Genomic DNA, 72,089 nt, shown 5'->3' with positions numbered 1-72,089 from the left:
CTTGGCAAGCCATGCTGTGGCAGGCGTCCCACATATAAAGTAGGGGAAGATGGGCACGGATGTTAGCTCAGGGCCAGCCTTCCTCAGCAAAAAGAGGAGGATTGGCAGCAGTTAGCTCAGGGCTGATCTTCCTCCAAAAGAAAATAAATAAATAAAAATAAAAATAAATAAATAAAGATAGAACTTCCTTTCTAGCATTGCTCATAGCTACTCTTTTAAACTTCCTTTTTCCACTAGAAGCCATTGCAATATTTTCTGTGTGAATATCTATCTTAAATATAGTTTTATTGATAAATAAATTAGGTAAATGAATGTTCTATGACATTAGTACATAATTTCTGAAGTCTAATCTATTAGACATTGGTCTGTGATGCTACTCAATGAAGATTATATGGTTAAATAAATTTGTACACTTTTGGGTTAAGGAAAGTTAAACAGGATTTTGTTCTTGTTTTTAAGTAACCAGACTACTCAGAGCCTTTAACGTGCTACAATGCATTGTTCATCTCATAAAGCAGACTATAATTTTCAGTGTTTCCAAAATTTATTTAATTGCCAAACACTTTGGGCAAGGCTATCTATATATATATTTTAAAGATTGGCACCTGAGCTAACAACTGTTGCCTATCTTCTTTTTTCTTTTTTTTCTGCTTTTTCTCCCCAAATCCGTCCAGTACATAATTGTATGTTTTAGTTGTGGGTCCTTCTAGTTGTGGCATGTGGGACACCGCCTCAGTGTGGCCTGACGTGCGGTGCCATGTCCGCATGGCTGTATATTTTTAAATGGAAAAAAAATTAATGGTATCCACCATGGGCCAGGCTGTGTTAGATTGTGGAGACTTTTGTGAACAAAATAGGCGTGGTTCTTGCCCTGATGGAACAGACAGACATCCTAAAATGGAGTCTATTTCTTAAAAGAAAGCTGGAGAATCATTATTTAAAAGATTGCTAGATTCATTGCCATAGAAATGAAAAGAAATCATTTTAAGATATGTATAAATTATAATAAAACTGAATAGGAAAACAGATTGTATAAAATATGAGTACCAATAAGTTAATATTATAATATGTAAATAATTAACATGCATTTACAAGACAAACATAAAGCCCTAGTGGTAAATGAACAAAGGCTATAAACAGATAAACCACAATATTGTTAAAAAATCTATGGGGCTGGCCCGGTGGCCAAGTGGTTAAGTTCACGCGCTCTGCTGCAGGCGGCCCAGTGTTTCGTTGGTTCGAATCCTGGGTGCGGACATGGCACTACTCATCAAACCACGCTGAGGCAGTGTCCCACATACCACAACTAGAAGGATCCACAAAGAAGAATATACAACTATGTACCGGGGGGCTTTGAGGAGAAAAAGGAAAAAAAAAATCTTTAAAAAAAAAAAAAACAATCTATTGTCCCTAGTAAGCAAAGTGACATTTTAGTACCATTTAATGTCTATGAATTTGTAGACGTTAAAGAACACCCACACAGAACCAATAAGTACAATACTGACACGGTCGTAATCAAACAAACTTAATACCTGTCAATGTCCAAAACTAAGGCCATATGAGCACCGAGTAATATTACTATTGGGAATTTTTTCTGAGGAAATAATTCAACAGAACAATAAAACTATGTTCATGATCAAATACATGTTCTCTGTGATTTTATTTATAATATTAAAAATTAGAAACCTCAATTATCATAATAGGCAATGGTAAATTAAATATTGTTATGTTAATTTAGTGGATGATTATAATTTCTGTTATGCATCCAACTTAGACAGCTTGGACCTTCTGACTACAGTGATAAAAATGAGGTTAATTACATGTGCTGCAGGGGCCTTACAAAATCCTACATTTATTGTGAGTAACACTTTAGAGTCCTGTAGAAAAGATTGTTATTGGATGCTTAATTTGGGTGGGCTATAGCTGGCGTTAGGGGTTGGTGGCCAGATGAACTAGCTGCCCCAACAGTGACCTAAATATAATTTTGATATATTAACAAAGATATGGCAACGTTTTACTGTGCTGGAGTACAGATCTAAAGCAATTTATAAACATTGTGCAAATATCTACCAATCTGTAAGTAACCTGTTATATGGTTAATAGAATGCCTATCAAATAGTGCTCAAGGAGATAGATAATGAGTAACACAAAAAGGATGCTATACACGAAAGGGGGACAAAATTCCATTAACTCTAATTGAAGGCAATTAGCTGGATTCTATGTGGGTGGTGCAGCATTCCGTCTATCTAAATCAGTCAATAAAAAGTTGAAAAAAATTTGCATAAAGGTGAAATTTGAAATATATCCAGGGAATATGTTTTGGGGCTGTAAAACTGCATAGCCGCTAAAAGCATGCTTTTGGGTTCCCTCGTCGATGTGACAAGCAGCACTGGCTTGGAAAAAGAAGCACGGATCTGATGCCGTATTCTAGTCTCCAAATTCAGACCAGTTACAGAGATCCGTAGCTGTGTCTTAGTTTTGAATCTTTACCCAAGGAAACTGGCACTGCTGAAGATAGTAATTTTCACTCTCTAGTTGGATAAATGAATTTGCAAACCCAGAAAGTTGCAGAAATAAGTATAGAGATCATGCAATACATCTATAGAAAGTATTAATACCGCAATAATCAGTTTATGTGGAATATATTTTAAGTCACAATGATAATTTGCTTTTTATATGCGGTTTTGAAATGTCAGAGATGCCGTATAGAGAATGTCTGAAATGGTGGAGGATCTAATTATTTGCCTTATTCTTTTAATTAGAAATGCCTGATTGATTCTTGTGACTTAAGCTTGACATGCATTAGAGAATCTAATTAATTAAGCTTACAAACAGTGTTTGAGTGCTCACTAAAGTTTTAAATTCAGTTTGTTATATTTTTAAAAGCTGATTAAGAACTTACAAAGATTGCATTCGTTTGTAAGCTGGCCTTGTTGAAAATGTAATGTTGCATTCGAGAAAAACAACATTAAATTTGCATATGTAAGTTGAAATTTTTAAGGGAATTTAGTGACATAAGTTTTCTGAATTGGTTTTTATAAAGATATAATTAATATATTAAAATTATTTGTTAAAAATTAATCAAAGAATAACTAAAAGTGATTGCGCTTATCTTTGATTAAAATCGTTTAATTCATAAATCATCTAGCAAGAATGATAAGTTGAATTTAGAGGTTTAAGAAAAATTTAATTTTTAATTAACTGCAGTTACAAATTGCATATTTGGACAGCTCTAAGTGGTTCATTTTGCATATAAAAGCCCTCCCTTGGACATTAAATTGTTCACTGACATGCTAAGCCCAATGATAATTGTCCACTGAACACGACAACATGACAAATGTATAAGTCACTCTAGAAAACCCATTCCATTATACCATTTGCATTTAAATAGTGACATTTCTTGCATTTTAAATAAATATTAAATTGAAAAGTATCACATTTATTATAGAAAATGTATAAGCTCAAGAGAAGTATAAGAAACAAACATTACCAGTATCTGCCAGAAGATAACCACTGCTAACATTTTGGTTTATTAACTTTCACTCTTTTTACATATTTTAAGCATGAATTAAACTAGCAAACTACCGTGCACGTTGTACGTGTGGTTTTTTAATATGTTGCCTTTAAAATTTTACTTTTTTTTTTTTGAGGAAGATTAGCCCTGAGCTAACTGCTGCCAACCCTCCTCTTTTCGCTGAGGAAGACTGGCCCTGAGCTAACATCCGTGCCCATCTTCCTCTACTTTATACGTGGGACACCTACCACAGCATGGCTTGCCAAGCTGTGCCTTGCCTGCACCCGGTATCCGAACCGGCGAACCCCAGGCCACGAGAAGCGGAACGTGTGCACTTAACCACAGTGCCACTGGTCTGGCCCCTAAAATTTTACTTTTTTGCCATGACAACATTTGCAGAGTTTATACATCAAGAAGAGAGAACCAGGAGGCTTGGTGACATTTGATGCTGTGTGATGGAGGGAGCATGGGGTTGGGTGTTAGAAAGGAGGTTAAGTCCTAATTTCAATGTGTACTAGCCAGGACGACCTTAGGCAAGTTTTTAAACCTCCCCTAACCTCAGTTTCCCCACCTGTCAAGTGGAGATGATAAGAGCTATTTAATTTGCTTGTAGGGGAAATAAAGAATCTACATCTAAGTACATAGGTCAGCATCTGACACTCAAAGTGATAGTTATTTTTATGCTTAGAACCCATTTCAACAGTCATCTTTGGCTAAATCTGTGATCTGAGGTGCTTTGAGGCTAACAAATGTCACAGACATGGAAGGATTCTTTGTTCTCTCAGTCCCACACATCACTAGTTAGAGCTGTTCAGTGTGATCCCCGGCAGAGTGGGGAGTGTGCTGGAACAGCTCCTCAAGGCTAGTACAGACTAACTCATGCTAAGAAATTCAAAATCTAGAAACAGACCAAAGAAAAAAAGCTTAGGAAGGGTAAGAACACCTGGATTTATATAAAAGTATTTCTTCTAACTGTTTTTACGGATAGTCAGAAACAATTTAAAAGGACAAAAATAGATACTTAGGAAAGCTCAGCAAGCGTTTAGGGCCCTGGATGGTAACAGTTGTGAAGGGGAAACACTAACAGGGTGGCCCCCAGTTTTCAATAGGAAAATTCGAGGCTGCATTTTTTTTTTCTGCTTTTTTCCCCCAAATCCCCCAAGTACATAGTTGTATACTTTTAGTTGTGGGTCCTTCTAGTTGTGGCATATGGGACGCCGCCTCAATGTGGTCTGATGAGCAGTGCCATGTCCGTGCCCAGGATCCAAACCAGTGAAACCCTGGGCCGCTGAAATGGAGTGTGGGAACTTAACCACTTGGCCACGGGGCCTGCCCCAGCTGCATTTAGTTTATAATTTATAATCTATAATTAGTGCAGTTAGTCAAATGTTGTCAAATTGCAGAAGTATAAGTCAGTTTTTACAAACAAATTGTTTGTGTAATCCTAACAATTGTCCATGTCCTGTTGTGGTTGGGAGCAACACTTTCCAAGAATGTTTCTTCTTAGAAGAGAAGCATTTCACTTTATGTGTGGAATATTCTGTCTTTTTAAAAGAAAAATGAGCCTTATGAAAAGACCTCTTAGAAACGACCAGGAGATCCAACTAATTCTCCACACACATCTTCTGATTTCTAAGTGTTCACAGCCACCTCCTTTGCTTAGAAACTCTCCTGCGTTCTCCCTGAGGCTGCTCTCATTGCCAAACTTCTCTGACAAGCTTATTGCTCTTACTTATCATTGTACTGATATCCAGTGTCAGAACATTGTAGATTGTGCTGAAAACACTATGTAATTACATGGGCTTTCTGTGCTCAAAGTTACCTCAGCTATTTCATCACTATACTTTTCTAACGGGGAAAAAGAAACCCAAGATATAAGACGTCAGTGGGAAATTGGCACCATGGATATTGGAGAACCAATGGCACTATATTAAACTTCAAAATGAAAGAAGGATACTGATGGCAAAATTCACTTGCTTCCACTTTCAAAGGTCAACAGTTAACATCCTGGAAAGTAGAGTGATTTTTCAAGTGATCTGTAAATACTTCATGTGCTTAGAAATGAGTGTTGTAACCTAATCATTTTGGTGACTATAAATTTTCAGACATCATTGCTCTCTGTCTTCCCTCTTATATCTGAGAATCTGTGCAATGTGTAGACTACTATAGGTTTATAGCTAAAGTAGACTATCAAGGTGACACTTCTGCATTTTTACCTTATTAAATATTTTAATACAATTTTTAATATATGCAGATTAACAGTCAAGAAAACAGAGTTTTGAATACAAATATATTCCTCTTTTTAATTTGAAAACAATATTTATTCTTACAATGTCCAATAAGTTATTTTCAATCAGTTAGTGTTTTATCGGTAGCCGGGCTAAGTATTAAAAGAAAAGAAAGTGAGAATGGCACTAAAAATTTAAAAAAGTCTTTTTTGGTATCAAACGACTGTTGAGGTTATCTGATGTCTGCACTTTGAAACTTCTAAAATCAATGTCTTTTCCACATTGACATACAAAATTCTTTATCGAAATTAGGGAGAAACAAAAACACTAAGAATCATTGAGGTATGCAAGTCATACAATTTTAGTCTTTCAAGCAGGTCATAAGGGTACTTTAAAAATTTTGCATAAATCTGAACCTTCACCCAACCTCTCTAGCTGTTTTATCCATTTTGATGATCAATAAAGATTGTGCATATAAATCCATGATGCATCTGTCAACTTTGATGAACATGGATAAAATTTTTGGATTCCCTTCTTCATGGATGTGAACATTTTGAAGGTCAGATAATCATATATGGATGAATGATCATCATCAATGACACTCCTTTTGCTAACCTAAATCAATATTGTGCTCTCTATGGGGCCGGCCTGGTGGCACAGCGGTTAAGTGTGCACGTACCGCTTCAACAGCCTCCGGTTCACAGGTTTGGATCCTGGGTGAGGACATGGCACGGCTTGGCCAGCCATGCTGTGATAGGCATCCCACATACAAAGTAGAGAAAGATGGGCATGGATGTTAGCTCAGGGCCAGTCTTCCTCAGCAAAAAGAGGAGGATTGGCAGCACATGTTAGCTCAGGGCTAATCTTCCTCAAAAAAAAAAGAAAAAAAAATAGCACTCTCAAAATGTGGTGTATATTTACAATGGAATATTATTTAGCCCTAAAAAAGAAGGACATCCTACCCTTTGCAGAAACATGGATGAACCTGCAGGACGCTATGCTAAGTGAAACAGTTACAGAAACAGAAAGATAAATACTGCATGACCTCACTTATATGTGGAATCTAAAATAGTCAGACTCACAGAAGCAGAGAGTAGAATGGTGTTGCCAGGGGCTGAGGGCTGGATGAAATGGAGAGGTATTTGTCAGAGAGCATAAAGTTTCATTTATGCAAGAATAAGTTCTGGAGATCTAACGTACAACATGGTGACTATAGTTAACAACCCTGTATTATATACTTGAAATTTGCTAAAAGGGTAGATATTAAGTGTTCTCACCACAAAAAACAAAAATGAGAAGGAAAGAAAATGGTAACTATGTGAGATGACGGATATTTTAATTAGTTTGAATGTGTTGATCATTCCACAATGTATATGGATATCAAACATAGGTTACACATCTTAAATATATACAATTTCCACTTGTCAATTATGTCTCAAATCTGAAAAAAAAAGTTGCATGGTTAGTAATATCATAAAAGTAATAGGTAAAAATCCTTTTGAGATCAAGAGCTTTGTCTTCTCTCAGATCAGCAAAAATAATTTTCACTTCATTAGTTAAAGACAGAGAATTTATTATTCTTACTATTGTGGCTCTGTCACAGGTAACTTACCCTGGTCAACTCCTGGGTCATCAATTTTGGTGACTAGACTCTGAAGTAAATTAGGGATTCTAATCTTTATGAGGTCTCAATAGCCTGGGCCAGTCCATTTAAAGGTATCTTCCAATAAGAATATGTATGTTTTCAAATATTCATTTTTAAATAGGTTGCCTTTTAAGATCTGAACAGTTCCATTTGCCTGGGTTTTGATTTTGAGGAATCGGGTTTGTCCTCAGAGGTCAAGCACTCATCTCTTTGTTTTCTGAAGATGATCGACTCAAGATCAATTGGCCTAACTGGTTAGAGCAGAGTAATGAGTCAAGGCTGAGGGCCCAGCCTGTGCAAGAGCCAGTAACCTTCATGAAGAGTCAAGCTCTCCTGACAGCCAGAGCCCGTGTACCTTAACACTAGAACCCTCATCCACACTCTTGACCACCGAGAAACTAGGCAAACGAAAGCGAAGGCTTTGTAGATCCCACCAGAAAAAGCAGAAACCAGCCCAAGTCTATCCCCAAACGTTTTTGGGGCACTATGGTCATTTTTGCGTGCACAGAACAGCACACTCATATTTAACAGTTCTAGGTCTGCATCTGCTAAAGCTGTGGGCTTCAGGATGGACTATCTCTCGAAGGAACTGTAGCCCTCAATGAATGCAAATAGTTTTCTTTTCCTTTTCACACAAGGCAATGTTTTGGCTGCACAGCTTAACCAAGGAGTGAAACAAAGAACAGTGGCAGCAGCTGCAGCAACAACAGCAGAGATACATGAGGCGAAGAAAGAAGCATAGTCTGCGCGCTGAAGGATAGTTTAGAACGGGGGTCTACAAACTATGGCCTGAGGGCCTGTTTTTGTAAATAAAGTTTAAAAAAAAATTGTGGTAAAATCTACATAGCATAAAATTTACGATTTTAGCCATTTTTAAGTGTACAATTCAGTGGCATTAAATACATTCACAATGTTGTACAACCATCACCACTAATCGTTTCCAGAACTTTTTCATCATCCCAAACAGAAACTCTGTACCCATGAAACATTAACTCTGCTTTCCTCCCTCCCTGGAGCCCCTGGGAACCACTTTTCTGCTTAACCACAATACCTATTCTAGATAGCACATATGAGTGGAATCATACAATATTTGTCCTTTTGTGTCTGGCTTATTTGACTTAGCATGATGTCTTCAAGTTCCATCCATGCAGAAGCATGTATAAATAAAGTTTTACTGGAACCCAATCAGACCCATTCATTTACATACTGTCTATGGCTACTTCCATGTTACACAGCAGAGTTGAGTAGTTGTGACAGACTTTATGGCCTGCAAGGCCTAAGATATTTACTATCTGACCCTTTATGGAAAAAGTCTAGACCTCTGGTTTAAATCGAAGAACCATAAACACCTCCTTGTTGTTTAAAAGCCCTTTTATGTTGTTTCTTGCCTATGGCAATTTTGCGTATTTCATAGTCTGATAAGTAAGATTAATGACACTGTTGTCATTAATAAACATCCCCAAGAGTCAAGATTTAAAATTCTTCTTTCCTCAGCCTGGTTCAGCAAAGAGGGCTCATTTTCACATTTTACTGATACCCATTTTATATAATGAGGACATGTGACAAGAGAACTGATTAGAGAATCTTGGTGCAGAAAGTTTTAAAGCATGATGGACAGTTGCAGAATCTAGAATGTTTAATGTTTTCCTGACTTTGTCCTCTTTAATTGTCAATTTGTATAAAAGATCACAATGTTTATGCAACATGTAGTGATAAAAAGTGTATGTTTTTGCTTCAAAGTCTGAAAAATCATCTTCTACCTGAATTACTTGGTATAGTTCATTATTTTATTAAAAAATTTTAGGACTCTCCTAATTAGTGCAGTAAATTCATATGTTGACAAGTACAGACTAATCCGACAAGAACATTTTTTTCTGTCATCAAAGCAACCAGGAAGGAAATTTATATTGCGGTTGTAAAATGCAGATGAAATGATAGATAACGTTATTTCCCATGAGGTCAGGTTTCAAGGATCAGTCCCAGATTAGCAAAATGTAGTGTGGGCAAACACTGCAGATGAGACAGAGCCCAGTTCTATCATTTATGGTAAAAATGAAAAGATCTGAGGGATACTTTATGCAAATCATCAAGGTAATAATAACAAAACAATACAGTCACACATTGTTTAATAATGAGGATACGTTGTGAGAAATGTGTCATTAGGCAATTTCATCATTGTGTGAACATCCTAGAGTGCACTTACACAAACCTAGATGGAACAGCCTACTACACACCTAGGCTATATGGTATCGCCTGTTGCTCCTAGGCCAGAAACCTTTACAGCATGTTACTGTACTGAATACTGTAGGCAATTGCAAGACAATGGTAAGTATTCGTGTATCTAATCATATCTAAACATAGAAAAGCTACAGTAAAAATATGGTTTAAAGGTAAAAGATGGTATACCTGTACAGGGCTCTTACAAGGTAATTAAGCGTCCTACATATGAATGGAGCCGGCAGGACTAGCAGTCGCTCTGGGTGAGTCAGTGGGTGAGTGGTGAGTGAATGTGAAGGCCTAGGACGTTACTGGACACTACCGTAAACTTTATAAACACCATACATTTAGGCTACACTAAATTTATAAAAAAATATTTTTCTTTCTTCAATAGTAAATTAATCTTAGCTTACTGTAACTTTTTTACCTTATAAACTTTTTTAATTTTTTAAAACTTTTGTAATAACATTTAGCTTAAAACACAAACACATTGTACAGCTGTACAAAAACATTTTCTTTGTTTATATCTTTATTCTATATGTTTTTTCCTATTTAAAAATTTTTTATTTTTTGCTTTTTAAACATTTTTGTTGAAAACTAAGACACAAACACACAGCCTAGGCCTACACAGGGTCAGGCTCATCAATATTACTGTCTTCCACCTCTGCATCTTGTCCCACTGGAAGATCTTCAGGGCAATAACATGCGTGGAGCTGTCATCTCCTGTGACACCAATGCCTTCTTCCGGAACACCTCCTGAAGGACCTGATTGAGGCTCTTCTCAAGGAGGTGAGACTCTTTTCAGAAATATGTCCATGGTGGTTTACTTGATTTCCTTTTTCATCATAGATTGGCTTGTAAGCAGATAATGCACCATGAACATTTCTCTCTATTAATAAAAATATTTCAATGTTGGGTTACATGTTTTCAAACTTTGTAAGGAGCTTGTCGAGGTGTGTGAAGTCTTCTGCTAAACCCTTCAATGTGAATTTTCTTGGGTGTTTTTCTTCTTTTTCCTTTCCTGCAGTTTCCTTTTCTCTTGCCTCTTCTTCAGCCACGCTTTTCTATTCCAGTTCCAACAACTCCCCATTAGTCGGTTCTTCAGGAACCACCTCTAGGAGTTCCTCAATGTCATCCTCATCCACACCTAGGTTAAAGCTGTTTGCCATCTTAAACACAGCCTTGTGGATTTTTGCAACCTCGTCATCCTTGGCAAATCCTTTGAAGTCATGGACGAACCTCTTGAGTGTCTTCTTCCAGGTGCCATTTATACGCTCTTTGGTGGCATCATCCCAAGCCCATAGGGTCTTGATGCAGCCATAGATCCTGTAATCCTTCCAGAGTTGCATCAGCATCTTCTCAATTGCAGCAATAGCCTGGGCAAAGGTCCTCCTCAAGTAGTAGGCCCTAAAAACTGCTAGAACCCAACTGACGGATCAAAGAGGTAGTATTTGGAGGGAGAAACACCGCTTTGATATTGGGATGGCGATCAGCAATAAAGTAAGGCTGTCTAGGAGCATTATCAACAATAAGCAAAATCTTGAAATGTATTTTATTCTCCAAACAGTACTTCTCCATTTCGCTGGCATAGCAACTCAGGAGGGCATCTCAGAAGAGGAGCTGGGTCATCCATGACTTCTTATTGCTCATGTAGAATACTGGAATTGTGTGCTTATTGATATGCTTGAAGGCCCTGGGGTTCTCACTGTGTCAGATCACAAAGGGTTTCAATATGTAGCTTGCAACATTACCCCCAAGCAAGATTGTTAAGCCTTGAAACCTGGCATTGACTTGGCCTCCCTATGGATTAACATCCTTTCAGGCATCCATTTCCAGAATAGGGAGCTTTCACCCATATTGAATATTTGTTCTGGCAAGTAATTTTCCTCCACAGTCAGCTTATCTAGAGTTTCCAAAAATTCTTCATTGCCTTCACATCAGCACTTGCAGATTCACCACTCCTTTCACAGTGTGTAATAAATAATCATTCCTGAATTGTTTAAACCGCCCAGAGCTAGCAGTAAATTCAACATTGTAATTGGATCCAGTCTTTTCTTTCAATATCACAAGTAAACTTTTTGCTTTGGCTGTGATTGTCATGGTGCTGAGAGGGATATGCTCCTGTGTCTGGTCTTCAGTCCAGGTCATTAGAAGTTTCTCCATTTCTGATATAGGCCCTTCTCAAATTTTTGTTAGTCTTGTTGCCTTCAATAAAGCAGATCCTTTAATAGCTTCTATCACTTTATTCTTGTTCTTTAAGATTGTAGCTATGGTGGAATGGCATATGCCTGATTGGCAAGCTATAACCATCACTGATTTTCCACCTTCGTAGCCGTTAATCACTTTTAATTTCATTTCCAGGTCAATCACTTGACGCTGCCTCTTACTGCCAACATTAGTGAATTTTGTATGCTTAGGGGGCCATGATGAACAAAACAACATGAGACTAACTCAAGAACAAGAGAAAATGATGCAATCAAGAGACACAGTAAACACGAGCTGTATGAGGCTGCTGCTGGTGTAACATGGCATACTGTTTTATAGTAAACTTTTTATTTATGAGTAGGGAGAGAACACTCTAAAATAATGATAAAAAGTATATTAAATACATAAGCCAGTAACATAGTCATTTATTATCATTATCAAGTATTATGTATTGTGCATAATTGTATGTGCTATACTTTTATACGACCCGAAATGCAGTAGGTTTGTTTACACCAGTATCACCACAGACACATGAATAATGTATTTTGCTGTGACATTATGATGGCTATGACATCACGCAGTGACAGGAATTTTTCAGCTCCATTATAATCTTATGGGATCAACATCGATAGGCGGTCCATCACTGACCAAAACATTGTTGTGCATTGTATGACTGTAATAGCCAACATTTATCCGGCATTGACAGTGCCAGGCACTATTCCAAGGACTTTGTATATATTAACTCATTTTATCCTTTGGCAAACCTATGAAATAGAAACTATTATTATTATCCTCATTTTACAGATGAGGTATTTGAGCTTTGAAATAAATTATTTCTATTTTCACTGTTCAGTTGGAGATGGAGGATGGCTATTGACTAACCGCTAGGTTTATTCTGTTTCACTGGTCACTTTCTCTATCAGGAAACCTAGAGGACACAGTTCATATAGGGAGGAGTATGTAATGGGGAAAGACCTTACTAAAATGACAGGTCGGTGACACTTATCTCTTCCCTCAGGGCTCCCATTCCTGTGTCTGTACTTCTAGGGTTATTTACATCACCTTGCAAGGTGTCTTCATGATGGAGACTCTGATTCATCCTCCTGCCTCAACTTTTGCCCTTCCCCTGCGCCCCCCCCCACCCACATACACCTCACTGAAGTCACAACTTGGAGTTCCTGACATGTCTTTCCTACATGATTTCAAAAACACCATTTCTTTGATGTGCTGTCCAGTCCTGAGCAAGTTACTCAATTTTTTTCTTTCTTACCATATCTTTTTCCCTTTTAAAATATTTTGGTAAAATCCACATAACATAAAACTTACCATTAGCAACATTTAGTACATTCATAATGCTGTACAGCCATCACCACTATCTAGTTCCAGACATTTTCAACACCACAAAAAGGAAACTCCATACCCATTAAGCAATCATTTTTCATTCTCCCTCCCTGCAGCCCCTGGCAGCCACTAATCTGCTTTCTGTCTCTATGGATTGGCCAACTCCGAATATTCCATATAAATGGAATCATACAATATGTCACCTTTTGCATCTGGCTTTTTTACTTAGCATAGAGTTTTCAAGGCTCATCCGTGTTTTAGCATGTATCAGCACTTCATTCCTTTTTATGGTCAAATAATGTTCAACTGTATGGATATGCCACATTTTGCTTATCCATTTATCAGTTGATTAGACTTTTGGGTTCTTTCTACCTTTCAGCTGTTGTGAATAGTGCTGCTATTAATATTTGTGTGCAGGGCTGGCCCAGTGGTGTAGTGGTTAAGTTCATGCACTCTGCTTCAGTAGCCTGGGGTTTGCAAGTTGGGATACCAGGCACAGACCTACACACTGCTCATCAAGCCATGCTGTGGTGGCATCCCACATACAAAATAGAGGAAGATTGGCACAGGTGTTAGCTAAGAGCCAATCTTCCAACCCAAAAAATAAAAAAATGAAAAAATAAACTGACAGAGGCCGTCCCGGTGGTGCAGCGGTTAAATTCACACATTCCACTGCGGTGGCCCACAGTTCACTGATGCAGATCCTGGGTGCGGACTTACACACTGCTTGAGAAATCATGCTGTGGCAGGTGTCCCACATCTGAAGTACAGGAAGACGGACATGGATGTTAGCTCAGGACAGGTCTTCCTCAGCAAAAAGAGGAGGATTGGCAGCAAATGTTAGTTCAGGGCTAATCTTCCTCAAAAAATAAAATAAAATAAAATAAAAAGTTAAAAATAAAAAAAATTTGTGTGCAAGTTTTTTTTTGAACACTTGTTTTCAGTTCTTTTGGGTATACACCCAAGGGTGGAACTGCTGGGTCCTATGGTAGTTCTATGTTTAACTTATTGAGGAACAATGAAACTGTTTTCCACAGTGGCAGCAGCATTTTACATGCCTATCAACAGCGGACGAGGGTTCCAATTTCTTCACATCCTCACCATCGCTTGTAATGTTCCGTGTTTTTTTGTGTGTGCCATTTTAGTGCGTGTGAAGTAGTATCTCACTGCGTTTACTCAATCTTTTTAAGCCTTTGAAGCTACATTTGTAATGATGAGGCAAATAACAGCACTTAATTCATAGGATAATACAAAGGATAAATGAAGTCATGCATGCCAGGAACTTGACAAAGTGCTCAGCAAAGGTAAGGTCTATTTTTCTTACTGTTGCCCCTGGGGCTGTGTTGTCTCTGCTGGAAAAGACAGTACAAGCAGGGCTCAGATGCTTGGACGTGATGTCTGACTGTGTTTACCAGCTGTGTGACCTCAAGCAAGTTATCTGACCTTGATGTGCCACAGTTTCTTCATCTGTATATTCTAGTAGTACCTGCATTGTCTGGTTGTTTTGAAGATTCTACGAGTTACTGTAAGCAAAGAACAGTAAGTGGCCCAGAGGAGGCTCTGTGAGTGTTAACTTCATTACCTCCTCCCTCCACTTCCCGGGATAATTCCTGCTCAACTTCCAGATTTCAGCTTTGGTCTTTTTCCTCTGGGAATGTTCTCTTAATCAGCACACTACTCCCTCCTCCCCCCGCCCCTGCTCCCCCTCCCCGCAAGGTTAAGTTAGATGCCCCTCCTATTTACTTCCAGAGTTTATTGCTTTTGTGGCACTTAACAGATTTCTGCCTTCCCTTTGTCTTTTTGCACTTTTGTGCGCTCAGTATCTAACACAGTATCTGGCCCATAGTAGGTGCTCAAGTATTATTAGCTGAATAAATAAATGGGGTGAATGTTAATCAATTAGTATGATGGTGTAGTATGGTGGATTCATTCATCCGTGAGAAACTAATATTCTCAGGGTATAATGTTGGGATTAAACATGCTGAGAGAAATTTGCTCAACACCATGAACTCCAGATATTAAAGAATTTTAAATGAAGATTTACTGGAATTTAAGAAATAAAATTCTACTTACCAAATTAACGCATTGAGAGGCTAGATATAATGTGTTTAAATATTGACTCCAAGGTCCATTTGTAAGGAAAAAGTCAGGGAAAGTTGATAACAACCTGAACAGGTGGTGTAGATTAGGTACATCCAGAAAATAAGCCCATAATATACCTATTTTAAATGGGCTCTTGAGACACTAAATGTGGAAAACTTCTGAGAATAGGAAAACTGCGAAGATACTCCCATGTTGTAATCATCATCCTTGGCCGACCTAAGGGAGAAAGTATGACAGAGAAGGGGAGAAAGAAAGTTTTTTGATATTGAAAACAGTTTTTTTAAAGCCATATAGAGAACATCACCTTTTCTTAGGTGGGTAGGAGCAAATGGTGCCTGGTATAAAGTATGGAAACTTTACAATAATATTGACTGAGTAATATAGAATGGAACAGCTAGTGAAAATAACCGTTATTAAATAGAACACATTTACATTTTTAATAAAGTAAATACAAATTAAAATCTAGCTATTTAATTTTATAGATTTTAGCTACCTTGAAATTATATTGTCAAGGTGCCTGAATTATTTGGTGAATAGATTGAAATCTGGTCATGATAGATTAAAATGACAACAAAGTCTGTTCTTAGTCCACTCAGGCTGCTGTAACAAAATACCACAGACTAGGTGGCTTATAAACAACAGAAATTTATTTCTCACAGTTCTGGAGCCTGGACAGCCGAGATCAAGGTGCCAGCATCGTCCGATGAACGCTCTCTTCGGGGCTGCAGAATTCTCGTCTCCTTGCACGGTGGACTGGGGGCTAGGCAGCTTTCTGGGATGTCTTCTACAAGAGCACTGATCCCATTCGTGAGGCCTCCACCGTCAACACCTCATCACCTCTCAAAGGCCGCACCTTCTAACACCATAACATCGGGCGTAAGGATTCCAACATGTGAATTTTAGGAGGACACAGACATTCAGATCAAAGCCCTTAATATTTGTTAAATTTATTGCATATACCTAAAATGTGTGTTTTATGATCACTTTTGTGCCTTTACAGTTTTGGTTCCATATAATCTTTGTTTTCTAAGACATAGCAATGACAATTTTCAACTGTAGTAACTATTGATTGGGAAACCAATTAGGAGAATGATGAGTAAATATTAAGTGTCTGTTCCGCACGATCCTACAAGGGAATTTACATTTTTGATGAGAGAGCAAGAATAATTGGAACCCAAGTGAAATGAAGAGTTCCAGAAACTGAATGTTAACCTGGTGCCAATATTGGAGCCAGTAGATGTAGTTTAAATGCCAATTCCCCTCAGTCAAAGTTCCCAGACGTATCTTTGTTTTTTGCTTCCTTAAAACAAATTCCATCTATGAAGAAAGGCTTTAGGATTGTGCAGAATCTCCTCATCTTCAATTATCAAAAGTACCTGATGATGCTATAAATAGCTCAGCTCCACCTGCAGATCAATTAAAATTAAAGAACAGATTTTGACTATCTGTTGTTTATCATGCTAGATATTGTAGGGGGCATAAAGATGATAGGACAAGGCTCCTGCTCTAAAGGAGTCTTCAGTCTATTTGGGATATAAAACTTACACATAGGGGGCTGGCCCCATGGCTGAGTGGTTAAGTTTGTGCACTCTGCTTCAGCGGCCCAGGGTTTTGCTGGTTTAGATCCTGGGAGCAGACATGCACCGCTCATCAGGCCATGCTGAGGTGGTGTCCCACATAGCACAACCAGAAGGACCTACAGCTAGAATATACAACTAGGTACTGGGGGGCTTTGGGGAGGAGAAGAAAAAAAGATTGGCAACAGTTGTTAGCTCAGGTGCCAATCTTTAAAGAAACAAAAACAAAAACTTACACATAAAAAGAGACACATAATGCAACAGAGTCAATGTTAGGTTTTGTGGATCATACAGATTGTGTCTAAAGTAAGAAAAAGAGGGAGGAGGAGAGAATGGCAAGAGAGAGAGGAAGAACCATTTAGATTTTATCCCACCTGGGGTCCTTTAGAGAAACAAGCCAACCTGGTTAGGGGCAATTGAAAGAGGATGCTTCAGCTGACAGGTACACAGAATGCTGCCCAGCCAGGATGCCAATGTGGTGGCCAATGGAGGCCTGACATGTGATCAGATTCAACATTGGGGATTCTTCCAGCAAAGGTTTTGGGCAATACAAAAGTCAGTGGATTTAAAAAAAAGAAGTTTGTGGATTTTTCACTGAGCTGCTTGGGAGCTCCTTTAAGGTGATAGTAATGTGGCAAAAATTGTTCTCTCTAAATTACAAGCAAGTATGAGTCTAATTTTGTCTGACAGAAGGAGGAGTACATATGGGCAAGTAGATAATGGGCTAGTTTGGTAGACAGTCTATATAAGAGAGAAAGCTAAGGTGGCAGAGGGAGGTATGCAATAAGAATTTTCAAGATCAGGGGAGCAGAATGCATTGTGATATGAGCGAGGGTTAAAGGAGACAGGATGTGGCCAAAAACATTTTCATCTCTCAGCAAAGGTCAAGTCAGCTAGAAAAGAGAACATGGTCTAAAAAACTGATAAATCCAGGAAGGCAGAAAGACTTCAAATGCAGAGCCTCTACATTTTAGAAGAAAACCATTTTGGCTTGGATCTTAGAGTGGGTCCAGAGCCCTGTGAGAAATTCCCAAGGATCCTCAAGTTCCAGGGTTGGTAGAGTCACCAGTGGACAAGAGGAATAGAAAGAAGAGCACACTGTGAAAGAATGAGAGGGGTGTAAAGCCACCCCAAGAAGGGCAGGGAACTGAGATCGCACTTTGTAAGCTGAATGCATGTGGTTTTTGCCCCATATAGCTGGACACCAGCAAGGAGAGAATTTGTGATATGCAAATAGGGAGATAAATGCTAACACGGAGAAATAAAGGACAGCCTGGAAAGGAAAATTTGTATTTCCATGGGGGTGGTATAGTGATAGGAAGTCTTCTGATTGTGGACACCTGTCTATTTATTAATTTAATTTGTATATAAGGCAATTACCCAAATATGGTCTTTCACTTTGCTCATATCAGGGTGGTTCTTAAACTCTGAGCTCCATACAAAACTGGAGACCACGTCTAGAAATTTCTTTCATATACCATGTAGCTCTGTGCCGTATAGTTAAGATACACCCTAGACTGTTTCTCTGTTGCTGGGGCCAGTCTGTTGGGAATTACTGTAATATGATGGAAAGAGCACAGGTTTTAGTATCACAGATCTGGGTTTGAAGCCAGCACCATAAGTTACTAGCTGTGGTGCTCTGGATACACTTCTGATCTTTACTGAGCAATAGTTTCCTCTTCTGTAAAACGAAAACAGCAATATAGTAATACTTATTCTCAGTTGGTTGTTATAATTAGTAATAATTTATAGAAAGTGTAGAGTAGTGCCTGATACATACATAATACTCAATAAACAATGCTGTCTTTAGAAGACTTCTGTTATTACTACAAAACTCATGATTGTCTTGTTTGAATGTAATGTTTTCTCTCCTCCTAGAAATCAGTGAAGAAAAAATTCTGTCATTCTTCACACTTGTTTCTTCATTGAGTACAAGGTGAGATATCCAAGACAACATATCATGACTACATTTTACTGTTCTTATGGTATTTTTTTTTCTTTTTTCTTCCTCTAGTGGCACTGAAGCAGGCTGGATTTTCTCATCTTTATTTCGAGCTTATTTCCTTTGGGCAGTTAGGAGAGAATTTTACTCTCTCTACCTGGAATAGCACAATAGACAATCAGTATTGTTCCACTAAGTACTATTTTAAATTGTCCTTATGTTCATCTTGGATATAAAGTATAAAGACAATGACAAAAAATATCTAAGAATTACAGCTGAAAATTTTCTCTTCCTTGTTCCAAGAGACCTCCTGACTGTAATATCTCAATCATCTAATTTTATTAAAATTTGTCAATCCTACTAGTCAAAATAATATGCCAATTGTTTCCCTTTAACTATGTTCCTTCTTTGATCAAGTTTTTCCCTTTTAATATAGTGACTTGTGGGAGAATTTAATGATTTTATGAATCTTTTCTGGGCTTCAAGTAAAGGACTGCCATTTTATGCTGGTCATAGTTCCCTGTCCTCTTATTCAGTGATTGAGTGAAGGTTAGTGTTTAGAGAAAGTTGTTATTTTGAGTGCCTCATGTAGATTGCAATAATTCACTTGTGAAGTGTTTAAACAAGGCAGCTGATAAATCACAAAATTCTCCCCTTTCCCTGAGAGATTGGCTCTTGAAACTCATGAGGGAACACACAAGATTGCTTTCTGATATCTCTTGGAATTATGTGGCATTATAAGGTGCTGCTCCTCAGAGAGAAAAACAAACAAAGCTCAACATCTTTTGTAGGAAAAAGAGCAGATCCATGAGCAGCCTTCAATCTAGCTAAGAATATACCTTGATTTATAACCATAGATACATACACATTTTAAAAATGTCATGGCACACATATCCAGTTACCTGACATTGAAGGAGTTTCTCTGGGAGTCAATTTCCCATACTTTGCAGGCCTCAGTAACTTCACTTTGTTTCAGGCAGTCCCACAGAGGTGCACAAAATGTATTTGACACTGAGTAACCCAGATATGTTAGCCTTCTGCTAAAGAGCTGCTGAAGTGTTTCCACGTCAAGGCTGAGTCTCTTGTAACAGTGGTTAACGACTCTATGCTCTAACTAACGTGGCCATGGGTTACTGCTGCTCTGAGAGCAAGAAGGAAACCATAATTCATCTGATGTGGCTTTTTTTTTTTTTTTGCTGAGGAGCCTGTTAGCTTTGACAAACGGCAAACCATTGTACAAAATCCTGAACACGTTTCACGTAACTAGAGAGCCATTGCTTCCTCTGACACATATTCCTCCTTCACTGTTGAATGCAGAGCATGGTAAAACACTGAAAATTAGGATCAGGTGATTGATTTCTTTACAAATGTAGAAATGTCAGTATACAAACTCCATAATATGTATATATAAAACTACAGTTGAGTATGGTCAATTTGATCACCTACATTCAAATTATAGGTAACATAACTCTTTACTCTTAATGCTCCTAATTCATTCATATGTATGGGCATGCACACAACTAAGACACATTAAATCCCTGCTCTGTGTAAATCATTGGACAAGGAAATTTTTGGGGTATAAAGATGACTCAGCTATAGTTCCTGACCCCAAGACTTGGGAAGAGGTTGAAGCAAAAGCTGAAAAACATATATACCAAAACCCATAACATAAGAGAGCATGTGGTTAGTGCTGTAATAGAGCTTCTGAGGTTGTTAGGGATGAAGAGGTTGCTCCTGGCTAGGGTGGTCCAGAAAAGCTTATAGAATAAGCTGATGATAAGGGTGTGGATCTTGTAGAAAAAGTTTAACTTTAAGAGTCAGAGATGATTTCAGCAGAGAAAGCAACAGGAAGAAACATACAGAGGTAGGCAATGGCCATGCATTTTGGGGGACAAGCAAGAGACCAGCTTGACCACAAAATGTAAAATCTATATGAACTGGAAAGCTAGCTTTGTCCCAGAACATAGAGGGCTCCAACTGTTAGAAATTTGTTATTTTTCAAACAATGGAAAATTGCTTAGGTTTCTGAACTGGAGAGTGATATGATTAAAGAAATGTGTTACCAGAAAAAGAACTAAATGAAACAAATAAACAATCTACCTGACAAAGAGTTCAAACAAAAAGTCATAAGGATGCTCACTGATCTTGAGAGAAGACTAGATGAATGCAGTGAGAACGTCAGCAAAGAATTGGAAAATATAAAAAAGAACCAATCAGAAATGAGGAATACAACACTGGAAATGAAAAATTCACTGGTGAGACTCAAGAGCAGAGCAGATGAAACAGAAGAATGGATCAGTGAGCTGGATGAAACACTAGAGGAAATCCCCCAAGCTAAACAGATAAAAGAAAAAAGAAATAAAAAGAATGAGAACAGTCTAAGGGAATTCTCGGACAATATCAAGCACACTAACATTTGTATTATAGGTGTTCCAGAAGGAGAAGAGAGACAAAGGGGCAAAGAATCTATTTGAATAAGTAATAGCTGAAAACTTTCCTAACCTAAAGAAGGAAACAGACATCCAAGTATAGGAAGCACAGAGAACACCTAACAAGATAAACCCAAAGAGGCCCACACCAAGACACACTATAATTAAAATGTCCAAAATTAAAGATAAAGAGAGAATCCTAAAAGCTGCAAGAGAAAGGCAACAAGTAACATAAAAAGGAAATCCCATAAGGCTATCAGCTGACTTCTCAGTCAAAATCCTACAGGCTAGAAGAGAGTGGCACCATATGCTTAAAGTGCTGAAAGGAAAAAACCTACAGCCAAGAAACTCTATCCAGCAAGGTTATGATTCAGGATGGAAGGAGAGATAAAGAGCTTCTCAGACAAGCAAAACTTAAAGAAGTTTATCAGCAAGAAACCAGTTCTGTAAGAAATGCTAAAGGGACTTATTTAAGTGGGAAAGAGAAGACCACAAATAGGAATAAGAAAATTATTAAAAAAAAGCAACAAAATCACTGGTAAAGGCAAAATTACAGTAAAAGTAACAGATCAATCACCTATGATGTTAATATGAAGGTCAAAAGACAAAAGTACTAAAATTACCTATTTCAATGATAAGGGGGTAATGGATACAAAGCAAAATAAGAGATTAGCTATGATATCATAAACATAAAATGTAGGAGGAGGGGAGTAAACGAGTAGAGCTTTTAGAAAGATGTCAAACTAAAGAGACTATCAACACAGTAGAGATTGCTATATACAGAGATTATTATATATGAGCTTCATGGTAATTACGAACCAGAAACATATAATAAATACACAAATAAGTAAAAGAAAGGAAGCCAAACATATTACTAAAGAAAGTCATCAAACCACAAGGGAAGAGAGCAAGAGAAGAAGAAAGGCACAAAGAAGAACTACTCCACCACCCAGAAAAAAAGTAACAAAATGGAAATAAATACATATTTATCAACAGCTGCTTTAAATGTCAATGAACTAAATGCTCCCATCAAAAGGCATAGGGGGGCCGATTGGATAAAAAACAAGACCCATATATATGCTGCATACAAGAGACACACTTCAGACCTAAAGGCACTCACAAACTGAAAGTGAAGTGATGGACAAAGATGATCCATGAAAATGGCAAAGAAAAGAAAGCTGGGGTAGCAATATTTCTATCAGACAAAATAGACTTAAAAACAAAAACTGTAATAAGAGACAAAGGAGGGCACTACATAATGAGAAAGGGAACAATCTAACAAGATGATATAACACTTGTACATATTTATGCACCCAACATAGGCACACCTAAATATATAAAGCAATTATTAACAGACTTAAAAGGAAAAATAGACAGTAACACAATAATAATAGGGGACTTTAATACTCCACTTACATCAATGGATAGATCATCTAACAGCAGATCAATAAGGAAACGTTGGCCTTAAATGACACATTAGACCAGATGGACTTAATAGATATATACAGAACATTCCATCCAAAAACTGCAGAATACACATTCTTTTCAAATTTTCATGGAACATTCTCCAAGACTGATCACATATTAGGCCACAAAACTAGTCTCAATAAATTTAAGAAGATCGAAATATTACCAAGCATCTTTTCTGACCACAAAGGTATGAAACTAGAAACTAGAAACAAGAAAATTGGAAGAGCCACAGAAATGTGGAGATTAAACAAAATGGTAGTGAACAATGATTGAGTCAATGAAGAAATCAAAGGAGAAATAAAAAAATATCTGGAGACAAATGGAAATGAAAATATAACATGCCAAAATATATGGCATACTGTAAAAGCCATTCTAAGAGGGAAGTTGACAGCAATTCAGACTAGACTCATCAAGCCAAAAAGAAAGAAGGCTCAAACAAATAAAAACAGAAATGAACGAGGAGAAATTACAACACCTCAGAAATACAAAAGATTATAAGAGAATACTAAGAAAAGCTATATGCAAACAAATTGGGTAATATAGAAGAAATGGATAAATTCTTAGAATCACACAACTTAGCAAAACTGAATCAAGAAGAAATAGAGAATTTCAATAGATCAATCATCAACAAGGAGATTGAAACAGTAATCAAAAATCTTCCAAAAAATAAAACTCCAGGACCAGATGGCTTCCCTGGTGAATTCTATCAAACAATCAAACAAGACTTAACACCTATCCTTCTCAAACTCTTCCAAAAAGTTGAAGAGGAGGGAAAGCTTCCTAATTCATTCTAAGAAGCCAACATTACCCTGATACCAAAACCAGATAAGGACAACACAAAAAAAGAAAATTACAGGCCAATATCACTGACGAACATCGAGACAAAAATCCTCAAAAAAATACTAGCAAATGGAATACAACAATACATTAAAAAGATCACACACTATGATCAAGTGAGATTTATTCAAGGGATGCAGGGATTGTTCAAAATCCACGAATCAATCAACGTGATACACCACATTAACAAAATGAAGAATAAAAATCACATGATCATCTCAATAGACGCAGAGAAAGCATTTGACAAGATACAGCATGCATTTATGATAAAAACTCTAAATAGAATGGGTATAGAAGGAAAATATCTCAACACAATAAAGGCTATATATGACAAACCTACATAATATCATTTTCAATAGAGAAAAACTGAAAGCTATTCCTCCAAGAACAGGAACCAGACAAGGATGCCCACTTTCACCACTCTTATTTAACATAGTATTGGAAGAAGTCTTAGCCAGAGAACAAAATACCTAGGAATAAACTCAACGAAATAGGTGAAAGATCTGTACGCTGAAAACTATAAGACATTGTTGAGAGAAATTGAAGAAACCACAAAGAAATGGAAAGATATTCCATGCTCTTGGTTAGAAAAATTAACATAGTTAAAATGCCCATACTTCCTAAAGCAATCTATAGATTCAATGCAATCCCTATCAACGTCCCAACAACATTTTTCACAGAAATAGAACAAAGAATCCTCAATTTATATGGAACAACAAAAGACTCCTAATGGCCAAAGGATTCCTGAGAAAAAAGAACAAAGCTGGAGGTATCACACTCCCTGATTTCAAAATATACTACAAAGCTATAGTAACCAAAACAGCATGGTACTGGCACAAAAACAGACGCATAGATCAATGGAACAGAACCAAGAGTCCAAAAAGAAACCCACACACGTATGGACAACTATTTTTCAACAAGGGAGCCCAGAACATATAATGGAAAAAGGAAAGTCTCTTCAATAAATGGTATTGGGAAAACTGGACAGCCACATGCAAAAGAATGAAAGTAGACCGTTATCTTACACCATACACAAAAATGATATCAAGATGGATTAAAGACTTGAATGTAAGATCTGAAACCATGAAAATTCTAAGAAGAAAACATAGGCAGTATGCTCTTTGACATTGGTCTTAGCAGCATTTTTTCAAATACCATGTCTGACCCGGCAAGGGGAACAATAGAAAAAATAAACAAATGGGACTACATCAAACTAAAAAGCTTCTGCACAGCAAAGGAAACTATCAAGAAAATGAAAAGACAACCTAACAACTGGAAAAAGATATTTGCAAAGCATATATCAGATATAGGGTTAATATCCAAAATATACAAAGAACTCATACATCTCAACAACAAAAAAGCTAACAACCCAATTAAAAAATGTGCAAAAGATCTGAACAGAGATTTCTCCAAAGAAGATATACAGATGGCCAACATGCACATGAAAAGATGCTCAGCATCATTAAGTATCAGGGAAATGCAAATCAAAACTACAATGAGACTTCACCTCACTCCCATCAGAATGGCTATAATTAACAAGACAGGAAACAAGTGTTGGAGAGGATGTGGAGAGAAGTGAACCTTCAAACACTCCTGGTGGGAGTGCAAACTGGTGTAACCTCTATGGAACAGTATGGAGATTCCTCAGAAAATTAAGAATAGATCTACCATATGATCCAGCTATTCCACTGCTGGGTATTTATACAAAGAACTTGCAGACACAAATGCATAAAGATACATGCTCCCCTATGTTCGTTGCAGCATTATTCACAATAGCCAAGACTTGGAAGCAATGTAGGTGCCCATCAAGGGGCGAATGCATAAAGAAGATGTGGTATATATACAAATGGAATACTACTCAGCCATAAGAAATGATTAAATCTGCTCATTTGTGACAACATGGATGGACCTTGAGGGTATTATGCTGAGTGAAATAAGTCAGAGGGAGAAAGTCAAATTCTATATGATCTCATTCATAAGTAGAAGATAAAAACAATGACAAACAAACACATGGCATTGGAGATTGGATTGGTGGTTACCATAGGAGAAGAGGGGAGGGGGAGGGCAAAAGGGGTGATTAGGCTCACCTGTGAGGGGATGGACTATAATTAGTTTTTGGGTGGTGAACATGATGTAATCTGCACAGAGTTTGAAATATATTATGATGTACATCTGAAAATAAATACAAAAAATATTAAAAAAATATTTTCACAAGAATCTCTAGTGACCTGATGACCAGTGCTGGTGATCATTGCTCTCTATCTTACCCTAAAGGATGGTACATAAATTGACTTCACTGTCAGAGTCCTTCAGATCAGTGAGTACACTAAGTTCAGAAGAACTGGTCCATGCTCTCACTCAGGTACTGTCATCATAGATGAAGCATGGAGAGTGCTCTCACTCACCCACTATGGAGTAATACTTCTACCACGCACTGTGGTTGGGTGTATCAGGAGTTCTCCTCTGGTACGTCAGTTTCTAGGAGTTGATATGGATTGCAGCTATTAGAGATTGGCATATTCGACACCCTTTCCAACCCCCTTTCACCTGCCCTCCTGTATTACAAAGGCTAGACCGCTGAAAACTACATTCCCACACTCTCTTGCAACTAGGTTTCTGTTTGTAATCTAGATTCTGCTAAGAAAAATCTTGAAAGCAGAAGAGAGCAATATGAGGAGGCAACCACACATGGGGGAATCAGATCTTCAGACAAGTACAACGGCAGAGGAGTTTGGTTCTTCTGGGACAACTGCTGTGAAATGTTTCCTCTGCAGTTCCCACCATAGGTGCTAAGCATCTATGGGTTTTGCTAGAACGGCCTCGTTGAATGGTTGATCTCTTCTCCTGGCTCCATTTGAACTTAGTTTTCCTCCTACAAGTTTTGTTCACTACCTAATACCTTGTAATCAATCTTTTTCTGCTTAAAGTGGCTAGAGTGAATTCTGTTGTCTGCAACTAAGAACGCTGAATGACACAGTGTGAACTTTAGCTGACCATGGAGCTTTTTCATGGGAGCAGAATGGCCCCGCAATCCAAGGAATGGACTGCTGAGTCAGAGCTGTGTGGTGTACTAGCTGCAGATCTCCCACAAGTTAATTTGCTTTCTTTCTCTCTAATATGCAGATGATAAGGAATAAGTACAGGATGACTGTTTTTGTGATATTCTTTGGATTGCAGGAAATAATTATCTCAAATTATGCAAGTCACAAGAGGTAGATAGCATAGGGGAGGATATTGTAAGCATACATGTGTAACAATGGCAGCTGGGATGTTGGAAGATTCCAGAAACAGGAAATACAGTCACTTGAGTCTTAGAAGAGTTGGGCACTTGATCCACAGATGCTTTAGGAGCCCTAGCAGAAGGATTTTGATTTCACTCTGGCTCTCTGCTATTAATATGACCTAGCAACTCTTGGAAGTCAGCTAGTTCGTTATCCTCTTCCTGTTGAATTGCATATTCATTAAAGTTCTTGATTATTCATAGTTTCTGTTTCCTCATAACTTGGGCTTCTCATAATTGTGTGTGGCCATGACCCTACCTGCAACTCTCTGAGTATATCCTTTCAGCTTTAGCTCCTCTTCTAAGTGCTGGATTGTTTCTGAGGTTCTAAGACAAAATTTCTAAGAATGAGAGTCTGATTAAACAAACTCATTATTTTGTGCCAAGTATGAGGTCACTGCTCAGACTGGCCACATCAATGAGGTTGGGAGGTCAAGACAGCAGAGACTGTCCAGCAAAATTTGTGTTCCCTTTCCACAACATAGAATTGCCATTCAAAAGCAACTGTATTTACTCTTTTATCTAGTGGAGCCAAGTAATTAGTTCTTGCCAATGGAATGTGAGCAGAAATTTGTGTCATTTAAGGAAATTAAAAAGGGAGTATGTGCTCTAAACACTCTTTCTTTTTCCACAGACAATAGAGGAAACACAAGATAAAAAGAGGCTGGATCCCTGAATCACCACGTGGAGGAGAGCCACCAATACTCCAGGAACACCTACAGTAGACTATCACTCCTGAGTCTCAAACTTCTGTTAAGAAGCTACTGAAAATTTGAGATCTATTGTCACAGCTCTCAGCATTGTCTTGACCCTAAGTGGTTATAGAAAGTTTATTAGTTTCCTAAGAGTGCCATAGCAAAGAACCAGAAACTGGATGGCTTAAAACAATAGAAATTTATTCGCTCACAGTTTAGAGTCTAGAAGTCTGAAATCAAGGTGTCTGAGGGCCATCCTACTTCCAAAGGCTCTAAGGAAGAGTCATTCCTCGCCTCTTGCCAGCTTCTGGGAGCTGCCAGCAGCCCTTGGTGTTCCTTGACTTGTGGCTGCATCGCTCCCATCTCCGCCTCTGTTGTCCCATGGCCTTCTTTCCTCTTGTGTCTACTCTGTCTCTGTGTCTGACTCTCTCTCTCCTTTCTCCTATAAAATCACCAGTCATTGAATTTTGGGGCCTACCTCAATCCAGTATGACCTTATCTTAACTAATTACACATCTGAAGACCCCATTCCTAAATAAGGTCACATTCTGAGGTTCCAGGTGGATTTTGGGGGGACACTCTTCAATCCAGCACAGGCATCTAGAACAAACATGCCTCTGCACAGTGCCTCTTTAGCAGACAATATAGGCATGGGAAGCATTATGATCAACGTATTTGGTAAAATTGCAAAAAATGTTATTAATCTAACAGGCTATAGAAAAAATGAATGATGCAAGAGTTTAGGTTTAGAGAGCTAGTATGCTATTCTTTGAGTTCCACATCCTTCTGGGCTTCAGTCACAGCCGTCAGTGAATCACAACTGAAAAGTCTTGCTTTGAACTCATATAAATGCAGCTCTACCTCAGCCATTTGTTCAAAAGGATTTAAGGCAGATGAGAGGCCTCCCATTATTGAATGTACAGTTTTGCAGGGAGGTCAGATATCAAACATTAATTATGAAAATAACTACTTAAGTGTACTTGTTATAGATGCTTTGAAGGAGAATACAGGTGCAGCGTGAGTGGAGATCTATCCAGCCCCCCCGAGGAAGTAATGCTTAAGCCAAAACCTTAAGAGAGGTTTGCCATGTGTGTTTGTGCAGGTTGGGCACTGTACAACCATAGGGAGCATCTTTTACATTGAAATCTATGTGAATGGTGCTCTGGGGTCTTTTGCAGAGCACAGTCTATGAAGCTGAACATGGTAGCCCTGCTTAATAATGGTGAATAATGTTAAGCAGACGTGTGTGGGGGTGGTCGTGATGATACAGTTGAGAAGGAAGATAGACACTCGATAGACATAGTACAAGACCCTGAGGTGGGCAAACGCTTCACCTTCCCAGCTGCCTGACGTGGAGGAAATTATCTAAACTCTCAAAACCTCAATTATTTTATTGGTAAAACTGGCGAGAACAGTAGTTATCTGGCAGAGGGAGACTGAGGCGTCGCGACTCTGCGAGGAAGCGCAACTCCGGGCGTAGCATAGTGTTCAGTCTCTGTGTTTCCTTCTGTCTTTTGTTTCCTAGAAACAAGGTGAGCTCGGGGTCACCAAATGACATATAATAAATAGCAGCTATTTAATTCACACCTTTCCCACCAGCACTTGAGGTTCTAGAACTACCCATGGTTGTTAGATAAGGCTTGCTTTCCAGGTGGCCTGTGTGAGAAAGGAGGGCCAAATCGGGACAAAATGAACAAGTTACTCTAGGCCTGAGATAACGAAAAGAGAACTGAAATTACGACGCTCCCACCGCACAGTCCACGCCCTTTTCCTCCTAGCACTCGACTCGTCTTATCTCCTGCCCAATCTGACATTTTGATCCTTCAGGAGGCAGTTGTGCTGTGTCTTTATGACCCCACTCTATTTTTTTCAAAATTTTAATTTTCTTTTATTGTGGTAAATTATGCACAACATGAAACGTCTTTTAAACCATTTTTAAGTATACAATTCAGTGCTATTAAGTATCTTAACAATGCTGTGAGGCCATCACCACCATCATTTCCAGAATGTTTCCACCATCCCCAACAGAAATGCTATACCCATTAAATGATACCTCCCCTTTCCCCCTGCCCTCAGCCCCTGGTGACTTCTACTCTACCTTCTGTCTCTATGAATTTGCCTATTCTAAACACCTCATAGGAGTGGAATCATACAATATTTTTCCTTTTGTGTCTGGCTTATTTCACTTACATAATGCCCTCCAGGTTCATCCCTGTTGTAGCATGTGTCAGAATGTCCTTCCTTTCTATGACTGAATAATATCCCATTGTATGGACATGCCACAGTTTGTTTACCCTGCTCTCTTTTGTCCAGTTATCTTTGTGAAAACGAGTCGATCCAACTCCCAGTGACCCTGTGGACAGCAGAGAGGACCCTGCCCAGACTTTTTGCGCCATCCTCTCACCGCCCAGTGCTATCAGACAATGCTCCGCTGCTATTCATAGGGTTTTCATGGCCAATTTCTTCAGAAGTGGGTGGCCAGGTCCTTCTTCCTAGTCTGTGTTAGTCTGGAAGCCTTGCTGAAACCTGTCTGCCATGAGTGAGCCTGCTGGTATTAGAAATACCAGTGGCATAGCTTTCAGTGTCACAGCATCTCACAGCTGCCACAGTATAACAACCGACAGACAGGTAGTGTGGTTCCTTGACGGAGAAATGAACCTGCGCCCTGTGGTAAGAGCACAAACTCTTATCCATTAGACCACCACAGTTATCTTACTGTAATGCTGTTGTTTGCCTGCCCCCACTACACTGTGAGCAACTTGATGGCAGATGTAGCAGCTTTCTACAAGGGACCCCACAAATGTCCTGCCTGAGTCCCTGGGATCTGTGAATACGATGAGATTATATTTTGTTATATAGGAAGACTGATCTGGATTAGTCAGGGAGGCCCAATGTAATCACATCAACCCTTAAAAGTGGAGAGTTTTCTCCGGCTGACCACTGAAGAGGAAGGTAGAGAGAAACAAAGTGTGAGGGGTATTTGACACACTGTTACTGGCTTGAAGATGGAGGGGCAATATGAAAAGGAATGTGGGTGGCTTTAAGAGCTGAGGGAGCAGCTAGCCTGGTGGCATAGCGGTTAAGTTTGTGTGCTCCACTTCAGCGGCCTGGGGATCACCAGTTCGGAGCGCAGGCATAGACATACACACTGCTTATCAAGCCATGCTGTGGCAGGCATCCCACATATAAAATAGAGGAAGATGGGCACAGCTGTTAGCTCAGGGCCTATCTTCCTCAGCCAAAAAAGAGGAGGGTTGGCAACAGATGCTAGCTCAAGGCTAATCTTCCTCAAAAAAAAAAAAGAACTGAGGGAAGCCCTGGATGACAGACAGCAAGATAACCCAGACCTCAGGCCTATAACTGCAAGGAACTGAATTATGTCAACAACATGAATGAATGTGGAAATGGATTGGTCCTTGGAACCTATACCTGAGATCCAGCCTGGCTTACACCTTGATTTGGCCATGTGAGACCCCAAGCCTCGCCATGCTGAACTTCAGACATGCAGAGTTGGGAGCTAATAAACGGGCGTTGGATCAAGCCACTAATTTGTGGTAATTTGTTACTGAGCGTTAGAAAACTACAACAGCAGGCACTCTGCCTTCTCATGTGTAATCCCCAGCGTTTAGCCCAGTGCCTGGAACCGATCAGCTTCCAGTAAGTATTAACCAAATCATTGATTGAAGGAGGAGGTGGGAAGAGGGGATGATGGAAGGAATAGAAAAGGAAGGAAAAATGAAAAAGGAATGAAAAATGGGGGAGGACGAAGAGAAAAGGAGAGATTAAGAGAAGGGAAGAGCGTTTGAGAGGGGGTCTTCACTGAAAAGGGCAGGATGGAAATGGGTCCAGAAAATATCTGGATTATCCTTCATCTTCTCCTGAAATTCAGACGTGTCAATGCTCCTTTTATTCTACTGGATGTTTTGATTAATTGTGTAAATCAGCCATTTGCTTAGTGTCGTGTTGGCACAATTTGTGACTTGAATGAACAGAAATCATAAACAAGATTTTATTTTAATTAAGAACAGTTCAGATTTAAGCCTTGAACATTCATTTTCTGATCTCTTATTGCGCCCAGACAGTAAAGAATGGCCTGCTGGTAAAAGTCCCTGAGGGCAGTAAGTCAAGGGGAATTGGGACTTTAATATGTCTGGATTTTGAAGGAACTTGGCAGAAATAATTGTAAATTGTTCTTGTGAAATTATATGCCTTGTTCTACTCTTAGAAACAGAATTAATTGATCCCATGCATGACTACATATCTGGATTTTGAATAATGTAAAAACACGCATAAGCTTCTGATGTCTAAAATGTCACTTTTAAAGCTCCTCCTGTAAATAGGATAACTTCTTTGACAAAAATATCTTCCTCATCCACATACTACGGTCCTCATAATTTCACCTTTAGACATTCATTTCTTTAGATTAACATTGATGTTAACCCTTATGAAATACAGCTATATTACTAGAAGGAATAAAATGTAAATTCACTAACCTTTAAATATTAATAAAATATATCAGATGATTTTTCTCTCTCTTGCGCATGAGCAATGAGAACCTGTTTGTATGGGAAACACTGAAGAGAAACCAGCATTGTGACTGAACCAGGTTTGTTTTGCCCGCCTCACAATTATGCCAATCACCAAGACTACGAGTTTGCAAAGAGAAAGGATGTAATCACAAGGCCACCAAGAAAGGAAGCAGGAGAACCAGTCTCAAATCTGCCTCTCCAAAAGTGGAGACTCAGGGAATTTATGGGGTAGGGAGCAAGGTGGTCTGAAATGTAAGGTTGATGACTGGAGGTGAGAAGTGAGGTCCTTGATGATCTGTGCAAGCATAGTCAAGCTTCATGGGTCTTTATAGGATGCATGTTCACAAAATGGCGGTGTTAGCAGGCCCAGTTGATGATTTGTTGGCCTCAGCCAGCCTGAACTGGACCAGGAGCTGACTCTCGCTTCCTGAAAAACTTGAGCAGCCCGCCTGTGAACTTGGTGACCCAAGCCCCAGAGACGTTATCTACAGGATCGGCTTTAGGAAAGTGATATCTAACTAACTACTTTTGCAAACAGACAACTGAGTACAGGTAAACCAAGTTGGCCCCTGTTTCAGCATCAAAGTCAACTTCACTTTTTTGAAATTCTCTGTAACACAAGCCCCAGATGGAAAGATTATAATTGAGTTCCAAGTTAGATTTCACAAGCTGATCTACTGCGTGGTCAAAGGCATGTTCAAATGTCAAGGTCAGGAAGGTTGCTCTGGAGCTTAGCTGCTTCCTTTATCTGATTAGACACATAAAGTGATCATGCTCATCAAGACGATTATTTACACATTTTTTTCCATCAATGCCGTTCCTTTAATTCCTAGTTAAAAATTGTAAATCATATTTTCCCCAGCTTTCTTGAGGTATAATTGACAAACAAGATGCTTATTTTTCACAGTGACAGAATGACAGCCTCATCTCGCTGAAGAAAAATAGGAATATCTTTGGGCACATAACTGAAGAGTCCAGAAGAGTGCAGACTTCAAGCAGAGATGCGAGATCTTGTGTCAACTGTTCATCGAAACCTCCTCCTCTCTGTCCTGCTCTCTTTCTGCCTCACTGTCTCTAACTCTTTTTTCACTCTTTCTCCACTCCCCCTCCCCTCCGATCTCCTCTCTTTCTCTCCATGTCTCAAATCTGCTTTTCCTGGTGTTGGTTTTATTCTCTGGAAATTTCGTTCCCCTCGTAAAATAGATGGTATCTTACAGTGCTCCAGGAATATATTCTGGTTTATAGCCTATAATTTCAGAGAGAAAGGCTATGGTACAAGTACTGGGAATGACCCTGACTGGCCAAGGTTTGGTGACTTTCCCATCCCTGAAGAGGGAGATTGGTTCTCTGTGCTCCATGTGAGCGAGAGGCTCTCTTACCAGAAGAAGAGAAAGAAAAACGTTTTATGCAGATGAATCTCAGCTTCTACAGTCTAATTTCTGGGAGCTATTTGGAGTGGGGATTAATCAACACTTGGCTTCATCTTTTTACAGCAGGGATCAAAGTTTCTATTTCACCTTGATGTTACATGCTTTCAACAATTCTACAGCAGAGATGGAAGAGGAGAACAGGGAGAAAGAGGGGGAAAGCAATGCTGAAATTTTATTGTTCTCTCTGCTAAGAATACAACAGCTGAATCACTGCCCTTCAAATTATGAAAAATATTTTCTTTTTCTAGGAAGATTAGCCCAGAGCTAACATCTGCTGCCAATCCTCTTCTTTTTGCTGAGGAAGACTGGTCCTGAGCTAACATCTGTGCCCATCTTCCTTTACTTTATATGTGGGATGCTGCCACAGTCCATACCTGGGATCAGAACTGGCGAACCCTGGGCCGCTGAAGCAGAATGTGCAAATTTATCTGCTGCGCCACTGGGCCGGCCTGAAAAAATATTTTCAAAACTAGAAACATGCACTGTTTTGATGAAATTGGAGTTCCAAATTCCGATTTGACTACTGTGTTATTAGAGTTAAAAGGTAGTTACATCTTGTCAAGAATTAAGTGCTGGAATAAGATTTTTTAAAACAAAATGGAGAGTTCTAAGTTTGGGTCTGCCGCCAACTCTTTACGAGATCTTTGTTGCTTAATCTGTTATCAAATAAAAAATGTATGAGTATTAGTGACCATTTTTGGGATTAAAGAATATCAAAGACCTCTACCTCAATAAGATTAGTATTACAATGTTTATAATGAGAAGAAAAGTGGATTCCAGCCTTCCCTTTTCCCACTTAGAAGTGCTTCTTGTGGACTTTGTGAGGAACATGTTCAGTGCACTCCCAGTGTTGAGTCCGAATACGTAAGCGGAGAGAGGGCAGGCCCGTTCTCAGGAAGGATGAAATAAAGTTCAATCTTCCCCGGGAAGACACAGCGGAGCCCTTCCCACCACTTCCATCATTGTCCTTTTTAAAAATGAAGCCACAATCTAAAAAAATTTTAAACCCAATAGACCTAGATTTACCCCCAAAACAGTTTCTAAATGTTACTCTCAGGTACTTTGAGTACTATTGATGAAAAGCATCATCCTCTCTTTTTTAAAAATACGTTTATTTTGAAAGAATTTTAAGTTCCTCGAAGTTGCAAAAATAGTACAGATTTTCTATATATCTGTCATCTAGCTTTCTCTAATCTTAACGTCTTACATATCACAGTACAATGATCAAAACTAAGAAATTAACATTGGTATAATACTATTAAGTAAGCTACAGACTTTATTTGGATCTCCCCAGTTTTTCATCTAAGTCCTTTTACTGTCCCAGATCCAGGTGAGGATCCCATGTTGCATTTTACTGTCACGTCCCTTCAATCTGTGACAGTTCCTCAGTCTTTCCTTATCTTTCATGATCTGGACACCTTTGAAGAGTACCGGGCAGGGATTTTGTAGAATGCCCTCAGTTTGGATTTGCTTGATGTTTTCTCATGATTAGGTCGGGGTTCTGTAGTTTGGAGAAGGATACAACAGAAGGTTTCCCCTCTCAGAGCACATCAGGGGGTGTGTGATGTCAGTACGTCTTAATTCTGGTGAAGTTATTCTTAATTATTTGGTTCAGGTAGTGTCTAGTGGGCTTCTTCACTATAAAGTTACTATTTTTTTTCCTTTAAAATTAATAAATATCTTGGGGGAGATATTTTAAGACTGTATAAATATCATGTTGCTCCTCAAATTTTGCTTACTGATTTTGGCATCCATGGGAGGAAATTGTCCACAATTATTACATATTATTGATTGGAATGCTTTTGTATAGAAGAGCTGCCCCTCTTAATTTATTTATACATTCCATTATTTATTTGTATTAGTATGGACTTGCAGGTATTTGTTTTATTTTATGGGTTATGATCCAACATTAGTTATTTATTTTGTTTCTCAAACTGTTTCACCTTTGGCCATCGGATGCTTTTTCAGGTTGTCCTGTTCTTGTGATTAAGAGTCTTGTGACTAGGAGTGAAGGAGAGCAAGGGGGCCATGTGTGTTTTGAATGCTAAAAGGCCATCTGATAAGCACTTTGCATGAGCTTCTCATGTAATTTCACAACATCCCTATGAGGTAAGCATTAATATCCCCAGTCTACATGGATTGTAGGTCTAAGACTTAGATAGGCTAAGCAGCTTGCCCAAGGCCACAAAGCACTTGTGAGGTAAAAATAGGATTTACACCTGGTTTTGTCTGACTTCAGAGCCTCTTTCTGATATGCCACACTGCCTTGCTTTAAGGACTCAGGCCTTGCCTTGGGCCAAAGTTCCAGTAACAGAATGCTTAATATATGCCCGCTCTCTTAATCAATTCACCCAATCCTGTCTCCCTTTTCCCAGCCTCTTTCCTTCTTCCCCCAGAGGGACTGAGGTCATAGAGTCACAAACAATGGGGGCTCTAGAGATCTTAGAAAAATTCTGTTCCAAATCTCTCACAGTGCAAGGGAGAAAAATGAGGCTCATGGGGGACGCAGGTAGATAGTGAGCTGAGGCTGGACCCCAGGTCCCCGGACTTTGAGTCCAAGTTCTCTCCTCACATGGTCAGAGTCCAGCTCTCTACAGACAGAGTCAGTTGTCTGTTTCTGAGCTTGGAGAATTGCATTCTGGAAGCTGAAGGCTTTCCGGAGCACATCAAAACTATAGGGAAACATGTATTGATTCCTATCGCTATACCAGCATCTCTGTAAGAATAGCACCCATAAAAAAAACTCTAACACTACATTTCTTCAAATAAAAAGAGCCATGACTTTGATCCATGTGGGATCAAATGGACTTGTGCAACAATAGGGGAGAATTAATTCTCTGGCATCTTGGAATTTTTCTACCTCATTTGAATCTGGGAGGTCCCAGCTGAGTCAGAAGTACCAAAACAAAAAGAGAACATCAGAGAAATGTGGAGAGGGGGAGGGAAGGAGAGAAGACTTTGCTAAATTTTAGGTCATCTACATTAAAGCTGTCAAAGAGCATTTCATAAAATATCGGCTCCTCACTCCTCCCCCAACCCCCAAAAATGGAATACTAAAAAAAAGTTAATGTTATGATACTTAGAGAATAGAAACTAGTCTTAACAATTACTACCTATTGTATCTCAGGGTTTCAGAACCTGGGTGATGCTTTTTCCTAGTGACAGGGAATAAACACAGTCAAGGAGCAAGCTTGAGGCTGGCATGATACTCAGCAACTGAGAGCTGGGAGACAAGCCCAGGGAACCGTGGATGAGTAGCTGGTAGCTCACTGGCAAAAAGAAGGAAGGTATCATTCATGGGCTGAGCACCTAGGTACCTGGGCACTAGGGCAGGGCCTTTACACATATATTCTCTGCGTCTACATGACGAAAGTGCAGGATCATTACGATTATATTCATTTTGCAGAAGAGGAAGCTGAGGTCAGAGAGGTCAAGTCACTGTGCTAAGGTCACATGGTTTAAGTGCCAGCACCACCCAGTGTGACTCAAGCTTCACTGGCATGGGAGCCATGGGGTGGTTCCTGGAAGAGATTGTGTGGTCTCAACCAAGCAGACAAACCAGTTGGGTGGAGGGGCAGGTGGTGTTCTGGAGTCTTTTGGGCTGCTGGTATTATCAGGAAAGTCTGTCTTCAGTTTGTACTGGGCTGGGGGTCAGGGTAAGGCTTTCAGCCTTCAAGGAGAATGACAAAGACAGAAGATTATAGCATGGTGGAGAAAAGCTAGGACTCTTCAGTGAGCCGCATTGGGGATAGAGATGAAATGACATGACCTGTGTCCATGGGCAACGTGCCTGACCTCTTTAAATTGCAACATTCCCAGCTGCCAAATGGAAACAGTCATGTCTTTCTCATAGGGTTTTGTGAAAATTAAGTGAGTTAATATATGTAAAAATACAAGAAAGCTCCATAAGAATGCAAATTTCAGATGTAATGCAATTGGCAATTGTCTCCCAGGCCCTGGAACTCCAGCTGCCTGGTTACGATACAGGCTGGCTCAGATCATTCATCAACCTCTCAAAAAAGAAACTTGCATTTTACATGGGTGAATTTTTGGGACCCCACTTATAACGTATGGTGGGGATTTACCCAACAGTGTCCAAAACATTGCAAACTTCTGTTAAATGTACATCGTGATGATAATGTCAATAAAAGGAAAAAGGAAGAGAAAAAACAAATTTATCAGAAGCCCAGGCCTGCGTTCATAAGTATGGGACCAAATTTAGGGAAAAACCATCCTCTATTTCCCCAAAGCCAGAATTTTAATTCGGGAGAGCCACAGGGGCCCAGAAATCGGTACTGGGTTGCCAGCGAGGCTCCTTAAATCCTCTTTGCCTTGTGTCAACAATGGCAGAGGAAATGTGGCGGGCTGACCCTTCAGGGAGGGAAGTCAGCACCGCTGAGGGGAGTTGGAAAACAGGCTTAAGAGAAACGAGATGAAGATTGATAAGCCCATCAGTGCTAACGACATTTTAAACCAGAGAGATGTAGTCAGGAGTAAAACGACCCCATATATCACAGCACAAAACTCTCCTTACAGTATTTTTGAGGCTCCTGACAATTGCCCAAAGAGAATTGATACTTGATTGTGCATAATCTGCCAAACAAAATCTATTTAAATTGTGCCTTTTTAAAAGTTATTTCTAGTACCTTAAGGAGCTTAAAAAGGAGAATTTTCTTTGTACAGCTAAATCACAATAATTGGTTTTAATCTAAATGGAAACACACTGATTATCAATTAAGCAACAGGATTGATAAAAAAGCAGCACTTGGCTATCTCTTTTCAAGCTTTTTCTTTTTTCCTGATACTCCACATTTACTTCTATCAATCTACTGACTAGAAAAACAAAGTTCTGGTAAATGATGAAAACGCTATACAAACAAGAGCTATGGAGCAAAAACTGCATTGTGCCAAGTAACGATGCTCTGTTCATTTCAATGTGTTTGTCAGCAAGTGCACATAGCAATTTTCATTACAAGCTTTTACTAGGAATAAATACGGACCTAAATTTAGGGGAAAACCATTGCTTATTTCCTCTTCCCGGGAACCCCATTTGGCCGCATCTTCAAATATGTGACTTCCTCATTCTGTTGATACTGTTAGAGCCAGAAACCTACAGAGTAATTAGTTTAGGTTTTGTCTACACAGCACCAACATAAGCAATTGGAAAGTGAAAAATTCAGCCAAATAATTGGGCTTTGTGTGTGGAGGTTCCTACATGACTTTAAATAGCTGGTTAGCTCTTTTTTGTTCAGTAAAAGGAAAATGCATTTGTACTAATTGGCTCTTTCATCACCATGTGGACCACATTATCAGTAATTGGCCTAGGAGAGTTAAGTGTGTTGGAGTGTTTCTTTGTGATGGAATGGGGAAGAGGAGGAGGGAGAAGATTGCTGAGAAACAAGGGCAAGGATTGGCAGGTTACCTGAGGAAGACCAGAACGAGGGGAGGAATGCAGGTATAAGTAGGTGACAGGCAGAGTCTACTCAAGATCTACCATGTGTTAGTAGTACTATCCTCCGTTCTTTACGTTTGTATATCTTCTCCTCGTTGCACCGGTTCCAAAGAGCCATGGTTCTCAAGCCTTAGTGCATATCACAGCCACCTGGGAGGCATGGTAAAACAGATTGCTGGGTCCACCTCCAGAGTTTCTGGTTCCGTGGATCTGGGGTAGGGCTCAAGAATTTGCGCTTCTATTAGGTTTCCAGGTGATGCTGGTACTGTTGTTCTTGAGACTGCACTTCGACAACCACTAAAGCATCTTGAATGTCATTTTAAAGATGAATTGGTGGAGCAGAAGCTGAGGAGCTTGTCCAAGGCCACACATGTACTAGGTAGGGAGTAGAGCTCAGATTGAAACTCAGATCTCTCTGATTCCATATTCCATGCTGCTTCCCCAGATACAAAGCTTGAAAGGGACATGATAACCAAGGCCAGTGGGCATCTTTAAATCTTTGTCTTTATTCCTTTATGTCACAGACACTGCTGACCTTGTTCCTGAAAAGATGTGCTCTCTGGTGTTCTATGAGCCCATTCTCTTTGTTTTCGACTCCTTCTCCACCAGACCTTTAGATGTTGATGTTTCCCAGGGTGCTATCCTTGGCCTTTTTCTCTTGTTTTAGTAGGATACTATTTTGGTTTATGAACAGATATGGTTTTTCTGGCATTTAGTGAGTGACCATTCCTGTTGAGAGCTGTACTTGAGGTACCTATTGTTTCATGGTGTGCTGGCACAGAAGAACCAGAGAAAAAAGTAATCAAATCCTTGGTTATTGAATTTCAAAAGCCAAGGTTAAGGTGTGAAATAAAAAGAAAAAAAGGTTTCAAAACCTACATGACAGGTGGAGTGCTTATTTTATGGTCTTTGCTATATGAAGACAACATAAATTTGTCAGATGGTAGGAGTAGGGAGGAGAGAGGAGTGAAAAGTGACAAGATGAACTTACCTTGGGGTGGAGCCAGAATTTGAAAGGATCAGCTAGACTGAGTGGAATCAACATCTAGATACTGTCTAGCCTCTGCTCTAGCAGAACCAGTGCGAGGAAGCCAAAGGAAGCACGTTAGTGACCCAGACCACCTGGCATCCATTCAGTGGACAGGCCTGAGAAGGCTCCTTTGATGACCTTCCTGCTGGTCAGTAGAAAGAGCACCTCCCATTGACAGGAGTGGCCCATCTCTCATTGGCATCCCATACTGGATGTCTGGTCTTCACACCTTGCTTAGTCCCTGTTCTACTGATCTAGGAGGGCACCACTCCTTTCAGTGGCCCAGGACACTTTTAAAACATGGTGGAGGGTTTGATTTTAGGCACGTGGTGGGTGAATGCTGGACAGAAAGTTATTGATATGGGCTCACTAAGCAGAGTTTCTGCATTTAATGTTGAGTTCAAAGAGTTAGAAAGGGCTCTAATTGGTTGGTTGGTTGTTTGGCTGAAATATGGATGAAAAGGTGGCCTACAGTGAGCAAGTTAGAAATACCAAACCTGCCTTGGTTAGTGTAGAGGAAGCAATTCAAAGGCTTAGAGAGATTGGAATGCTAGAGTGGATTTGTCATTTAAGACCTACTCACTCACCCTGGAAGGGTCCAGAAGACATACCTTTCGCCATGACTGTGAGGAATAAGTTTGTGAGGGGAGCTCCAGCATCCTTGAAGAGCTCTGTAGTTGCTCTTCTCTATGGACCAGACCTTATGGTGGGAACTGTGGTCACTGAATTGGAAAACCTAAATGCAACAGGGTGATTGGATCCTGGGGTGCAGGGACCAAGTGGCAGCACTCAATCCCCAAAGGCAAGATGGGCGTGGTCACCATAATGGACAGCAGAGTCAAAGTAGCAATCAGAATAGTCTGACTCCCACAGACCCACGGAATTGGCTAGTTGATCTTGGTGTTCCTGGAGGCAAAATAGATAGGAAGGTTATTAAATTCTTACTTCATCTACATAAGCAGAAAAGTTCTAGGTCAAGTGGACAAAAGCCTAACCTGAATCATAAAAACAGAGAGTCATGGCCTCCCAATCAATTCCCAGACCTGAGCCAGCTTACAGACTCGGAACCCCTTGAATGAAAGACAGAGTGGTCTCCTTGAGGAAGGACCAGGGTACATTACCAAAAGTTTATACTGTAAATCTTTCTCCCAGCCTTCCCCAAAGGGACCTATGGCCTTTTACTTGGATAACTGTGCCTTGGGGAAAAAGAAATAATCAGAACTTTGAGGGACTAGCTCTGACCTCACACTAATCCTAGGAGACTCGAAAGATCACTGTGGTCCACTAGTTAGAGTAGGGGCTTATGGAGATCAGGTGATCGATGGAGTTTTAGTTCAGGTTCATTTCACAGTGGACCCAGTGGGTCCCTGAACCTATCCTATGGTCATTCCCCAGTGGGATACATAACTGGAATAGACATACTCAGCAAGTTGCAGAATCCCCTCATCGGTTTCCTGACCTGTAGGGTGGGGGATATTATGGTGGGGCTATTATGACCTGTGGAGGGAGGGCTGTTACTAGGAAAATAGTAAACCAAAAGCAATACTGCCTTCCTAGAGGGATTGCAAAGATTAGTGCCACCGTCAAGGACTTGAAGGATGCAGGGTTGGTGATTCCCACCTTATGCTCATTCAGCTCATGTATTTAGCCTTTGCAGAAGACAGCTAGATCTTGGAGGACAGTGGATTCTCATAAGCTTAACCAGCTGGTCACTCCAGATGCTGTACTAGATGTGGTTTCATTGCTTGAGCTAATTGACACATCCCATGGTAACTGGTGTATAGCTATTCATCTGGCAAATCCTTTTTTTCTCCGTACTTGTTAATAAAGACCACCAGTTAATAAAGACTGAACAGTTTGCTTTCTGTGGGCAAGGTCAACAATAAACCTTTACTGCTCTACCTCAGGAGTATATCAACTCTCCAGCTCTATGTAATTTAGTGCACAGAGATATTGATTCACTTTCCTTCCACAAAATATCACACTGGTCCATTACATTGATGATGTTGTGCTGGTTGGACCTAGTGAACAAGAACTAGCAACTATTCTAGACTTATTGGTAAGACATTTTGCATACCAGAGGGTGGGAAATAAATTTGACTAAAATTCAGGAACCTACTACCTCAGTGCAATTTGTAGGAATCCCATGGTGTGGAGCATGTGGAGATATCTTGTCTAATGTGAAGGATAAGTTGTTACCTCTGGCCCCTCCTACAACCCAGAAAGAGGCACAAAGCCTAGTGGAATTCTTTGGAACATATTCTTCATTTGGGTGTGTTACCCTGACCCACCTACTGAGTGACCTGAAAAATCTTCTAGTTTTGAATGGGGCCCAGAATAGAGAAGATTCTGCAACAGTTCCAGCCTGCAGTGCAAGCTCCTCTGCCACTTGGACCATATGATCCAGCAGAGCCAATGCTGCTTGAAGTGTCAGTGGCAGATAGGGATGCTGTTTTGAGCCTTTGGCAGGCCCCTATAGGTGAATCACAAGCAGACTCTTAGGATTTTGGAGTAAAGGCCTGCCTCTCTTTGTAGATAACTTCTCTCCTTTTGAGAAACAGCTCTTGGCCTGCTACTGGGCCTTAGTAGAGACTGAACACCTAACCGCGGACCACCAAGTTACCATGCAACCTGAGCTGTCCATCATGAACTGGGTATTATCTGACTGAGTAAGCCATAAAGTTAGGTGTGCGCAGCAATATTCCATCATCAAATGAAAGCGATATATATGTGATCAGGCCCAAGCAGACCCTGCAGGCACAAGTAAGTTACATGAAGAAGTGGCCCAAATGCCCACGGTCTCCTCTCCTGCTATATTACCTTCTCTCTCCCAGCCTGTACCTTTGGCCTCATGACATGTTTTCTATGATGAGTTTGCAGATGAAGAGAAAACTCAGGCCTGGTTTACAGATGATTCTTCACAGTTTGTAGGCACCACTTGAAAGTGGACAGCTGCAGTACTATCATCCCTTTCTGGGACATCCCTGAAGGACAGTGGTGAAAGGAAATCCTCCCAGTGGGCGGAACTTCTAGCAGTGGACTTGTTTACACTTTGCTTGGAAGGAGAAATGACCAGATATGTGATTATGTACTAATTCATGGAATGTTACCCCTAGTGACCCAGGAGAAAAACTTTTGCTTCCTGTCCCTGTGATCTTACGCTGGCCTCGAGGTCTTAATTCCAAAGGGAGAAAAGCTTCCACCAGGAGACATATAATGATTTCATTGAACTGGAAGTTAAGACTACTGCCCTGCCACTTTGGGCTCCTTTTGCCTCTGAATCAACAGGCTAATAAGGGAATTACTGTGCTGGCTGGGGTGATTGATCCTGACTACCAAGGGAGATTGGACCGCTGCTCCACAACGGAGGTAAGAAAACTTATGTCTAGAATACAGGAGATCTTTTAGGGCATCTCTTAGTATTACCACACTTGTGACTAATAGTCATAGGGAAACTACAACCACCCAATCCAGACAGCACTAATAATGGTCCAGACCCTTCATGAATGAAGGGTCATAAACAGATGAGATGCTTGCTGAAGGCAAAGGGAATACACAATGGGTAGTAAAAGAAGATAGTTATAAATACCAGTTGTGACCACATGACCAGTTATAGAAATGAGGACTGTAATTGTCATGAATATTACCTCCTTATTTGTTATGAATATATTTGTGTGTGTGTACATGCATCCATCCATCCATCCATCCATCCATATATATAACATAAGATGTAACATAAGATATATTGACTTTATATCATAGTATTTAGGTCGCATGATATCATGGAGAAGAGTCAACATCACTCACGGACTTTACCTCCTCCTCTTGGAAAGTGGTTAGTGTGTTTTGTTGTATAGGATAGCTGTATGATGTTAGGCAGAATTATGACCTTGTCATTGTCTTATTAGGAGATTAAGCCTGGTTAAGGAGATGCATATGGGTGCCAAATTGACAGGGGGTAGACTTGTGATGATTAATTTTATATGTTGACTTGACTGGGCCATGAGGTGCCCAGATATTTGGTCAAATAGTATTTTGGATAGTTCTGTGAGGGTGTTTTTGGATGAGATTAACATCGAAATCAGTAGACTGAGTAAAGCAGATTGCCTGCTCTAATGGGGGGCCATTCTGTGTCATTTCCCTTGAGCATGAAAATTTGCTTAAGTGTTTTTTAGTGCTGATCTGCTGGGGATGAATTCAGTTTTTGCTTATCTGATGATATCTTTATTTTATTTTCATTGTGGAAGGATATTTTTTCTGGATGTAGAATTCTTAGTGGGAAGGATTTTCCTTCAGCACATTGAATATGACATTTCACTACCTTCAGGCTGAAATGGCACCAGATGATATGTGAGCCATTAATCTGTCTTTATTTCCTTGATGGAATGGGTTGTTTCACTCTGACTGCTCTCAAGATTTTCTTTTATGCTTGGCTTTTGGAAGTTGGAGTATAATGTTTTTAGGAGTGGTTCTCTGTTTATCATGTTTTGGTTGGGCTTGGTTTGACCAAGTTAGTATTTTCAATCAAATTTGGGAAGTTTTGAGCCATCTTTTCTTCAAATGTTTTCCCTCTCCTCTCCCTATGGGAGTCTAGTTACTTATTTTATGTCACTTGTTATTGTTCATTTTTCTTCAATCTCTTTTCTCTTTCTTCTTCAAACTGGACAATTTCTATTAACTTCCGTTAATGGATTGTTTCTTCTGTTAATCTACTTTTTAAAAATTGTTTTTAATTTATAATCTACTGTTGATCCCAGGTAATGAATATTTTTCATTTGCTATAATGTTCAGCTGTAGTATTTCAGTTTTCTGTTGAGATCTGTTTGTTTATTGATATTATATTTTCTTTACTTCTTTGAACATATTTTACATTAATTCTTTGAGTATATATATATGTAGATACTTCTTAAAGCCTTGAACTGCTAAATCCAAAATCTGGGCCCACTTGAGGTCACTTCCTATTGAATTTTTTTCTTTAGGATAGGCCTTATGTTGCTATTTGCATGACTAGTACTTTTTGGTTGAAAATAGACATTATAGATGATATGCTGTAGCAACTGTTAATTCTCTTGCATTTTTCTGAAGATTGTTGATTTTTTATTGTAGTAAGCAGTTAACTTGCCTAGACATAAATTGTGAACTTGCTCTCCCCTGTGGTATACAGCAAGTGATGTCTCTGCCCTGCCCTTTTGGCTTCCCACCACCGCCTTTTCATCCTGGCTTCCTGGAGTCTCTCCTGTGTCTACATAATTTGGAGCTCAGGCAAGGATGAGGCAGAGACGGGCTCACCCTCACTGTGGTCTCCTTGTTTCCCGGCTGTTCTGGTTTCCTTATTTCCAACCTGTTCTGCTGATCTTGTGCTTTGTCCTCTGACACCTCAAGTCTGGGGACTTGAAATCTGTGTGCTTTCAGCTTTCTGCTATCTGAGTTATGCTCTCAGTTAAAAAAAGAAAAAAGCAGCAAACTCACAGATCAAGCCCTGTGTGGATCTATTTTGCAAGAGTCAGTTCCTCTCTGGTCTCTGTTTTTGGTTTTGTTTTTTTTCCTGGGCCACTTGAGACACCCTCATGATGCATAATTAAGCTGTCAGACAGGTATTTGAGCATTTATTATACTCAGAATTTGGTTCTTCATCTTTTTATAGTTCTCTTCCTGCTTGGATTTCTCCTTTAAAATTCCACCTGTTTTTCCAGCCCTAAACTTTGATCTCTGACACCTTGAGCTGGTATGACTGTAATTTCCACTGCTTATGTTTTTCACAATCATAGCTTTGGGGATTGGCAAGTGCCTACAGGCCAGAAAACCACAAACTGTGCATTGTTATCTTTCCCAAATGCAATTTTTCAAAAATAAATTGTCCAATTACTTCTATCTGCTTTTGGAGGCTTTCCAGTATCTTAAATTTTTTAAAAATCTAGTTAAAAATATTTTTTAATATGGGATAAGTTCCCACAACAACCACTACTGGAAATCTAGTGAGTTGGTTAATTTTTTAAAATATGTCTACCAGGGTGCTCTAAATTTGTTCTCTGCGTGAAAAACACGTCATCTTTTACTTTTAAAATTTGCTCTCTGCATGAAAAACAGGTCATCTTTTACTTTTATTTACAAACCAGTAAAGACAAACCAACAAATTCTGGCATTGCACAAGAGGATTCATAGGATGCAGCATTTTCTAAGTTATTTAGAGATAGCTCAGTATTAATACTGGCCTTCATATGTACATTGGAGTCTGACACTATAGGCCTTACAAGAATGCCTACTTTAACACAATAATTTCACTGTGGAGTTTATCAGGAAAGTCTATTATTTTCTATGTTTTGTGCTATCTCCATTAAAGATAATTAGTTTTTAGATCATTAGGTTTTAGAATATAAAACAATGTCTTCCTTTATAGGGAGTATCTTTCCTTTTTAACAGTTGGACCATTTTTGACTATCACAAAAAGGATATAAGGTATACTATTCTCGTTTGGAGTCTCTTGGTTCCTTGAAATCATATTTTCTATTTGTATAGAAATTGACTGAGCCTTAGCAAACAGCTTTAAATAGACTGATCGGACTAATCACTCATGGCTGAATGCTCTGAGTGAACTGGCCAGGAAGGCAGATTATAGCAGTCGAGAAAGAATGCTTCTATAATAAGATAAATTCTTCTGCATCATTTGAGTATTGTTTCCCAACATGCCAATCTACAACCATCTTAAACCACAGAATTCCAACATTGCTATTGCTTCAGAGGTTTTCAATTTGCAGATTTTAACGCTAGCATTGTACAGAAATATTTCATAATCAACTTACTGCACTAAACATCTGGGTATCATCTATTTGAAGGACCTTTGAAACTACTGGAAAAATACTAACTCCGTGACTCATTTCACCCAGAGATAACGAAGTCAGTTTTGGAAGTTACTGTCATTGGATGCAGAGCAAGATGCATCTAAAGCCAGGTTAGTTATATGGATGCTAATGATGACCAAGAAGTTGTGTTAATTGTACTGTATGTCTCCTGGATTGTTTTAAAAATTAAAACCCCAAGCGTCCTGAAGTTCTCCAGACTTCAGTGTTCACCCTTCCTCTTAAGATTTAATTAACAATAACCAGAGGCCCTATTCTGTAGGTTATCAAGAAGTATTGATGCATCCCCAAATGTTTATGAGGATCCTTGGGAAAGGCAAAGAATCACCACTCGTCACACGAGTCTTGGAATATGCCTGCATTAGAGATGCATTAAAAATGATTAAACTATAGCATAGTCTGTACAAAGCTGTCACTGTCTTAGGGACAAAACCAATACGAGTTAGCTCCCAAGGTATGTCAGCTGAAATACTAAGGTTCATCTCTTTTACAAAAATATAGAGAAATGGTAGCAAATAAAAGATACCTACTTAATGAGATGATTACCGAGAAAAAAGGCACTATTACAGCGGGCAGAGAAATAACTCTTAGTAGAGATGCAATCTGTCTTAATGAACATTCAGGGAGTCCAAAGGACTGTGCTTCACATGTCCAGGGAGAGAGGAGACTCAAAAACAGCAAGGCAAATGTGAAGTCATGATCTGCCCTACCAAAGAGGATGGTCAGCCCTTTACTCCTAATTTAACTGAGTGTTTCTGTGAAGAAAGACAATTGTAGGTGCCACAACAACCTTGTGATTTAGATTCTCATGGCTTCATATAACACTTTGGTTCAGAACCAGTCTTTTATGGGGAGAGTAGCACAGGGCAAATCCATTTGGTTGGCACGCACTGTGGCAGAGGCAACATGACTTGGAGCTGGCATCCGTGGTCGCTCATTATTTGGACTCAGCAGAGTGCGGCAGGCACAGCAACACTTCAGGGGGGCTTGTTGTGGGATGTGGCTGTAGATATCATTCCTGGAACCTGAGTCTCCAGTCTCTTCCCAGAGCTCCTCCAGCAATTTTATAGACTACTCATATTCCACAATAAATCCCTTTATTAAAACTCAAAGGGAAGGGATTCTGCTATCTACAACCGAGAATCCAGCTCATTACACTTGCCATTTCTCAGTCTGTCAGCTGGATCTAGTCTGTTATTCATTTATAACCTTGACAAATATTATTGGAAATCATCTAACCAAGCTTGTCAAGGCAATATGCTTAATATATATCAGGGCATCAAGTACAATGAAGTGTCAGTGTTTCTCTCTTTTAGACTAAAGTACATAGTTTTTGATAATATTTTTGTACTTTACTCTGAAATAGATTATTAGGGGCATAGTTCAGGGAACTGATGGTTAAAGAAGTCTAGAAAAGCAGAAATTACTGCAGTATAAATTGGAGATAAAATAGTGAAATATACACACCAAAGCCCTCCAACTCTAAAAGGTAAGAAAGTGCTTACATGAAAAGAAAAATTCAAAACATCCAAACAGATTTTCCAGGTTCTGAAATTTTCTACATGATTTTTACTTCTTTTCTCACAAAATATATTCTCTTTTAAATAGCGTTATTTGTATTGCTAATCACAAATCTCATTCCACAGCAGTGCCCATGGGGGAAGTTATACAAAAACTGAGATGTACACTATGGAGTCAATACTGAAACAACATCTGAAGGACCTAAATCCCTAATATACTGGTGTCAGTAACCCATTATAAAATTAGAGCTGTCTAGATTTCTAGTTTCTGATTGAATTTGAAAAGCAAAGTAAATTGGAAAAACAGAATATGTGGTCAACAATTAATAACCAATTTATAAAGCTGATAAAGATTGGGCATGAGTATTGGTATTAAAAACAAAAAGGAACAGATAAATAGAAAACTTTACTATATAGGATAAATCAAACTTAGATTTTTTTTGAGGAAATACATGGTTAATAATGAGAATATGAAAAGTACAGAGGCAGCTACAGTTAACTCTGGGATATGTTTCATTCCAATATTTATTCTATAGATAATTTTTAATTGTTTATTTTGTTTTTGTATATAGGAATAAATATATGGGAATTCTATGAGCTGTTTTTTCACTAGTTTTATAAGCGTATTGTTTTTTATTTTTACACAATTCATGTAATTTTGAGTGTATAATATTCCCAGAGTCCAATGGTTTAAGTTATTCCCCTATTAACTGTCACCAACTTTGAGTTGTTTTCAGCTTTATGGTAATACAAATAATTGCATAACACACATCTTTTTGCATGTAGCTATTTTTTTGTATTTAGAATTCTTTCCTTAGAAGAAATTCACAGAATAGCAATTAGTGGAATCTCTTGATTAAAATTAGCTAAAAGCTTTCTAAAATGAATATTCCAACTTACATTCCACTTGAAGTACCAGGTCTTTTGATTAAAAACCCCAAGGAACAAGCCAAACCACTGGGAGTGAGACAGAGTGGTGGAGGGGCACATCATTGATTTAATTTGAATTTTGTAATTACTAGTGAAATTGAACATTTTCCCACATATTTGTTAAGTAGTTGAAGCTTCTCTTTCACAAATTATACTTTTTTTCTTTTTGCTGAGGAAGATTTGCCCTGAGCTAATATCTATTGCCAATCTTCCTCTTTTTGCTTGAGGAGGATTGTCCCTGAGCTAACATCTGTGCCACTCTTTCTCTATTTTGTACGTGGATTGCCGCCATCTACCATAGCATGGCCCCCTACAAGTGGTGTAGGTCCACGCCTAGGAACTGAATCCAGGCAGCTGAAGTGAAGTGTGCTGACCTTAAACACTAGGCCACAGGGCTGGCCCTGCAAATTATGTTCTTTATTCAATTATTAATTGGGGTCTTGGTGATCTTTTTTTAAAAACAATAACAACAATTTTTATGGAGATGAAATTTCAATCTGTGGCCTTAGACAAGGTCACAGGTAGTTGAGAGAGAGTCAGATCCCGGAGTCCAAGTAACAGCCAGAGACTTATGTACCAGTTAAAATGAAACTCACAGCAGGGGGCCAGCTGGTGGTGTGGTGGTTAAGTTTGCACTCTCCGCTTCGGTGCCCAGGGCATCGTCGCAGGTTTGGATCCTGGGCACTGACCTACACACTGCTTATCAAGCCATGATGTGGCAGGGACCCACATGCAAAAAATAGAACAAGATTGGCACAGGTGTTAGCTCAGGGACAATCTTCCTCACACAAAAAAAGTCACAGCAGCAGCAGAGACTAAATAAATAAAGATGTGAAGATTGAAGGCCCATGTCCAAAGCCAGCTTCTTGGTATTCTTGTGGCTTCATAAAAGAGTCGGTTGAACTAATTCATATTTTTGGGTGCTTCATCTGGCAGTGGCAGCGTAGTGTGGCGGAAAGTGTGAAAGTTGAAAGACCAAGTCGCAGCTATATCTTTTAGTCAAGTGTCTATAGTATGTGGCCGATAGCACACATGGCCACTAATTCTTTCTTTGTGTACACACTCCTTTGCAATGTGCTTTTGTAGCTTCTTCCATTAAAGATGGAGCCTATTTTTCTAACAGTTGAATCTGTGCTTTGTCACCTGACTTACTTTGGCCAATGGGCCATTAGCAAACAAATATGGGCAGTGGGAATCAGTGTAAATTTTGAGCAGAACAGAGATGTTAAAACTGTGATTTTTTTTTTTTCTGAGGAAGATTCACCTTGAGCTGACATCTGTTGCCAATCTTCTTCTTTTTTTGGTCTTTTGTTGCTTGAGGAATTTTTTTGCCCTAAGCTAACATCTGTGCCTGTCTTCCTCTACTTTGTACATGGGTTACTGCCACAGCAGCAATGAGTGGTGTAGGTCCACACCCAGGATCCGAACCCTGGCCTTTGAGGTGGAGTGTGCTGAACTTAACCATTACACCATGGGGCCGGCTCCCAGAACTATGATTTTTAAGGCAACTCTGATAGTGACATAAAGGAGGGATTATAGAGGGGAGAGACTGGAGGAGAGAGACCCATCAGGAGAGCCTGTAGGTGTCGGTTAGAAGATGGGGAGGATCTTCGAATAGGCAATGTAGATGGCGTTACCACTGAGGAGCGAGATACAAGTTATTTTGGAGGTAGGATTGATGGGGACTTAGGAAGTAATTAGATATGTGGGGTTGAAAGGAGAGAGCTGGACGAAAGACGATGGCTGTTTCTGAATGGTGGTTCTGGGAGGGTAGCGCTGCTGGACTGACGTGCTGGCGGGTCCTTCATCTGGAGATAACCAAGTGGCATTGCAGATGGTGCCGTGGACGAACTATTGCCCCAGTCAGGCAGTTTCTCATGTTTCAGCTGGCTTGCTTGATTGTGCTCTGTGCCTGCTCCATGAATCTATTCTAGGATTCAAAATGCTCAAAGGACATTTGCAGGAAAAGAAGCCATTGTTATAAGCCCAATTTATATTTCAAAAGTATAGAGTTAATTTGTTCTATGGTTCTGGTATTACGGCTAATTCGTTTTTCTCATTACTTTGTAATACTAATCATCATCCTATTTCCTTTTCTAATGGTTAGTTGGCACAATAGAATAAATGAAATTATAGGTATGCTTTAGAACTTCTCTTCTTACGTTTTATTATTCACTGAGTACCTACAGAAAAGGAAAGACAGTAACCACTAAAAACCAAGGTTAGGGTTTGCCAGATTGAGCAAATAAAAATACTGGACACAAGTTAAATTTGAATTTCAGATTTAAAAACCAAGTCATTTTTCTATTTAAGTATGCCCCATACAATATTTGTGAATATTTATACTGTTAAAGTTTTTTTAAAATCTGAAATTCAGATTAAACTGGAGACCTGTATCTCACCTGGCAGTGCTAACTGAGATGTCTTTTATGGAACATTTCTCTCTGAAATGCTGATGCATGGTAAATGGAAAAATTGTTCTATGGGCTAAAAAATCAGAGGAATTCTGGAAAAAGCAAGATGAACCGGAGTTTCTTTTCTTCAGGACTACTTAGAAGCTTAATCAGCTACTACGGATAGTAAGTCTCCTGAGGACGATGTATGAAGCATTCCCCACCTTTTGTTTGGCCAGATGTTTCCTTGATGCTCTGTGGATATTGTATGGAGGAGGATGGTTAACCTACTCGTGTCTCCGCTAGTGTGAACAATAGGTGGTGTGATAGGGTTGACATGGCACAAGATGTGGATTCAAAAATTTAGGTTCAAGTCCCTGGCCCGTCAATTCCTGGGTGTTTGAAACTGAGCAAGTCGTTAAACTTGACTAAGCTTCACTTCCTCCTCCAGGGACAACCTACCACCTAACAGGATGCTTCTGAAGCTTAGAACACACGGCACATGGGAGAGCACTTTGCACACCAAAAAGTACAATACAGATGCCAAAAACATCAGAACAAGAGGAGGGAAACAAAATGAAGGATTAGATCCAAGGAGGGATTTCCCAACAGGGCTAGAGCTACACATTTGGTAGCAGACCTGTCCCCAGGGTCCCCTGGCCCTAAGATTCTAATTCGCAGACTGTCTGATTCACTGCATTTTACTCACACCACAAAGCCTCATCACCGTCTGCTGCTGCTGGGTGTTTGCTGATTGGGCTGTCTGCGGGGAGCTTCCATCTCCCGATTGTGACTGAAAGTTACTATCTGGTACAGATTCCACCCAGTTCTGTCCCTGAACACATAGCTGCATCCTCTGAGGATTGATAAGAACAAAAGGAAGCAGTCCGTCTGATTCTCTGAAAGCCAATTTAGCTAATTTACTTGTTTTCATGAATTATTTAGTTTCGACTGACTGCTTTTCATTGTTATAACAACTGTAGTTGTTTCTATACAAAACTCATACTAGAATTTTGAGGGCTGTTCAGTTTGTCCTGCCCCGCTTCTTATTGCAGCTGGAAACTGAGGGGAAATGATAAGGGAGACTAGACAGAGCGAGGAGAGACAGACGGCTTGCTTGACTATGAGGGATCCTTGTGAAACCATTTTTCACTAATAAATTATTATTTGTATAATGATTCTTCAAACCTAATATTTGTGAATCAGTCATTTGTTAATGGCTTTAGGAAACTGATGTAGAATCAAACAGAAATATTAACAAAGATGGTCGGGGGTTCACGTTTTCTTTTGTTGGAAAGCCATTGAGCCTTCCATTTTGGTTTGTTGAAGTTTGAATAGGGTCTAGGGAGTCACCAGAGGAAGGTTCTTGGTCCCGAGATGGACTAAGTGGCAGCAATTCCTGTGGATGTATATTCTTAACCTTTTATGTCATTAACCAACACAAAATCAGGAAAGTGACAAGGAAACTGGTTCTCAAGGACACTGCTAAGGAGAAATGTGGGGCTTTCAGGCTTCTTTTGATTGTTAAGGTTTATACTGCTTATTTCTTGAAATTTTTCACGTGGTGACTACACTGCCATCCCATCCTTTAGTTTTGACTCCCATTTGATTTTGGTCTCTGGCTCCATCGTCTGTGAAATGGTTTCTAATGGTGATACTCTGAGGGGCTTCCTTCCTCTGAATGCTATTGGTGACCTAACAGAAAAGGGAGTGATTTAACTTGCTCACTCAATACATGACTGTAGCTGCATGGAACAAATGAAGACAGCATATGCTACAAGCGGTATTCATGCGACGTTAACATTTTCGTGATATATGGCCGTCGTGAACATAACTGAACTAAAACCAAGAGAAAAGAATTTATCTTCTCTCTTCAAAGTATCACACTCCTAAAAGCATTATCTCACCCAATTTGTTAACAGTAAGAGCTTATAACAGTAAGAACTTGCAAAAGGATGACAGAATGAAAGAGTTTTAATGTATTTTGCCAAAGGGAAATTTACCATCTGCCTGTCTTCATGAATCACATATGCTGAGAATAATATTTTAGAAGATACTGACAACAAGATGCAGTAATTTGTAAATGAATATTACTGATGCTGCCCTTTTTAAAGTAATCTGTGGAATAAATCAGTACAACAATCTATAAGATTACAAGTCAAAGACTTGTAATAGGGGAATAATAAACAATATTATTGGCTTTTTGTAATTGTAATAAAGTTCCCAAATCTTTAAAATGTAATTACTTTGATTCAAATTTCACTGTTCCCATATGCATCCTTTCAATGTGCACCCGAGGTACGTAGGATAGGAAAATACATCATTAACCCAAGACTACAATAAAGTCTTATTGGCAGACATTGTCAGACATGCAATTAAGGATCATAGAAATATGTCACTGACTGGTCTAGTTCTCAGAAAGCATTCACTATAGCACGAATCTTGAAGATGTGATCAGGGGAAGACTTCAGTTTCCAATGTGTAGAGATAACTCAAAAGACATGATTTTAACTTTTGGAAAAATCAAAACATACTTTAAAATCATGGAAATTCAGTTAGGAATGTGGGAATAACCAAATAATTTCTAACAATGGTCTAATAATGTTCTTGCTTTATATATCATAAATTTAGAGTGAAAACTATTCACAGTTGATGAAAATTAGGAAATAGGTATTGTATCTTAAAAGCTGGTTTGGAAAGAGTACTAAAAAAACTGGGGGCCAGCCCCAGCAGCCTAATGGTTAAGACGGGCATGTTCTGTTTCAGCAGCCCGGGTTTGGTTCCAGGCGTGGACCTACACCACTCGCCTGTCAGTGGCCATGCTGTGGCAGCAGCTCACATACAAAAAGAGAAGATTGGCAGCAGATGTTAGCTCAGGGTGAAAAAACAGAAAAGAAGAGGAAAGAAACTGGAAGAAATGAAGGATTGTATAGACAGTGATAATTCTTCTATCATAAATTGGGTGATTTAAGCCTAATTATATGTGGGCTGAGAAACCAAATTTTAAATGATTTTCTCTTCTCTATGTCAGTGGTGCTACTGATGCTGCCACACTTTCTAGTTGGCTAGTAGAGGACCTTAAAGAAACTTTTCTAATGATAAACTAGAAGAAAGGCAAGTCTGTGGTCAGCAAGGAGGGGGACCATGACAATTGCCATTTTCCAAAATATGAAGTAAATATTTTTCTTCTCTGAAAATTGAGTAAGAAAAAAGCATCTGAAAAGACAACTATGTATTCTGGCAATATTTATGCACATTTCTTCTTTTATTTCATTCTTCCATAAGGCTAAGTTTTTTCAAAGAATAACAGTATATTAGTTAGATATATTTACCTTGTGGATCTGGCAAAGAAAAGTCCTGCAGTTTCATAATTATCACTATGATATATGGTAGAATATATGGCATATATTTACCATATATTGATATAAATGTAGTTTCTGAAAATAGCCATCAACATGACAATTAAGTGGACTTTGGGAGCTATTTTCTGTTTTCTTAATCCTTTGAGGTATAATCTCAAATGATAAAAAAGGTACATTGTCATTTACTTCTCTTTTATTCCACAGTCTTATCTTTAAGATACTTAATAGCTCCCAGATGTGGAATTAAATCAGTATGAATTCCTAGCTGTTAATAGTCCCAAAAGCTATCAAAGTGCCGAGGGATGCTTTTTGTTTTTTTCTGAGATCTAAGAAGTAGTGGATCATTGTTTTGGAAGCTTCCAGAAAAGAATTTTGGGGGAAAGTTCTGTTCCCAGAGAAAAATACAACTCTCAAATTATTGTCTAAGAGGATATTTTTTAAAAAATTGTAGGAACAGAGCTGTAGGCAGGAGAAATCCAAATATTTTACTAACCATTTTCATTTTGTTTATTTCTAGTGAGTGTGGAAATATGGTCGCAAAATTCATTTAGGAACAGGTTTCTCAAGCGTATGTGAGTTGTAGATGAAATCCTCAGGCTTGTGAATTCTTCATACTTATCTAAATCAGCAATGACAAGGAGCAAAGATTAAATACAGAAGAAACACTATTTTGGGGTTAATCTGTCATGTGACAAATATATGAAGAAAAGGTGAAGAAAGAGCAATGTAAAAAAATTGCGACCCAACATGGCGTGGTAAATTACGAGCTATTTATGATTTTGACATTAGAAGGCATGACAAATTGTTCTATTCTAAGCTTTAAAAATATGTACCAAAAAAGTTAAAAAAAATATGTATAACTGTTTCAGGGTAATAAAATTGGATTCTCACTTGAGTTCGTGTAATAATAAACTGTATTCGATACAACAGTACCATAGGATACAATATTTAAAGTTTCAGTTAAGCATAAAGTAATATTTTGATTAAGCCATAATAAAACTTGAAGAAAGATTAAGTGAATATTTGATTATTTTTATGACCTTGAGGGTGGAGAAGGCTATATATACATAAATACAAAGGAAGAAACCCCAAAGGAAAATACTAATGATTTGGCAACATAGAGTCTTAATCTCTTACATGTCAAAAGATACCATAAGTAAACTTAAAAACAAATGCCTAATTGTGGGGAAAAAGATCCGTAAATAAACATGAGCCCATGATGACCTCCATTGATACAACCTTGTGAATTTGTTTATAAACTCCTCTTTGTAAGAAGAGAGTGGCTAGGAAAAGAAGTTGACATCATAAGGTAAGTTGTATCTGCCTAATTATTTGATTGCTGCCCCCTTCCTTGTAGCTATAATCACATGACACAAATATTCTTACGCTGTGTCCAACATTCCTATCACCAATTCTCCAACTGTGTTTTCTCCAGGTCTCTGACTATTCATCTGAACTGTTAGCCACTGACAATGTTGCATCTCATAAATTTTGATATTTTGTGTTTCTATTTTCTAATTTAATTCCATTGCGGTTGGAGAGCATACTTTGTATGATTTCAGTTGTTTTAAATTTATTGAGACTTTTTTTATAGCTTAGCACATGGTCTATCCCAGAGAATGTTCCATGTGTATTTGAAAAGAATGTGTATTCTATTGTTGCATGATGTGTTCTATACATATCAGTAAGGTCAAGTTGTTTGATAGTGTTATTTAAGTTTTTTACATCCTTAATGGTTTTATTTCTAGTTCTCTCAATTACTGGAGGTGAGTTTAGAAATATCCAGCCAGAGTTGTTGAATTGTCTATTTCTCCTTTGAATTCTGTAAGTTTTTGCTTTATGTGTTTTGGGGCTCTGTTGTTAGGTACATACACATTTATAATTTTTATATCTTTCTGAGGTGTTAACTCTTTATCATTGTGTAATGTCCCTCTTTGTCTCCAGTAATATTCCTTGTCTTGAAGTCTGTTTTTTATGACATTATAGCTACTGCTGTTCTTTTATGATTGCTGTTTGCACAGAATAACTTTCTTCATCCCTTTACTTTCAACCTACTGTATCTTTAAATCTACTAAAATGACTCTTATAAATAGCATATAGTTGGATCTCTCTTTTTAATCCAGCCTGACAATCTCTGCCTTTTGATTGGAGAGTTTAGCTTATTAAAATTTAATATAATTATTTAATATGGCTGGATTTATTCCTGCAATTTTACTATTGTTTTCTATATATCTCATGTCTTTTTGTTTCCCTGCTTTCTTTACTGCCTTCCTTATGTCAACCAGATATTTTTTATTGGATTATTTTACTTCCTTTGTGATTTTTTAGCTATAATTTTTGTGTTATTTGTGTGTGTGCATGGTTATTCTAGGCATTAATGCATGTGACTTTATCTTATCACAATCTATTTTAGGTTAGTTCCAATAAATATACTTAGTAAATATACTTAGTTTAGTAAATATAGTAAATTTATTCTAATGTAGTTCCATTAACTTTTCTTACTTTTGTGTTACTATTGTTATGTATATTACATGTGTATATGTTATAAGCTGAACAATATAGTCTTATAGTTATTGCTTTATACAGTCTAATGGTTTTTGAAAAACATTAAGGGAAGAAAAGAGAATACAGTCATATGCTGCATAATGACGTTTCAGTCAATGACAGACCGTAATATATGACAGGGGTCCCATAAGATTATACCATTCATTATAGGTGTGTAGTAGGCTACACCATCTAGGTTTGTGTAAGCACACTCTATGATGTTCACACAACAAAATCACCTAATGATGCATTTCTCAGAATGCATCCTTGTTGTTAAGTGACACAAGACTGTAGGTAAATATACAATTTTAAAAAATTATTGATCCACGGATTTACCATTTCTGGTGCTCTTCTGAGTTGCCATCTGAAATGCTGTCAGGCTGAAAGGAAATAGCCATTTCCTTTCAGCCTGAAGGTCTTCCTTTATTATTTCTTGTAGGGAAGATCAATTATCAATAAATTCTCTCAAATTTTGTCTATCTGAGGATATCTTTATTATTCCCTCATTTCTGAAAGATAATTTCACTCAATATAGAATTCTTGGTTGACGTGTTTTCTTTCAAAACTCTGAATATGCTATTCAACTGTCTTCTGACTTCCATTGTTTCCCATGAGAAGTTGCTGGTTCATTGTATTGTTTTGTACATATGATGTATCATTTTTCTCTTGCTGCTTTCAGCATTTTCTTTTTGTCTTTCAGCATTTTGACATGATATGTCTATTTTTAGGTCTCTGTGTTTATTTTTCTGAGAATCATTGGGCTACTGGGATCTGTAGGTTATTTATTTATTTTTTTAGCAAATTGGGGAATTCTTAGTCATTATTTCTTCAAATATATTTTCAAAATTTTTTCTCTCTCTTCTCTTTCTTGGACTCCTGTTATACGTTTGTTGGAACACATGATAATGTCCCAAAGATCTCTGAGACTGCTTATTTTTCTTGCTTCTTTAGATTAGATGATTCCTACTGATCTATCCTCAAGGTCACTTATTCTTTCTATTACCATCTCAAATCTACTATCAGACTCATCTAGTGAATTTTTTATTTCAGTTTATTGCATTTTTCAACTCTTGAATTTTTATATGGTTCTTTTAAATTTTTTTCTTTAAAACTTTTTTTTGAATTTTTAGTCCAAGGTCAATGGGAAGCCACTGAAGGACTTTCAGCAGGATAGTGATGTGATCCAGTTCACAGATTCCAGCACCTTCTCCTCTCCTATTGTTTTTCTACCAGGCTGTGAATGTACTGTCAGCTCCTGCAGCATCTTTCTTGTTGTTGGGAGTCTATATTTCTTTTTCTTTTTGTAGTTTCTACTTATTGAGACTTCCCATTCATTGGTTTATTGCCATGATATTTTCCTTTAATTCTTTGACCATATTTGTAATATCTGCATTGAAGTATATAGTATATGTCTGATAATTCCAGAATCTGGCCTACTGAGGGTCAATTTCTATTGATTTTCCCCCTTTCCCCAGGCATAGGTTACATCTTATCTATTTTCTTGTCTTGCAATTTTTGGTTGAAAAGTAGACATTTTAGATAATATATTGTAACTACTCTGAGCTTTGTTTTTTTGGGGGGTGGGGAAAGGTGGAAGGTTATTTTTAGTAACATGCCTTAACTTAAACTGCAGAATGTTCATCTCTTATGTCTTTTTAGTGTTTCTGTTCTTTTTTAAAAAGCTTGGGGCCTGGGCTGGTGGTGTAGCGGGTAAGTTTGTGTGCTCCACTTCAGTGGCCCGGGATTGGCCAGTTTGGATCCCAGGCATGGACCTACGTATCACTTATCAAGCCATACTGTGGCAGACATTCCACATATAAAATAGAGGAAGATGGGCACAGATGTTAGCTCAGGGCCAATCTTCCTCAGCAAAAAAAGGAGGAAGATTGGCAACAGATGTGAGCTCAAGGCCAGTCTTCCTCACACACACAAAGATTACAATAAGCCTTTATTTGGATTCTGCAAATTTCTTCAAGGCTTGATTGGGATCTGTATTTTGATCCTGTAATTTTTGTCTCATATAGATCTTGGCTCAACTCTATGTTTATACTTTTTATTGTTAACATCTTTATTAAGATATAATTTACACACCATAGAATTCATACATTTGAAGTGAAAATGTAATAATTTTTAGGATGCTTACAATGTAAAGCTATCACAATTTTTGAATATTTTCATCACCTCAAAAAATAAATCATATACCTTTTAGCCATCACCTCCCCACTAGGAAGTTAAATCTAACCTCAGTATCCTGCCATATTACACATGCCTGTAGCATAACTGTAAATAGTTCATTCAAGGTGTTGTTTTAGTTCTTCTTATTATTTTATTGTACTTTTAAGGGCCTGTATAAAAGAAAACCTTCAAATACCTAGAGTTCATCACTCTTTTGTGGTTGGACAGAGCTTAGACAAGACAGCATATAGAATTTTTTCTCTAATTGGGGGTAACTTTGTTAGGGTGAGTCAGAGCAAGGTCTTTATTATCTCAGTGAAATGAGATTTCACTTCAATCCCAAAGAAATGTTGGAGTATTGGATTTTAGGGCCCCATCTTTTTTTTTTTTTTTTTTTTTTTAACTGTTTAGGGCATGCTGATTAACAATGTTTTTCAGCTTTGGAATAGAGAGGCAAAGATCAGAATGGTTAAGAGCCTGGGCTCCGGAGGTTGCCTAGAACCCAGTTTCACGACCTTGGGCAAGTCACCTGGTTTCTCTAAACCTCAGCATCTACATCTGCAAAATGAGAGCAATCATGTTCCTTACTTCATGAGATTGTTGTGATGACCAAATGGTCCAAGGCTTTTAGAGTATTTGGTAAAATGCCTACATACACAGTAAATGCTAGATAAAGATTAGTTATTATCATTAATGTCAGAAAACAAAAGTATGTATTAGTAAATGTTTGGAGGATCATTATTATTACGATGTGTTAATTTGTAAGGCTTTTTCATTTCTCTTATGCAATTTTTATGTTAATTGTCCCTTCTTATTCTCAAAAGTATGAAAAGGAATACTTCGGAATGTTATGGGACTGACCTAAAGTATTGCCCCAATAATACAGTATTTGCTTCCAGAGGAGGTTAAGGCAGGGGAAGGGTGTTCAAAACATCTTTTGAGCAGTATTAGGTGGTGCTTTTGGATGGACAAGCATCACCCAAAATCTTCTAGATATTGCATTTACTGTGACCTAACATCCTGCCATACTAACCTGTTCCATATCCTGAAATTTCAGACAGTATTAGTGTTAAGGATGCAAGCATCCTAATCCTCGCTATACCACTTTCTAGTTATGTGACTATTATGGGTTGAATTGTGTCCCCCCGAGAAGACATGTTGAAGTCCAAACCCTCAGTTCATCAGAATGTGACCTAATTTGGAAATATGGTCATTGCAGATGTAACTGGTTAAGATGAGGTCATATTGGACAAGGCTGTGCTCCTAGTCCAATATGACTAGTGTCCTCATAAGGAGACAGCCATGTGAAGAGACAGAGACACACAGGAAAAACACTGTATGATGATGTTGAGTTGAAAGAAGGAGGATTGGAGTGATGCATTTGCAAGCCAAGGAACTGCTGGGGTTACCCAGAGCTAGGAAGAGACAGGGAGGGATTGCCCCACAGGTTTCAGATGAAGGCTGGCCCTGCTGACACCTTGATTTCACATTTTCAGCTTCCAGAATTGTGAGACAAGAAATTTCTGTTGCCTTAAGTCACCAAGTTCATGGTACCTTGGTACAGCAGTTGTAGGAAACTGATACAGTGACTTTGATCAATTTAATTTCCTCTCTGTGCCTCAGCTTTCTCACCTTTAAAATAGGAATAACAAGTCTACTTACCTCACAGGATCGAAGTAACCCACACAAACCATCCAATGTGTTAGCTATTTTTCTAAAACTGGATGCTTAGTGGTTGTTGGCCTACAACAAACTGACATGAAGGTTAGAATATACTTCTGAGTACAAGTCTGAGCCCAAAAGCCTTAAAAGCTGTTAAAACAATGTTAATAATAATAATAGAGTAAAATCCTGTGATCGTGTGAATTAGGATATTGTGTACTTGGTGACTGGCTTTCATTCTCTGCCCAGCTTGCATCCTCAGATTAGGATGGATAAAGCAGGCAACTCAATCTTGGGAAATGGCAGGAAAAAAGACGGCCTTGCAACTCCAATATTTTTCTTGCCCAATCTCCACAATCATACAAATGAATCAGGCACCTACCAATGGGGAGATTCTTGGAATAATGCTTGAGTCTTGGAAGTCCCAGGCAGCCACAGGAGCCAGAATGGTTCTCACTAGTATTTAAGCCAGATGAGACAATTGCCACCAGGTTAGTGGCACAAAATCATAGCTGGGACCAGAACAGTGTTGATTCATGCATCTGGACCTATACAACTCTGGACTGGTATGTGGGCAGGTTTGCTCACTTATTCCCTTGGAATAATGCAACTCTGAATTTTATGCAATTTGAGCTTTTGGACTCCTCTTGTCCTTTAATGTTTAGCAAATCCATAACTTCATTAAAAGCTTTGAATAGATATTTTCAGTGTATTAATCACTTTATCAGATGAGTGTTTGAAAATACCTGTGTGAGTCATTTAGCTGGTACCTTTCTATTTTGAAACAGAAACCAGTTATGCAGCTTAGGGATGTGAATACCTGTATGCGGGTAGCTCTTTTCTTTAAATATCAACAGATATGCATATTGCACTCAAAATTAGAAAGATTGACACAGGACTTTTCTTTCCCCAAGGAAAATGAAATGCAAATAAATGGTCCGTTAGTACATAGATTAGTGCTTCTGATTCATGCAGAGTGTTTCCACCTGCTTAGATATTGTGTTCTCTGAGATGAGTCATCCAGATATTTGATAGATTTCCTTCCCCTCCCACAACTTATCTGGATGTTTGGACATAACTTGGACCTGGGCTTAAAGGGAGATGTTTGACTTGAAACTTAATTCTTAAGGAACAAATTAGCCAGATTACATGTTGCTAAAATAAGAGAAATTAAGAGTGATTTGGATTTTCACCCAAGTGGCAGAATTAGAGGAGGAATAAATAAGTGACCAAGCTATTCTAATTCCTAGAGGCAGGAACCATAAATGATTAGATGGAGACTTTCTCTAATCAGTGGGGAGGTCTCTACCCTCCCTCCTAATGCTCCCAGATTCCTTTTATTTTCTAGAGTCATGGAAATCAAAGGCATTGAGCACGTTTAGGAGTTCTAATTTTAGCTATGTGATTGGTATTGGAATCCTGAAGATTGAAGAGTCTATTCTCAAATGGTTGACATATTGAAAGGCTCAGCAAAATAAATCACTAACAACTGAAAACAACTGTGTGTGAGGGAGGGCCTGGAACCTCATTGAGAGCATCTCTCATAGGAGGTTCAATTTGTTGAACTTCACACTGTTGCATTCTACTAACATATAAAGTGGTGTGCAAATTCCATTTCACAGTAATACTAAGGGCTTGATCCTTCCCTTTGATCTGCTACAAGCGAAAACACATTCTCCAAGATTCACCGAGACACAAGTGAGAGAAGGCAGGACTGAGCCCTGGTAGGTCCCTTACTTGCTTCTGGCCTGCCATACAACAAGCCTGAGGGTTTAGAAAGGCAGTTGAAAAGAAATGTGCAGGATCATTTTGTACCTTGAATACCACATGACTTTTCATTTATCCCTGCATTACTGCAGTTGGTCATTGTATTAGCTGAGCAAGACAGTGGGACATTCTTTTAATGGGAAATACATCTCTACATGCATATTTCCAAGAGCATATGTGGCTCTTCACAAAGCCCGTAGTTGACATTATGGTCTTTACACAAAGGGGACATCTGCTCATCTATATAAAATGTGGAAAGGGTCTCAACTGAGATATTCTAACATTTCTTTCTTTTTTTTTCTTTGCATATGCTTTTTAATTGTGGTAAAATATACATAACATAAAATTTACCATCTTAACCATTTTTTTTATTTTATTGCAGTAACATTGGATTATAACATTATATAGCTTTCAGATGTACATCACAATATATTTCACCTTCTGTGTATATTAAATCATGTTCACCACCCAAAAACTGATTATAGTCCATCACCTCACATGTGAGCCTAATCAGCCCTTTTGCCCTCCCCTCTCCCTCCTTCCCCTATAGTAACCACCCATTCGATCTCCATTGCTATGTGTTCATTTGTTGTTGTTTTTATCTTCTACTTATGAGTAAGATCATATGGTATTTGACTTTCTCCCTCTGACTTATTTCACTTAGCATAATACCCTCAAGGTCCATCCACGTTGTCACAAATGGCCAGATTTCATCATTTCTTATGGCTGAGTAGTATTCCACTGTGTATATACACCACGTCTTCTTTATCCATTCGTCTCTTGGTGGGCACCGAGGTTGCTTCCAAGTCTTGATTATTGTGAACAACGCTGCAATGAACATAGGGGTGCATGTATCTTTATGCATTTGTGTTTTCAAGTTCTTGAGATAAATACCTAGCAGTGGGATAGCTGGATCATATGGTAGATCTATCCTTAATTTGTTGACCATAGTGGCTGCACCAGTTTGCACTCCCACCAGCAGTGTGTGAGGGTTCCCTTCTCTCCACATCTGCTCCAACACTTGTTGTTTCCTGTCTTGTTAATTATAGCCATTCTGATTGGAGTGAGGTGATACCTCATTGTAGTTTTGATTTGCATTTCCCTGATAGCTAATGATGCTGAACATCTTTTCATGTGCCTGTTGGCTATCCATATATCTTCTTTGGAGAAATCTCTGTTCAGATCTTTTGCCCACTTTTTAATTGAGTTGTTGGTTTTTTTGTTGTTGAGATGTATGAGTTCTTTGTATATTTTGGATATTAACCCCTTATCTGATATATGGTTTGCAAATATCTTCTCCCAATTGTTAAGTTGTCTTTTCGTTTTGTTGATGGTTTCCTTTGCTGTGCAGAAGCTTTTTAGTTTGATGTGGTCTCGTGTGTTCATTTTTTCTTTTGTTTCCCTTGCCCAGTTAGACATGGGACTTGAAAATATGTGGCTAAGACCGATGTCAAAGAGTGTACTGCCTATGTTTTCTTCTAGAAGTTTCATGATTTCAGGTCTTACATTTAAGTCTTTCATGCATTTTGAGTTGATTTTTGTGTATGGTGTAAGGTAATGGTCTACTTTCATTCTTTTGCATGTGGCTGTCCAGTTTTCCCAACACCATTTATTGAAGAGACTCTCCTTTCTCCATTGTATGCTGTTGGCTCCCTTGTCAAATATTAGCTGTCCATAAATGTGTGGATTTATTTCTGGGCTCTTGATTCTGTTCCATTGATTCTGTTTTTGTGCCAGTACCATGCTGTTTTGGTTACTATAGCTTTGTATTATATTTTGAAATCAGGGAGTGTGATACCTCCAGCTTTGTTCTTTTTTCTCAGGAATCCTTTGGCTATTTGGGGTCTTTTTTTGTTCCATGTAAATTTGAGGATTCTTTGTTCTATTTCTGTGAAAAATGTTATTGGAACTTTGATAGAGACTGTGTTGAATCTGTAGATTGCTTTAGGAAGAATGGACATTTTAACTATGTTAATTCCTCCAATCCAAGAGCATGGAATATCTTTCCATTTCTTTGTATTTTTGATTTCTTTCAACAATGTTTTATAGTTTTTGGTGTACAGATCTTTCACCTCTTTGGTTAAGTTTATTCCTAGGCAGTTTATTCTTTTTGTTGCAATTGTAAATGGGATTGTATTTTTAATTTCTCATTCTGCTACTTCATTGTTAGTGTATAGAAACACAACTGATTTTTGTATCTTGATTTTGTATCCTGCAACTTGACTGTATTCATTTATTATTTCTAAAAGTCTTTTAGTGGATTCTTCAGAGTTTTGTATGTATAAAATCATGTTATGTGCAAAGAATGATAGTTTCACTTCTTCTTTTCCAATATGGATCCCTTTTATTTCTTTTTCTTGCCTGATTGCTCTGGCTAGGACTTCCAATACTATGTTAAATAAGAGTGGTGACAGTGGGCATCCTTGTCTGGTTCCTGTTCTTAGAGGGATAGCTTTCAGTTTTTCTCCATTGAGAATGATATTTTCCCTGGGTTTGTCATATATGGTCTTTATTATGTTGAGGTATTTTCCTTCTATACCCATTTTATTTAGAGTTTTTATCATAAATGGATGCTGTATCTTGTCAAATGTTTCTCTGCGTCTATTGAGATGATCATGTGATTTTTATTCTTCATTTTGTTAATGCGGTGTATCACGTTGATAGATTTGTGGATGTTGAACCATCCCTGCATCCCTGGAATGAAACCCACTTGATCATGATGTATGATCTTTTTAATGTATTGTTGTATTCGATTTGCGAGTATTTTATTGATTTTTGCATCAATGTTCATCAGTAATATTGACCTGTAATTTTCTTTTTTTATGTTGTCCTTGTCTGGTTTTGGTATCAGGATAATGTTGGCTTCGTAGAATGACTTAGGAAGGCTCCCCTCCTCTTCAATTTTTTGGAAGAGTTTGAGAAGTGTAGGTATTAAGTGTTCTTTGAATGTTTGATAGAACTCACCAGGGAAGCCGTCCGGTCCTGGACTTTTGTTTTTTGGGAGGTTTTTGATTGTTGTTTTGATCTCCTTATTGATGATTGATCTATTCAAATTCTCTACTTCTTCTTGTCCAGTTTTGGAAGGTTGTATATTTCTAAGAATTTATCCATCTCTTCTAGATTATCCAGTTTGTTGGTGTATAGCTTTTCATAGTATTCTCTTATTATCTTTTATATTTCTGAGGCGTCCATTGTAATCCCTCCTCTTTCATTTCTCATTTTATTTATTTGAGCCTTCTCTCTTTTTTTCTTGGTGAGTCAATTTTGTTTATCTTTCTAAAGAACCAGCTCTTGGTTTCATTAATGTTTTCTTTTTTTTTTTTTAGTCTCTATTTCATTTTTTTTTTTTATTAATGTTATGATAGATTACAAGCTTGTGAGACTTCAGTTGTACATTTTTGTTAGTCATGTTGTGGGTACACCACTTCCCCCTTCGTACCCTCCCCCCACCCCCCCTTTTCCCTGGTAACCACCGATCAGATCTCCTTCTCAATATACTAATTTCCACCTATGAGTGGAGTCATATAGAGATCGTCTTTCTCTGACTGACTTATTTCGCTTAACATAATGCCCTCGAGGTCCATCCACATTGTTGTGAATGGGCCAATTTCGTCTTTTTTTATGGCTGAGTAGTATTCCATTGTGTATATATACCACATCTTCTTTATCCAGTCATCAGTTTCTGGGCATGTAGGCTGGTTCCACGTCTTGGCTATTGTAAATAATGCTGCGATGAACATAGGGGTGCAACGGACTCTTGAGATATCTGTTATCAGGTTCTTAGGATAGATACCCAGTAATGGGATGGCTGGGTCATAGGGTATTTCTATTTTTAACTTTTTGAGAAATCTCCATACTGTTTTCCATAGTGGCTGTACCAGTTTGCATTCCCACCAACAGTGTATGAGGGTTCCTCTTTCTCCACAACCTCTCCAACATTTGTCGTTCTTGGTTTTGGATGTTTTTGCCAATCTAACGGGGGTAAGGTGATATCTTAGTGTAGTTTTGATTTGCATTTCCCTGATGATTAGCGATGATGAACATCTTTTCATGTGTCTATTGGCCATATTCATATCTTCTTTTGAGAAATGTCTGTTCATGTCCTCTGCCCATTTTTTGATTGGGTTGTTTGTTTTTTTGTTGTTAAGCAGTGTGAGTTCTTTGTATATTATGGAGATTAACCCTTTGTCGGATATGTGGCTTGTAAATATTTTTTCCCAATTAGTGAGCTGTTTTTTTGTTTCAATTCTGTTTTCCCTTGCCTTGAAGAAGCTCTTTAGTCTGATGAAGTCCCATTTGTTTATTCTTTCTATTGTTTCCCTCAACTGAGGAGTTACAGTGTCCGAAAAGATTCTTTTGAAACTGATGTCAAAGAGTGTACTGCCTATATTCTCTTCCAAAAGACTTATTGTCTCAGGCCTAATCTTTAGGTCATTGATCCATTTTGAGTTTATTTTGGTGTGTGGTGAAAAAGAATGGTCAATTTTCAATCTTTTGCATGTGGCTGTCCAGTTTTCCCAGCACCATTTGTTGAAGAGACTTTCTTTTCTCCATTGTAGGCCCTCTGCTCCTTTGTCGAAGATTAGCTGTCCATAGATGTGTGGTTTTATCTCTGGGCTTTCAATTCTGTTCCACTGATCTGTGGACCTGTTTTTGTACCAGTACCATGCTGTTTTGATCACTGTAGCTTTGTAGTATGTTTTGAGATCGGGGATTGTGATTCCGCCGGCATTGTTTTTCTTGCTCAGGATTGCTTTAGCAATTCGCGGTCTTTTGTTCCCCCATATGAATTTTAGGATTGTTTGTTCAATTTCTGTGAAGAATGTTCTTGGGATTCTGATTGGGATAGCATTGAATCTGTATATTGCTTTAGGTAGTATGGACATTTTAACTATGTTTATTCTTCCAATCCATGTACAAGGAATGTTTTTCCATCTCTTTATGTCATCGCCTATTTCTTTCAAGAAAGTCTTGTAGTTTTCATTGTATAGATCCTTCACTTCCTTGGTTAAGTTTATCCCAAGGTATTTTATTCTTTTCGTTGCGATTGTGAATGGGATAGAGTTCTTGAGTTCTTTTTCTGTTAGTTTATTGTTAGTGTATAGAAATGCTACTGATTTATGCACGTTAATTTTATACCCTGCTACTTTGCTGTAGTTGTTGATTATTTCTAATAGTTTTTCTGTGGATTCTTTGGGGTTTTCTATGTATAAGATCATGTCGTCTGCAAACAACGAGAGTTTTACTTCTTCGTTACCTATTTGGATTCCTTTTATTTCTTTTTCCTGCCGAATTGCTCTGGCCAGCACCTCCAGTACTATGTTGAATAGGAGTGGTGAAAGTGGGCACCCCTGTCTTGTTCCTGTCCTCAGAGGGATGGCTTTCAGCTTTTGTCCATTGAGTATGATGTTGGCTGTGGGTCTATCATATATGGCCTTTATTATGTTGAGGTACTTTCCTTCTATGCCCATTTTACTGAGGGTTTTTATCATAAATGGGTGTTGGATCTTGTCGAATGCTTTCTCTGCATCTATTGAGATGATCATGTGGTTTTTGGTTTTCATTTTGTTGATGTAGTGTATCACGTTGATTGACTTGCGGATGTTGAACCATCCCTGTGTCCCTGGTATAAATCCCACTTGATCATGGTGTATAATCTTTTTGATGTATTGCTGTAATCGGTTTGCCAAAATTTTGTTGAGGATTTTTGCATCTATGTTCATCAGTGATATCGGCCTGTAGTTCTCCTTCTTTGTGTTGTCCTTGTCAGGTTTGGGGATCAGAGTGATGTTGGCTTCATAGAATGTGTTAGGGAGTTCTCCATCTTTCTCAATTTTCTGGAACAGTTTGAGGAGAATAGGTATTAAGTCTTCTTTGAATGTTTGGTAGAATTCTCCAGAGAAGCCGTCTGGTCCTGGACTCTTGTTTTTGGGGAGGTTTTTGATTACCGTTTCTATTTCCTTACTTGTGATTGGTCTATTCAGATTCTCCATTTCTTCCTGATTCAGTTTGGGGAGATTGCAGGAGTCTAGGAATTTGTCCATTTCTTCCAGGTTGTTCAATTTGTTGGCATATAGTTTTTCATAGTATTCTCTTATGATCTCTTCTATTTCATTGGTATCTGTTGTGATTTCTCCTCTGTCATTCCTGATTTTATTAATTTGCGATTTCTCTCTTCTTTTCTTGGTGAGTCTGGCTAGGGGTTTGTCAATTTTGTTAATTCTTTCGAAGAACCAACTCTTTGTTTCATTGATCCTTTCTATTGTCTTTTTTGTTTCAATATCGTTTATTTCTGCTCTTATTTTTATTATTTCCCTCCTTCTACTGACTCTGGGCTTTGTTTGTTCTTCTTTTTCTAGTTCTGTTAGGTGTCGTTTGAGGTTGCTTACGTGAGCTTTTTCTTGTTTAGTGAGGTGAGCCTGTATTGCGATGAATTTCCCTCTTAGGACTGCTTTTGCTGCATCCCAAATGATTTGGTATGTCGTGTTCTCATTTTCATTTGTCTCCAGATAATATTTGATTTCTTCTTTAATTTCCTCAATGATCCATTGTTTGTTGAGAAGCGTGTTGTTTAGTCTCCACATTTTTGCACCTTTCTCTGCTTTTTTCTTGTAGTTGATTTCTAGTTTAATAGCATTATGATCAGAAAAGATGCTTGATATTATTTCAACTCTCTTGTATTTATTGATGTTTGCTTTGGTTCCCAAAATATGGTCAATCCTTGAGAATGTTCCATGTGCACTTGAGAAGAATGTGTAACCTGCTGTTTTTGGATGAAGTGTTCTATATATATCTATTAAGTCCATCTGGTCTAATTTTTCATTTAATTCTATTATTTCCTTGTTGATTTTCTGTCTGGATGTTCTGTCCATTGGTGTTAATGGTGTGTTGAGGTCCCCTACTATTATTGTATTGTTGTTGATGTCTTCTTTTAGTTCTATTAAGAGTTGCTTTACAAATTTTGGTGCTCCTGTGTTGGGTGCGTATATATTTATAAGTGTTATGTCTTCTTGGTGGAGAGTCCCTTTTATCATTATATACTGTCCCTCTTTATCTTTCTTTATCTGTTTTGTTTTGAAATCTACCTTGTCTGATATTAGTATAGCGACACCTGCCTTCTTTTGTTCATTATTAGCTTGGAGTATTGTTCTCCATCCCTTCACTCTGAGTCTGTGTTTGTCTTTGGGGCTGAGGTGTGTTTCCTGGAGGCAGCATATTGTTGGATCTTGTTCTTTGATCCATCCTGCCACTCTATGTCTTTTGATTGGGGAGTTCAATCCATTTACATTTAGAGTGATTATTGAGACGTGGGGGCCTACCACTACCATTTTGTGTCTTGTTTTCCGGTTTTCTTCAGTTTCCTTTGTTTCTCGTCCCATGGTTTAATCTGTTCTGATGTAGAGCTGCTACTCTCTGTTGTTGTCCTTCTACTTATCTCCTCTGCTCTTGGTTTTGTAGCCCCTTTCCTTTTTTGGATTTTTCAGGAATGAGGGTTTTCCTGAGGATTTCCTGAAGAGGAGGTTTTGTGGCAATGAACTCCCTTAATTTTTGTTTATCTGGGAAAGTTTTTATTTCTCCATCGTATTTGAAGGATATTTTCGCTGGGTAGAGAATTCTCGGCTGTAGATTTTTGTCCTTCAGATTTTTGAATATATCATTCCACTCTCTTCTAGCCTGTAAAGTTTCTGCTGAGAAATCTGCTGATAGCCTGATGGGGGTTCCTTTGTAGGTTAGTTTCTTTAGCCTGGCTATCCTTAATATTTTCTCCTTGTCGTTGACTTTTGCTAGCTTCACTACTATATGCCGTGGAGTTGGTCTTCTTGCATTGATAAAGTTTGGAGATCTATTGGCTTCTGTCACCTGAAGATCCATCTCCCTCACCAGATTTGGGAAGTTCTCAGCCATTATTTCTTTGAATAGGTTTTCTGCCCCTTTCTCCTTCTCTTCTCCCTCTGGTATACCTATAATCCTTACGTTGCATCTCCTAATTGTGTCTGATAATTCTCGGAGAGTTTCTTCATTTCTTTTAAGTCTTGCTTCTCTCTCCTCCTCTGCCTGCAACAATTCTATATTGCCATCTTCCAAATTGCTAATTCTTTCCTCCATATTATCAGCCGTACTGTTCAGAGCATCTAGATTTTTCTTAATCTCCTCTATTGTGTTCTTCATTTCCAATATTTCTGTTTGGTTCTTCTTTATCGTATCAAACTCTTTTGTGACATAGCTCCTGAACTCGTTGAGTTGTCGGTCAGAATTCTCTCTTAACTCATTGAGAATCCTAATGATGGCTGTTTTGAAGTCATCATCATTTAGGTTATATATCTCATTTTCTTTGGGATTGTTTTCTGTGTATTTGTTACTTTCTTTCTGTTCTGGAGATTTAATGTATTTTTTCATATTGCTTGATGATGTTGATTTGTGCCTCCGCATGGAGATAGAGTTTAGTTGCTCCTTTCACTTGTTTCAGCTGCTGCGGTGGGGGAGCAGCTGTTTATACTTCACCAACCAGGAACCCTATCTGTAGTTGCTAACTGGGCCTGGGCCCCTCTTCGTAGCCACAGTGGCCCTTTGGATTCCCTCCTCTGCCGTGGGGGCCGTCACAGGGGGGCTTCAGGCTGCAGGTGCCTACTGTTGTTGCCCACCTAGATGCGTTCTCTCCTTGGGGTCTGCAACGGTGTTATGGGCTTTTCCAGCGGCCAGGGGTGGGATCACTTATATTTGTCGCTCCGTTGCTGTCGGCACCCACCAAATCTCACTTGTCCTCTATGGGTCGCAGGAGAGCTATTGGCATCTTCTACAGTCTGTGGTTAGTACACCTAGCTATGCTGCTTTTGCCCTGGGGTCTTCCAGCCTTGTGGCTGGCGGCTGGGTGCCTTCTACTGGTGCTGTGCAGAGGCTTTCTCTAAGGCTGCTGTGAGCCTGTAGGGTTTCCCCCTAGGCTACTAAGCTGGGTCT

At 38.6% G+C, this 72,089-nt stretch overlaps 2 long non-coding RNA genes across 2 annotated transcripts; both read right to left on the bottom strand.

The window, feature by feature from the left end:
- Positions 1–15,115: 15,115 nt before the first annotated feature.
- LOC138923762 (uncharacterized) lies at positions 15,116–19,775 on the bottom strand. The gene is made up of 3 exons (XR_011437850.1): positions 19,675–19,775; positions 15,911–16,109; positions 15,116–15,469 (listed from the first exon to the last, which is right to left on the bottom strand). It is a non-coding gene; the product is annotated as an uncharacterized lncRNA (long non-coding RNA).
- A 9,079-nt stretch (positions 19,776–28,854) lies between these two features.
- Positions 28,855–32,063, bottom strand: LOC111773086 (uncharacterized). The gene is made up of 2 exons (XR_002807284.2): positions 31,977–32,063; positions 28,855–29,004 (listed from the first exon to the last, which is right to left on the bottom strand). It is a non-coding gene; the product is annotated as an uncharacterized lncRNA (long non-coding RNA).
- Between the last annotated feature and the right edge of the window lie 40,026 nt (positions 32,064–72,089).

Source organism: Equus caballus, chromosome 4 (genome assembly GCF_041296265.1).
Source record: "Equus caballus isolate H_3958 breed thoroughbred chromosome 4, TB-T2T, whole genome shotgun sequence".
In the NCBI taxonomy this organism is placed as follows: domain Eukaryota; kingdom Metazoa; phylum Chordata; class Mammalia; order Perissodactyla; family Equidae; genus Equus; species Equus caballus.
The sequence above is the reverse complement of the archived record's forward strand: the minus strand, read 5'-3'. Positions and strand labels throughout refer to the sequence as shown.